At 38.3% G+C, this 52,312-nt stretch overlaps 2 protein-coding genes and 1 pseudogene across 3 annotated transcripts; 1 reads left to right on the top strand and 2 right to left on the bottom strand.

The window, feature by feature from the left end:
* The first annotated feature begins 4,206 nt into the window (after positions 1-4,206).
* On the top strand, positions 4,207-7,677 carry LOC132183670 (Acyl-CoA N-acyltransferases (NAT) superfamily protein). Its single transcript, XM_059597037.2, has 4 exons — positions 4,207-4,693; positions 5,723-5,775; positions 6,258-6,428; positions 7,171-7,677. The coding sequence occupies exons 1-4, from the start codon at positions 4,370-4,372 to the stop codon at positions 7,394-7,396; spliced, it is 774 nt and encodes a 257-aa protein (XP_059453020.2). The 5' UTR covers positions 4,207-4,369; the 3' UTR covers positions 7,397-7,677.
* Positions 7,678-8,284: 607 nt separating this feature from the next.
* Positions 8,285-47,286, bottom strand: RHL1 (root hair initiation protein root hairless 1 (RHL1)). The gene is made up of 12 exons (XM_088518134.1): positions 46,857-47,286; positions 42,272-42,382; positions 40,646-40,732; positions 40,318-40,529; positions 39,348-39,464; positions 38,934-39,159; positions 33,663-33,702; positions 33,525-33,574; positions 28,544-28,589; positions 11,368-11,402; positions 8,971-9,012; positions 8,285-8,744 (listed from the first exon to the last, which is right to left on the bottom strand). Exons 1-12 carry the CDS (start codon positions 47,181-47,183, stop codon positions 8,709-8,711), a joined length of 1,329 nt encoding a protein of 442 aa, XP_088374260.1. The 5' UTR covers positions 47,184-47,286; the 3' UTR covers positions 8,285-8,708.
* On the bottom strand, positions 14,738-16,106 carry LOC148584618 (uncharacterized; annotated as a pseudogene). The gene is made up of 2 exons (XR_015912902.1): positions 15,188-16,106; positions 14,738-14,903 (listed from the first exon to the last, which is right to left on the bottom strand). The product of XR_015912902.1 is annotated as an uncharacterized LOC148584618 (transcript).
* Positions 47,287-52,312: the final 5,026 nt, after the last annotated feature.

The raw sequence follows: 52,312 nt of genomic DNA on the forward strand, positions 1-52,312 counted from the left end.
GCTTTCATTATCATGAATTCTATTGGGCGACATATTGGATGAATAACCTTGGCATGCTATTAAAAAAAAAAAAAAAATCAAGTTGAATTTTTCACTGAATAACCGGACCTCTTGCCTCATTAAGAAGTGAGTGTTCGAGTCAAAAAGTGAGAAGTTTGGTTGGTTAATAAAATTGCTAGCTTACTTTCGTAGCCTTTTTTACTCGAGTTAGTAAATCCTTAGGGGTGTCTCTACACTTAATGCCCTAAAGCCATTTGGTTTTGGAGTCATTGGCTTAACACTCAATACATGGGTCAATTAAAAAGCTTAAGGGAGCTAAACAGTACACAGCAAGTTAAAAAAATAATAGTAAAATAAAATAAAATTTGTATGCCTTGGTTGTTTCATCTGATAAGAAGTCCAATAAATTCTGAGATGTTGATTCATTTATATTGGAATTATTTTGAAGCCTCATGATTGTATTTGCCAATGAATGAGAACCATTATTTTTGTAATGCTTTATTCTTTTGAATAACATAATGATGACAATGCTTGTGGGTATCATTCCCGGAAAACCCTCACGAGACTTCACTCGTTCTCTAGGGAATGCCTAGGGGTTTAAAAAGGTTGTTGTATACACTAAATACAATCGTACATCTCACGAAAGATGGGTTTATCTTTTTGTTTTTCAGTTTATTTCTTTTTTGAATTGTTAAGGGACTAGCAATATGTAAGTTTGGGGGTGTGATAAGCGTCAAATGTTGCACATTCAAGTTCCTTAATTTGCATATGTTAATTCCTTAGCGTTGTTAATTGTTTGATTTTTGTTTTGTTTTTGTGTTTCAGGTTTTATTTGGCAAATGTAAGAATTCCATTGAAAATCGGGCTTAAAAGACTATTTGGATGCATTCTGGCACCTAGGATCGAGCTCAGCAGCACTTGGGATCAAGCGTACATACGCTCGAGCGCATTCCAGTCTACGATCGAGCGCATCAACGCTCGCGCGTATCTTCTAGGATAGAGCATAGGTGCGATCGAGCACACTCGGACGTCCAAACTACGGCAACAACAGTCCTTTTTCACCTTGGATTTGCCAACTTGGATTGGGAGACTGACCTATGGTTTCCTAGGGTTTCTAGGCTTCTCCTAATCCCTTTAAATAAGCCTCTAAACATTGTGGAAAACACACCGCTTCCTAGAGCAAAAATTCATTGGAGCTTAGTAGAGTCATGAGCGGTTAAACCCCTTCGTGGGGTGTTGATGTAACCCTATCCAAGCACAATAGTTTGATTGTATTTAATTTCTAGATTTTCAATTTATGCATGTTGATTGTATAACTATGAGAATTGCTACATATTGATTTCGGTCTTAAATATTAAATGCAATTGTTCTTAGTTTCAAAATCAATATTTGTGAAATTCTTCTCTTGTCTTAGAAAGTCTTTTGCTTTTATGGAACTTAAATCAATCTTGTTTTCTGTGATTATGAGGATGATGGTTATGCAATGAGTTTAATTAACATATGATCAATAGGATTTAATAGGTCATACCTAGGGAAGACAGATTGTACTACACCCTAGTTTAATGTAATTTAGGTAGACAGTCCGTGCCAACCGAAGATGGGTTACATTTATTAATTGATTGTATGCATCCTGTTATAGAATTTGATAATTCATACCTAAGGAAGACGGGTCGTACTGCATCTTAATGGTTAGGTGAATGATCCGTGCTAACCGAAGATGGATTATACATATTCTTTAATAAGATAGTTTCTTGTTTATTTATAACTTGCATAGAATGAATTTATAGATTAAATCTGATTAACCATTGTTGTGCGGATAGAGGTGAAGTCAATACCCTACACTCTCTCTTATATTTAATTATCTTTTAATTTCATGCACTTTAGTTACAAACCAAATCAATCATCTTTTTAATTAAGTTAATTTTGATCTTTCGAATTTGATAACAAAGCCCTTGCAATCCTTGAGGTTCGACACCCTCTTTTTAGCCTATTCTATAAGGATTCGTCCTATTGCGAGTGGTTATTTTTATTATTGATATTTTTGGACACAAAAAGACCAAATCACACTTTCTTTCTTCCTATCGCCATTTTGCACCCAAATTACCAAACAATACTATTTTTTGTTTTATAGATCTCTATCTTTACCTTGGCCATTTCTTTCTTTCTTTTTCTAGACGGACCCACAATTTATGAGAATTTAGTCAACACAAGGTAAATTGGGTTTATTAGAAGGAAAAATTGTAAACTACTATATAGTTGTTATGTAATTAAAATGACGTGGTAATAAAAATAAATTTAAAAGTTGCCACATCAATTATATTATATGGGTTTACTAATAAATAGCATTAGTCGATGAGAAATGCTACGGAAATTAACTATTTTACTAACAGAAGCTTACTAAATTGTTGTGTAGGTCATTCATTGAAAAAACAAAAACAAAACAATTAAGAGAAGTGTAATGAGTACCAATGAATGAGCTACACATCAATTTAGTAAGCCTCTGTTAATAAAAGAGTTAGTACCCCTAGTATTTCTCTTAGTCGACTCGTTTGTTGAAGCATGTGTGGTAGGGCACACGTGTCAGATTGTGCAGAAATGATGGGTGGAGTGCTTTGTTTTCACTAGCCTTGGCGACTACTCCAAAGGGTGTCACCAGTAGGGGGTGAAAAAGCAATTACAGTTAGCAGTTATTGGCTAAAACCGCTAACCATAACCGCCTAGGCGGTTAACCGCTAGGCAGTTAACCATCGGTTAGCGGTTAGTAACTCTAGTAACTGCTAACCACTTTTTAAAAGAAAAATTTTAAAAAAAAAAAAAAAACAAAACAAAACAATGTCGTTTTATGGTAATATGATAATATCATATTACATACGACATCGTTTGTATAAAAAAAACACAAAAACGACATCGTTTCATGTATTTTTTTCAACTCATTTTCACTTAGAACAGGGACCGCCAGAACTATAAATGGGGCTGAACGCGATTTTCAACTCATTTTCTTTCCTTCCCACGAAATTTCCCTCTTCTCTCTCTTAGGGTTTGTACCTAAACCTTAAGGATTGGTTTGAGGAGTTCTCCAAAGGCAAATCTCGGAACATGTTTCTTAGCGTTAGATCCTCATTTCCACCAATAGTTTGAGGTAAACCCTAACTTTACTTAAGGTTGAGTTGATTTTTGGGGGGTTTTGCTTAATTTTCTAAATTTCTTTAGGGCTTTTGTAATTTGTGGAGTTATAAGCTTGGGTCAAGCTTCAGGTTGGAGTTTCATGTGGCGAAATTTCGGATTTTGTCCAAGATCAAGGTAAGCTTCAAACCCTGGAATTTTCCTTAGTGTTGTAAGTTGGGATTGTGGTGTCTAACCCTAGAGTTTCTCTATGGGTTGGTATTTTTAGTAGTGGATAATTGTTAAGGTGTAGAGTCTTAATAAGTGTACTTGTAGCGTGTAAAAACTGATGAGTTACATGTGGTTCATTATAAATACAAAACAATTCCTCCCACTGATTTAATGGGAGTCAAAACACAAACCTTGTGTTCATAGAAATCTAATATTTCAGTTGTATGACAGTATACTAAGACTCCATTTCTTTCGACGTAAAATGTTCTCCGTTGGAAAATATTTTCTTGAAAAATGATTTCCTTGAAAACATTTTTCGATGTTTGGCATGTATGAAAAATCACAAATATTTTTTTTATATACATTTTTTCGTTCACTCATATTAAACTTTAAATTACAACAATATCCCGACAGGTCTCGACCAAGTCCCAACGAGTCCTAATCGGGTCGTGGTTGTTTTTCAACCGGGTCTCAGCTAGGTCCTAGCGGTGGCTCTACTGGGTCCTACATAGTCCCGACCGAATCCCAGCGGCTCCCGATTGGTTCTCAATAAGTCCCGACCGTGTTCCACTAGTGTGTCGACTAGGTTCCGGCGGAGTCCCAACCAGGTCCTGAATAGCTTTTTCGTTCAAATTGAAAATATTTTATGTTAACTATTATTTTCGTGATACCAAAAAATATGATAAATATTTTCAAAAATCACTTTATGCCAAAACAAACGAAATAACATTTTTATTAGCTCTTCAAATAGACACGTGTCAGCTTGCCTTATTCCCATTTAGTATCTTCGTTCTCATGGTCTAAAGCGAGCAAGAATTTATGACCACTCATTCTCATCCGCATACATACCATATATTTTTCCCTCTCACTTATGATCAGCATTCTCCCAATATGCACACCAAAGACAAAAATGAGAAAAAGGAAAGCAATGGAGTCGGATCAATGATTATTGATTTGCTGAAATTAAGCATGAAAACTATCTTGATTTGATGTAAATCATCTTCCAAAAAAATCCATTTCTCATCATCCCATCAACATGGCCCATTTGCTAGCAAACCACCACAATATTCCAAGAAGATGGGAGCTCCAGAAATGCAGGACAAAGTTGAAGGATTGCGGAGGGAGTTGGAGAAATATTGGCGGCCGGCAAATGGTGAGAGTGAGAGGTTTTAAGGTGCAGAGTTCGGCGTCGTCAGCTGAGAAAGTGGGATCGGTTGGGTATTTGGTAAATGAGTGTGGGTGGAAGGTGAGAAGGTTGGTTGAGAAGGCAGATGAGATGAGGATGGTTGCTCAGGTTCAAGCTGAAGCATTTCATGTGCCTGTTGCTCTTTTCAATGACTTTTTCTTCGACTTCTTTCAGGTTTCCTCACTCTTATTTTCTTCCCTTAATTGTTTTAATTTTAATTTTATTTTGAATTTTTTCTGAGCTCCCTTTCCTTTGTTTGGATAATCCTGTTTTCATAGCTCACTATAGCCAGCCTAGTAGGGTACGTGTTAGATTTGAGTTGTGTCAAAGTATAGATATAAGATTATATAAGTCAATCATAACCCAATTACCATCAAGGGTGGTGGTTCAATGGTTAGGTAAGTACTATGGTATAAGTTCGAATCTCCGCAATAAAGAATCTCCATGCCTAATTAGTATAAACCATCTTGGTTCCTATTGATGCTATGATGAGGCGGGTGGTTAAGTTATGGCTCAGCCGGTCTTGAGAGTGTGCATACGGTTTCCGCCGTTTAGGTCCCTCCTGAACAATACCCCGTGGGTTGGTACTACAGTTCACGCTCAAGTAGAATAGCCACAATTGGTCTCCCCCTCTAACTTTTTTTAATTAGAAAAAAAAAAATCATAACCTAACTCATTAAATTAAATGGGTTAGACCTTTCAACTCTAACCCGCATGCACTCTCTCAAGTCGGTTGAGCCATAGCAAGGGCGGAACTAGAATATTGAGTTTGAGGGGTAAAAAAATAATAATAATAATTGGGCAGTCAAAAGCTAATTTTTAAAAGTATTTAATTTTTTTTTTTTTTTTTTTTTTTTGGGACCCACCCCTTGGCTTGGGGGAGGGGGGGCTGGGACCCCCCAAGGCTAGGGTTCGTTCCGCCCCTAAGTGATAATCTAACCTAACTCCATAAAAAAACACGAGCAACATCGAATCAATGGTATGAAAATAATTCCTAGAGCTAGCGCTTCCCATTTTAGGATTCGACTCTGACACATTTCACCCACTAAATCATTAAGAATTGGCTCGAATAACATAAGGCCCCACCTGGTTAAAAAATAAAAATAAAAATAAAAAATAAAAAATAAAAAGCAAAGAACGCTACATGAATATATATTGAGCATCATTTTTGAAGTTTTATGTTGCACTGCTGCTAAAATACAGGCTGAAGTGCTTTCTGGGCTTGCATACAAACTTAGGAGCTCACCTCCTAACAGGTAAATATTAACCATGGAAAAATGAATCTTATGGCTGTCATTACAGGAAAAATGGTCTTTAGAGACAACTTATGATCTAGCTAAAGACCATAATGTCGTCACTAATGACTATTAGTGTCATCATTAAATACTCATTAGCGACGATTTTAAGAGTCGTTGCTATTAATAAGTTATAAGCAACGACTCTATCTAGGTCGTTGCTACTATCATATCTATTAGTGACAACTATTTTTAGTCTTCGATGATGATATATACATTAGCAATGACTAAAATATAGTCGTCATTGATGATATGTACATCAACGACAACTATACACGGTCATCATTGCGTATGATATGCACATGATATGTGTTATCATCAACCCATATATTTAGGGCACCCTTTTTGTAGACATGAATTGAGCGTTTGAACAATTTTGTTGGTGGAATCATTTAATTGATATACCAAATATTTGATTCAAAATGGTTAGATATCATAAACAGATACGCATGTTTGGTGGCTGAGGCAATGGCCAATGTTTCTGATTCACAAAAGCAACTTGTGGGTGTTGTGGATGTGACTGTGTTGAGAGACCAAACTGTGCTGGACCATCTCCCACCTGAAGCAGAAGAGTATCTTTACGTCTCTGGGATTGCCGTCTTGAAAGCTTTCAGGTTACATATTTCCATCCTACTTTCCTTACCTTTTTTGCTCTTGCATTTGTCCTCCCATTTCCCTCATTGTTAGTTTTATTTATTTTCACTTGCTCCCAAAGTACCACAGATTTTGTAATTGTAATATCGAGTTATCAAGAGTTGCAATGTCGATATTGTATGTTTCAGCCCATTTTAATTTTCCCCCATCGTTAGGAATTTCTGTTAAATCCTAACGGATGATGCCAAAATGCCCAAAATATCCCTACCACGCGTGGGTCATGTGATTCATGTCCAAATTTTTGGTTTTTTTTTTAAAATAAAATTAATTAATTATGGCAAATTTGTATTTTTATAAATTTTACAGAAATATAAAAAGCATTTCATATGTTTACCGTTTGATTTAACCTTAAACTCTAACGATATGGGTGAAATTAAAGAGACTAAAACATAACATACTGCCATTACAAATTTTGATAATTCGAAGTTATATTCCTAAAACATGTAAGTGAAGTTTCTTCATTTATTTATTACACAAGTACATTTATTTATAGAGATATGCTACACATCATTCTCTCAACCATCTTTTAACCATCTCTTTTTACAAATCTAATAGATCCATCAATGAATTTGTAGACTCATGTAAGTGGGTCCCACAAAAATTTAATGGTAGATTCACCTATTCACTATACGGAGATGGTTGAAATAATAATTTTTATCATTTCTCTTATTTATATTAAGAGGTAATTACTGCAATGAACAGGAGACAAAAAATAGCTACAGTGTTGCTCAAAGCCTGCGACGTGCTATCAACAGTGTGGGGTTTCAAGTATCTTGCCCTTCGGGCATATGAAGATGATTTGGGAGCACGCAAACTGTATACAAGTGCAGGGTATGAAGTTGTCTCAGGTGATCCCCCATGGTTGACCACGTGGATCGGAAGAAAACGACGTGTTCTTATGATTAAACAGTGTAGTCTACATACGTAACGTTGTTTCTTCCTTGGTCATTTGTAGTATGGTGTGCGTGTTCCCATGCGGCTATGCCAGCATGCAAGTATCATGTGCATATGGTTGCCTACATGTATGCATATGTGTTTGCACAATTGGTGCATATGTAACTAAAAGAGCAAGAGCGTGACTTTTGTATGTATGTAAATGTTGCTACAGTGACCACACACAACGTCGAAGATCTACAAAAAGGCTAAGGGTCAAAGTGGCACGAGGTTGGAGCTACTTTTGACGCTTAAGCTAGTAAAATAAGGTGCATGAGCAAAGTGAGCCAAAAAAAAATGTAAAACACCACCTTAATGTGGTGTAAATGTGTAATTCGTTTTACCTTTTGTGATTGCGTTTCTTTTTGGATGTCGAATCCGTTGGACCTTCCTTACCGAGTGGGTTTGTAATGGCAAGGCATTGATTTGCTTTGAGATAGTATCACCAAAGACTCCTTTCTTCATTGTGTAAATTTTAGATTGGCAAGTCAATAATTAAGTGATTTTATTGCTTATTGAGTTTATTACTTTTTGGCATGTGCAAGGGGAATGGTTCACGTGTGTACACCACTTGGTGAGCTCGGGCCTTAGGCTTGGGCCAGGTCTGCCTTTGGGCCGACGGGCGCTCAATTGGACTCTCCAGGCCTTTCTACATTTTGAATACTCCAGTTGCCCCCCAATTTTCCTGAGCAACTTGGTGATTAAAACGACCAGTGAGATTATGGTGAGACAAGCATAGTGACGTGTAGAGCTACCACCAGTCTCGAAAGATAGTGAACCAAAAATTGGACCCCAGTACACTCAAAGAGTATCGTTGGGAAAGGAAGAGAACTAAGGCTATTCCACAACAATTAGTCCAATGGAAGAACATAACACCCGAGTAGGCTACTAAATAGGATTAGTTCACTCCATTAAGTTATATGACAGTTGTATAACATCTACTAAATATCATTACTCTCTTTCCTAAATAGTTTTAGTGTTTTTGAAACAATTCAGCATCCAAAATCAAACAGTTGCCACCTGTTTGATTACCTAAAAAGAGTAGAGGAAGGCATGCACTTCAAGAAAATTGGTTACTTTGAATGACTTACAATAATCAAATTTAGCTCTCGTCCTGTCCTAGTTCAATTTACCAAAAAAAAAAAGGTAAGAAGAACAAAAGAAAATTATAAACTGGCAATACGCCCCAGTTCTGAAGATCAATCACAAGCCTGCGAGCTCCTGTGATATTAGATGCTTTCACAGGGAAGTAATATACATCACTTACCTGAGAACTATTTTGGAATTTCCTGAGTAAGATTAGAATCCTATGCAGTCCAATCTTCATCACTTCCACTGGCATCCTAAACAAGATAGTAATGAATGTAATTAGGAAGACCAGCACATTTGCTGTATCACTTCAAATATGCTTCAAAAAATTAGTTGAAACATTGTTACAGCATCAATGGCTACCGTAGTAACTGTTCAAGTTTAGTGCCAGGTAAAGAATCATTTATCACAACCTGGTAAAAACTGAGACACAGTTTGCAAATGCAATGTAGATATATATTCTAGTTGGGAAAAAGTTACCTTTGAAGAGCTTGAGAATTCTTCAATATCTTCATCTTCAATCTACAAGGTTTATGTAATGTGTTAGTTACTTGTTCAATGAATAGCAGAGGTAAAGAATCATCAAGGACTTCACTTCTATCATCCGTTGGAAAGGTTTTTTCTTTTTTTCTTTTTTTTTTTTCAGTGGATAGCAGAGAAGCAAATCACTTGGTTGAATCGAAAGCCAGAAATAGAAGGATCTAAGAAAACCAAACTTAAAGCTTTTGAATACGAAAGTCAATCCCTCACAAGCTCTCTATTGAACTCGTTACCGATGCACCGGGACTTCAGAAACTACATTACAGACCTGGGCATAACAAAGACTAAAGCAAACACGAAAAAGAAAAGCTGGCAGGCAACCAATCCACGGAAAATTCGAAGCCCTATTTGAACATACTGGAAAACCCATTCCAGAATCACCATCTCCACCGTGAACAATCATCATACCACTCACAGGGTAATCTCAAGTCTTCTGGCTGCAGAAACCATATCATAAAGTTATTTCCCTTTACCATCCGCAACCACATTAGTACTCCATTCAACACCAGCGGAATTCCAGCAAACACAGACTGGAATTTCTACATCTTCGCATGAAATCCTTCTCCACGAGCCTTGAAATCCTCATCACCACTTCCTCTACTCACCTTAGATGACAGGTTCTCTGGAAGGAAGGAACCCATTCCCATCTTCTTCACCATCTCAACAGAAACAAAGCAGAAATCTAAAAGAGTACTAAAGCCCTCAAAATAAAATGAAAATAACTTGAATCTAGACAGAGCTGTAATCCAAGGTAAAACATGAAAAGAGAGAGAGTCCAGCAATGGAATCTCATAAAAATAAAAATAAAAAGAAGAAAATCTAGAGAGAGAAGCTCCCAACCCATTACAAGGTGCATTTTATTGGGTGATCAACACGGATCTGTCCCACTCAAAGCAGTTTCAAGAATAACACTGAATAAGTTACAATTAATACTTAAGGGGACAAGAACACATATACTTCGAAATAAACCCAAAATGGTTTAGATATTGAACTGAAGGAACCTAAAAGTCCTTTCTGAACTATTGTACTGGACTATCCCTTTGAAGACATCCAATATAATTGAAATGTAGTGTTGTGCTGGACACAAGGATAAGAATGGATCATTAATGAGGCAGTTCATCATAAAAAATCCGCTTATGAAACACATAACCAAGATCAGAGTAATATTACTAAAAAATATTAAGCTTGACTGAAGTCGTTCAATAAAATTCAGTTTGTTTTCCAAGCCTTTGAAAGTAGGAAATTAGATGTTTCAGGTAAAAAATTTATCCAAAAAAAAGACAACAATAAAAAAGAAAAAAAGAAACATCAACTCTAATAATACTAGTGTTACTATTTGATGATATATTGCCAGTGGTCACAAGAACAATAAGCATAACATGACTAATGATTACTTTTAATGGGACAACAACAAATTCAATTAAAAACTACATATTTGGAAAATAATATTTTGATAATGTTGACAAAGGCCCAGAAAAGAAAACAAATAAAATAAATAACATATGGTATTTGCCCAGGTGATATCAATCTTTCTCTACCAGTATTCAACTAGAATTGCAGAAATTCTAAGTCTGAGAGTACAGCTCAAGCCACAAATTGTATAACACCCAGCATTGCACTAATACAGATACATACAAGACACTGAAATCGAAGCAATCTATATGAGACGAGAAATGGGGACCAGCAGAGGGTGAGGGAAAAGGCAGTGAAAAATCAGCCAAAAGACTCACAAAAAAGTTTCCTTCCTAAGGACCTCAAAACTGCACACCATCAATGCCAGCCAAATTTAGCTCAATCAGAAGCATGACGCGCAACTCTAGGTTAGTCATGGACAGCATAATGCTCACACATTTTTTTTTCCTTGGGCAGGCAGATTCTCCTATAAATAGGGGATCCAGCCTCCAGGCGCTTTTGGTGAGATACAGGGGAAAACATCAGGTCATCCTTTCTTGTTGAATGTCCCAGGCCCGAGTACTTTTCTTTTTCCCAATAATAGCCTAGATGAAGTAAGGAACATTTTAACTTAATGCTTTTTTTATTATTATTATTATTATTTACAAGATGGTTCTCATTCTAGGAGTCTAAAACACCAAAATGCCAGAACATATTCAGAAGAAATAAGAACACTATAAAGGCTAGATAACAAATCAAATAACACCCTTCCTGCTCTTCCTCTCCCACCCTCCTAGTTTAAACAAATTTCAAATAAGACAAAAAAATTAACGTTGACTTAGGGAATATGATATTATAGACAGAAATATACCTTTAGTTTTGATAAATGATGACAAGATAGAACTACACAAAAAACACATATGAACCAAAACTAAAACAAAGTACCTCATCTTCTTTTTTCATCATCATGATTCTTCCCTCTGCAAATTCAGAAATTCCAGTTCATAAGTTTGCCAAAGATGCATTTACATACACTCTTGAAACAACAAAAGTGATGCACAAGAAGGTTCAGAATGAAGCATTTACACAAATACATAGATTAGTATTTCTTTCAAAGGATATAAGATCGTTATCCATTATTATCTTATCCGTTTTAATTAAAAGTAAATAAAGACTCCTTGTATCCCATCAAATTCAATGAACCCATCATTTAAAAATAGTAAAATAAAACAAGAAGTCTATAGAACAGAGAAATAGATCACACCCATTTCTCCAACACCCATAGGTGGCTTTTAAACCACCATTGGATTAAAATCCAATAAAGATCCATCATAAATCCAATGATGGTTTTAAAAGCCACCTATAAGTGTGAGGAAATAAGTGTGGAGAAGTGAAAGTGTGTGTAGCATTACTCGAAATAGATATATTTGTCAATTGTATTGAATACCTCTCAATGTGAGAGTTCCTCGTATTATATAGAAATTGTCTAGGTAATTACAGGTTGTATCTCAGCGATTACAGCAATCTAGGGAAACAAATAAGGTAACTAAAATCTACCTATTAATTACAATATACTATAGCTATAATACAAGAACATGCCATAACTAGAAAGACTAATTATGGCTAAATATATAATGATATATATAGACCGTATCTGACTAACATCTCCCCTCAAATTGATGCTGGTCAATCAAGAAGCATCAATTTGCCCACAAGGAACTGATGACGCTGTCTTGTCATAGCCTTCGTGAAGACATCAGCTATCTGGAGATCAGTGGAAACATGAGGAAGAGAGATAACACGAGTGTCCAAGGCTTCCCGAATAGAATGACAGTCTACCTCAATATGCTTCGTACATTCATGGTAAACAGGATTAGCAGCTATTTGAATGGCACTAGTATTATCAGCATGAAGAGGAGTAGAATCAGTTTGAGAAGAACCAAGCTCAGTCAGAAGCCCACGAAGCCAGACAATCTCAGAACAAGCAGCAGACATTGCCCGGTATTCGGATTCAGTAGATGATTTAGAAACGCAAACTTGCTTCGTACTCTTCCAAGAAATCAAAGAATCACCAAGAAACATGCACCAACCCGTGACAGACCGCCGAGTGTCAGGACATCCTGCCCAATCCGCATCACTATAAGCAACAAGGCGAAGAGGAGAGCCGGTTGGAAAGAACAACCCACGGCCAGGGGACCCCCGAAGATATCGAATGATACGTCGAACAGCAGCTAAATGAAGATGGTGTGGAGTTTGCATAAACTGGCTAACCTGCTGGACAGCGAAGGAAATATCGGGCCGAGTAATAGTCAAATAGTTCAAGCTGCCTACCAACTGTCGGAACACAGTAGGATCAGAGAGAAGATCATCCTCCTCACGTCGATATTTCACATTAACCTCCATAGGAGTATCCACCGAAGAAGAATCCTGAAGACCAACCAGGCTAATCAAGTCCTGGGTATATTTGTGTTGATTCAAGAATATACCAGAAGAATCAGTGTGCACCTCCAACCCCAGAAAATACGTAAGAGGACCAAGGTCTTTCATATGAAAAGAGTCTTGAAGATTTTGCTTGAGATGTGCAATCAAACTGGAGTTGGTGCCCGTAATGACAATATCATCCACATACACAAGTAAAAGAACGAGACCAGTCGGAGTCTTGCAAAGGAACAAAGAAGAATCATATTGGCTTAAGACAAAGGACAAGCGAAGCAGAGTAGACCTGAATTTTTCAAACCATGCCCGGGGAGCCTGTTTTAAGCCATAGAGAGACCGCTTTAACTTACACACAGCGGCAGATGGAGAAGAAAACAAACCCGGAGGAGGAATCAAGTAAATATCCTCTTTGAGATCACCATGAAGAAAAGCATTTTTGACATCCATCTGGTGAAGTGGCCAGCCTTGGGAGGCGGCAATAGAAATAATTGTACGCACTGTGGTCATCTTCACGACCGGAGCAAATGTCTCCTCGTAGTCCACCCCATATTCTTGCCTGTTCCCAAGAGCAACTAATCGGGCCTTATACCAATCCAGAGTCCCGTCAGAGCGAAGCTTAATCGAGTAAACCCATTTACAACCAATGGCTTTAACATGAGAGGGGCAAGGAACCACGTCCCATGTATGATTGTCCTGGAGAGCCCAAAGTTCCTCATCCATCGCTTTCCGCCAACATTCATATTTAACAGCCTCGGAAAAACATGTAGGAATGGAAATAGAAGATAAAGTAGCATTAAAAGAAGTGTGGGAAAAACCATACCTATCAGGAGGACGTGATACCCTAGTAGAGCGTCGAGGACCAGACTCATGAACTGTCTCAGATGGCGGGTCAATCGGATGAGTTGTCGGAACAGTTTCAGATGAAGGGTCAGTCTCGGGAAGGGGCAAAGTTGGTAGACGTCGAGTATACACAATTTCAGGTTTGAACCGCTCAGGCAAAAGAGGCAATTCATCAAAACAAGGTAGAATACTAATCTCAGGCAACGATTCAACATGTGTAGAAAAGAAACATTGATTCTCAAAGAAATCAACATTACGAGATATACGAATTTTGTTAGAACAAGGATCATAGCAAACATAACCTTTGTGAGAAATACTATAACCCATAAAGGCACATTTAATAGACGGAGCAGAAAGTTTGTGACATTCATGAGGAGGTAAATGAACAAAGCAAACACATCCAAAAGTATGCAAATCAAGATAGCTAGGATGCTGATGATGCAATCGATAATAAGGAGAATCAAAATTCAAGACCTGAGAGGGCAGTCTATTAATTAAGTAAACTGCGGTAGATAATGCCTCAACCCAGAATTTAGAAGGAACAGAGGACTCAAGCAATAAGGTGCGAACAACGTCCAAGAGATGTCGGTTCTTTCGTTCCGCCACCCCATTTTGTTGAGGAGTATAAGGACAAGAGCGCTGAGAGACAATTCCTTTGTGGTGTAAGAAATTATGAAACTCGCGAGACATGTATTCTCCACCAGAATCAGACCTCAAAATCTTAATACCTGTAGAAAATTGGTTCTCAATATACGCTACAAAGGTCTGAAAAACAGACAAGACCTCAAATTTGGCCCGAAGAAAATAGACCCAAGTATACCGACTGAAATCATCTATGAATGTCACAAAATATTTATATCGAGCATGAGAAATTACAGGAGAAATACCCCATACATCACTATGCACAATATCAAAGCATTTTGCAGCACAACTACCATGAGAAGAAAACGAAAGAGTTTTACTCTTACCAAGCTTGCATACAGAACAGTCAAATGACAAATTTTTAAAAACACGTTCTTTATTGCCTAACAAACCAGAATTTAACATATGAGACAGTTTGGATGACCCAAACGTTTGTGCCATACTTTGTTCGGAGTGTTAACTGTCATACAAGTCAAAGATAAACAACTAGGAATTGAAAAGTGCAGTGGAAATAGTCTGCCAACTTTAGGCCCCTTCGCGAGTATCTTCCCCGACACCTGATCCTGCACAAGACAACCATCACGAGAGAAATGGACATCACAGTTTTTTTCAACTAACTGGCCAACTGAAATAAGACTACTAGAAAGTTCAGGAGATACATAAATATCTCTGAATGAAGTATTGATATCTCATACTTCAGTAATAGCTAAATGACTCCCATTAGCTACTTGAATATGGGATGAACCATGATATGGACGAACATTGCAAAGAGTATCGGACGATCTGGTCATATGATTGGATGCAGGAGAATCAATAAGCCAAGACTTAGAAGAAATAGTACCATTACCTTGGAGCCCTAAGGCTGAAAAGGCTGACATAATCATCTGCTGGACCATTTCAGGAGTAAGAACAGCTGATCCGACCGCAGAAGAAGCTGAGGGCATCACTGGAGCAGAAGAGGTGTTCACTGCAGCCTGATAGGCAGTAGCTTGACGATTCTGAGGTCAAATGGGACATTCTTTGATAAAGTGGCCCTGTTTCTTACAGTAGTTGCAAGATTTCTTTGCACAGTTGGCAGCATTATGACCATACTCCTTGCAGCTGAAACACTGAACCTTGCGCATATCCTTACCCTTCCCTTTCCCATGGGCAGCATAGGCTACTGGATTCGGGTTGGAATCTTGCTGGAACGTAGCCTGTATGAGAAGACGCTGCTCCTCGCGAAGTAACTCTCCAAAACAAACATCCAAAGATGGAGAAGGATCCCGATTCATTAAATTTGAGTGAATAACCTCAAATTCAGGGCGCAATTTCATCAGGAATTGATCTCTCTTGCTTTGCTCATGAACTGCCTGAACAGCAGAGAGAGATGCAGCAGGTACCTTCGCATAAACCATATCAGAAAATTCTCCCCACAAATTTTGAAAACCAGAAAAATACTCCGGAATGGAGAGATTGCCTTGAGTGTAACTAGCAATCTCATATTCCAGCTGAAAACGGCGTGCGGTATTGTCCTAATGATAAACTTTCAACAAATACTCCCACATAGTCTTCACAGTCTTATAGGGCCTCAAATTGAGCACAATAAGAGGATCAACAGACCCTAAGATCCAAGACATCACACGTGCATCCTTGACCTTCCACTTAGCCAACTCCTTAGTTTCCGTAGGAGCTGGATCACTACCGTCAATATGGCCCCACAACTCTTTTCCCATAACAAATAATTGAAACTGGAATTCCCAAGCAGAATAATTTTTTCCAGTAAAACGAACCCCAAAAGCCTCGCTAGAAGACATGATGAAATAAGAAAATTAGAAATTAAAAACACCTGATAAAGGAGTAATAGGCCCACCAGATCTGTTGGACAGCAAGCCCAAGTCCACACAAGTCAAACACCACTCAGCAACCCCAAACAGCAACAAAGCCCAAGCCCAGCAAGCCCAAAGTTACCAGCAACTAAAAATATGAGCCCACAGCTACCAGTCAAGCCCAAGCCCACCAAACAGCACCCAAACAGCAACCAAACAGCACCCAAACATCACCCAAATAGCACCTCGCGTCTTCACCAAACAGAAACAGCAACCAAAACGATCATGCGACCACGCTGCCGTCAGCCCAAATCCTCCAGAATCGCCGACAGCCCAAAACGACCACGCCGCCGCCAGCCCCTACTCCTCCAGAATCGCAGACAGCCCCAAATCCTTCACGACCACGCCGCCGTCAGCCCCAAATACACCAGAATCGCCGACAGCCCAAAAACGACCACACCGCCGTCGACCCCTAAGACGAAATTCCGGTAAGAATAAATTTCCTACCCCCACCAGAATTATCGTCAACTTCTCCTGAAGTTACCGACAACCAAAGAGACCAATAGCTCAGTCCCGACGCAACACAGAAAACTCGAATCACAACCCTAATTTAGATGATTTTGGCTCTGATACCATGTCAATTGTATTGAATACCTCTCAATGTGAGAGTTCCTCGTATTATATAGAAATTGTCTAGGTAATTACAGGCTGTATCTCAGCGATTACAGCAATCTAGGGAAACAAATAAGGTAACTAAAATCTACCTATTAATTACAATATACTATAGCTATAATACAAGAACATGCCATAACTAGAAAGACTAATTATGGCTAAATATATAATGATATATATAGACCGTATCTGACTGACAATATTTATTCATGATCAGATTATATTTGTTTGATACACTTCCAATAAAAAATAAGTATCTACACAACTTACACATAGCTAGAATGGCTGAACTATCTCTAAACAAAACTATATGCAATCCCAATATCTTATATTAAACTGTGAAAAATGAAGAACCAATACTATTTCCAGTCATGTGGGCTAGCATGGGTTATGCCTAGCCCTCATGGTAGACCTTTTCACTTGTTGGAGAGGGCTAGGTGACAGTCTTCAGAGACCAGTGTGAAAGATGGTTTTGTCCTGCCTAATATGGTGTCATTGGAGGAAAAGAAATGATAAAAGTTTTGAAGACCGTTAGAGGACGGCAGTGAGCTAAATTCTTTCTTCTCCAATATGCTTTTCCACTGGACAGCTGCTTTTGACCATCTTAATTTGCCTAATTTTCATCATCTTCTTTCTCTTTCTAGTTAGGTGTATCCCTTGTATACTTCATATGTGCCTGAGTTGCGCCTTTGCGCTTTTTAATGATATTTCGATTACTTATCCAAAAATAAAGTTGCAAGTTAGAGGGCAATATGATGTTATGCAGATTGAATCAGGTGAAATGGTGCCACGTTTAAGAAATGCCTACCCACACATAAAAAAGTTTTTTAACTGTATTTTGGTGAAAATTAGTTCAATATAGTCCATAGGAGAAGAAATGAAGGACTAAGGCTAACCCAGAAACAACTATTTACAAAAGTTTTGTACTTTCTGTTGAACCTAGTGAGAACAGATGGAAAAAAATAAGAAACTGAGGAATAACTTCCTGCGATGCAGAAACTATAGTTTCTCGATAAAGTCTGTCACTAGAAACTTTCTACTCCCATAAAATCTAGAACTTACAACATAGCCTTTATAATCTGCAAAAAAAAGGAACGGGCCAATTCCTAAACAGGCACTAATTATGCATTTATATCATTCAATGGTAAAATCTATCAACTCACCTGGAATGCATATCACTATTGTACACAAAACAAGAATGGGGAACATTGAAAGCCACTTTTACTCAATTGGGTGCAAGAGGATTTGAGCCATTTAAGATATTGTGTAATCAGAAGTTAGGATGCTATAAGGTAGTACAAGTCAAGAGTCTCTCAAACTGTAGCCTCTTTTTACCCAAACCACATATAGAGTTTTCAACTTATTTTGTATATTTGCCTTTCAAAATGGCAAATGCAGTAAGACATTAAAAATTTCAGATTGTCAAAATTAGGTTTGTGGAATAAAAATTCATTACATCTAGAAACAGCAAGTAGATCCTCAACCATAAAACAATTGAGTTAAAATCCTTTTTCTAAAACACTGATTTTCTTCTAAGAAATCTCCAAAACAAAAATTATTTCTCTTTCAATAGAACAACAATTAATACTCATCTAATGAACAAAAATCATTACTTAATAAAGTTGTTCTTATAATAGGGCCCATGTACACTGTTACCCCTGCGTACTAGGGTTGTGGGGCCTTTATGACCGTGGCAATGCCTGTGGCCGCAGACGTGCCTTCTGGGCCAGCCGTTTAACTAAAGGTGCACTAAGTTTGGCAAAATGGATGGATCCCACCTTCTCAACGTCCTTCAGTGGGTTGTGCTTCCATCTCTAGCGCCAATACCGTACTGCGTTTCTCTGAATTCTTGGGCCAAAATTATCTCCTCCACACTCTTGCCCCATATTATAAAACTTTTTTCTTTTCCTTTACTTCTTTTCTCTTAACTCAACCTTGGGCAAAGTGTCAGAGGGTTTAACTTCTCTTTACTTTCCAAAATTACCTTTCATAATGCACCTCAATAAAAACGATATACCCTTAAAATCTCAAGTGACAATAAACAGCTTTTCTAGTTTGAAAACTTCTTATACGAATATTTAAAGTGACATAAATCTTTGTAAGCTTATAAATACATAACATGAGCATTTAATTAACACAACAAAAGCATTTAAATAAAACAAGTAAGAAGTTTTACAAAAAAAATATGAAAAGGAAAAATACTTTGAAAGAGTTAAGGACATCCCTTTAACTGATATTGCAGCTATAAAGGCTGATTCATACTGTTAACCACCTAAACCGATAGAATTTAGCTATATCAGCCTTAGGCTAAACACATAGGTCCTATCTATAAGTCTATCTTGACTATGCCCGACCCTCAGAAAAGTTAGATCAATTATACCCATTATTATTTACTGGACCAACAATTACAGAATTGTTTTGGTACTTAACAGTGATGACATTTGTAAGATTTTATTCCATTATTTCTTCTAGGCTTGATCAAGATAAGAAAAACATCTTTATTTAAACTGATTTTATTTCTTATTGTTATTAAAAAAAAAATAAACTCAACTATTCACAAGTTTTCTACAGAATTCAAAGTTTCATGACCACAGTTACTTTTTACGTATTAATACTAACAGATGCTATAGGTATAGTTCACTAATGACAAAACAAAACTCCTATTTCTTCAATTACCAATTTGGTCATCACATGCTTTTCTAGAAAAAAAATTGATGATAACAAGTAACCAACCGAAACTTCATGGTTCTTATTCCCTATATATCTTTTATTCTAAAATCTGATATAACAACGTTCCATAAATCTGGTATACTCCAATTATACTATGTAAGTTTAAAAATCACAAAATATCTAAAAGACTATGTTGATGAAGAAATTTCAACTCTATATAAATGCTTCAAGCATTAAGAAATATTTCTGTACAATTTAATACATTTAACTTTTCTATGATTAACAAGAATAATGTTCAAAATTACATTAGTTGGTAGATCCAAAGAACAAAAGAAAACAAAAGAACATAAGAATTTTCAATAATACTTACTTGAATTCAAGAACTTTGAGAGAAATTTATCTATGGTTTTGGGTTGGGTGAGAGAACGTATGGGTGTATTTTGATAGGTGAAGGAGAACGTGTGCTTTGGTAAATGAGAGAGCTTGTACGTGTGTTTTGATAAATGAGAGAGAAAACGTGTTTTTGAGTGAATGAGAGAACGTGTTGTAGGTGGTTTAATTCCTTTAGGTAACTTCTAGGAATTTAAATTTAAGAGCATGTAGTTAATACATAAGATAATGAGGATAAGATCTTTTCAAAAAGTGCATGTGTTTTGATAAACAAACGTGTGTTTTATTAAGCCCTAGGAGATTTAATAAAATTTTGAATTCCAAGAGATAATGCAGTTTTTGTTTTATAGCTTTAGATTTAAACTAAAATTTTAAAATGAGAAGTTGTCAACAAATTGCATTACCGAAAATTTGAATGATTTGTGGAATGTTTTAAATTTTTGTAATTATCTAAAATTAAATTAGCAAATAAAATATTTGAAAATTACAATAACAAATAAAATTTTATTGATTCATTCTTGGGCTTTTGATCCATTTTACTAAGTTGTCTTAGGCCCAACTAGTCAAGCCTGCATCTCTAACCTATCCTCAAGACTAACATGTAAATCTATTATGGGCTTAAAGTTGGGGCGTTACAATGGCATTACAATTGCTATCAGAGCTACGTTATAAGGTTCTGTAGACTCTTAAGAACCAAAGCATTAAGTTAACACTTAGTGGGGAAAAAGGGGAAACCACATTCCAGCCTAGTGGAGTCGGTCTGTTTTCCTATGTATTAGGAAATGAGGAAAGTATTTGTTAGAGAGTCCGAACTTGATAACTTCGTTTGTAAAGATGACACCTAACACGTGTAACCATAATGGAAATGGAAACCAGCCTGAAAATGAGTGTTAACCGTAATGAAAACGGAAACCAGAATCAGAACTCAGAAGCCTTGACTGCTTTGGCTGCTCAACTATTGGCTCTTTTGGCAAGGGGTGCTAATGCCAATCGAGGTGGAGGACAAAATGAGGATGAACAACATGGATGTATCTTTGAACAGTTTAACAAACAACACCCCCCAATTTTTGAAGGACAGTCAGATGCAGTAGCTGCATAGAACTAGATCTCATAGATTGAGAAATTGATGGAAGTTATGCGTTGTACGGATGGCCAGATGCCTCTCTATGCCACTTTCAAACTAACTGTGGAGGCAGAATGCTGGTGGATGGCAAAGAAGGAACATTTGCAGCAACAAGTGGGTGAAGACGTATCCATTACTTGGAAGAACTTCAAGGATGCATTTCTGGAACCTTTTTTTCCCCAATAAGTTCGACAAGCTAAGGCTCATGAGTTCACTGATCTTAACCAGGGATCATTGACGGTGGAACAGTACGCCGCCAAATTTATAGAACTCTCACGATTTGCTCCATATTTGGTAGCCACAAAAGATTTGAAGGCGAGGAAGTTCGAGAAAGGATTGCAACCGAAAAGCATGAATCAAGTGGTTGGCTTTGAGATTGGTAATCTGATGGACCTAGTGAACAAAGCATCGATAATTGAGCAGACATTGAAGGCCAATGCAGAATATTTCAACCAAAAGAGAAGTGCGCCACAGGGAACCAGTTTGGGGGTCACTACCCTAACAAGAGAAGATTCAACCAACCTGCGGTAAGAAACCCCACACCTCAGCAGCCTAATAACCATGGAGGAGGCGAGCAACACCCCGCATGTCAGAAGTGTGGAAAAATGCACTCCGGGATTTGCCTTTTCGGACAACTAGTTTGTTATAGATGCGGTAAATCAGGACATTTCGCCAAAGATTGCAGAATTTCTGTCAACAATCAGTCCGGCCAAAACCGCTGCAACGGACAACAGAAAACAACACCAGCACGTGTGTACACATCGACACCAGGAGATACAGAGACGTCAAATGATGTGGTGACAGGTACTCTTTTAATTGCATCTTGTAGTTCTACTGTGCTTTTTGATTCAGGGGCAACACATTCGCTTGTGTCATGCTCTTTTTCCAGAACTTGTGGTTTGGGATCGGAATGGATGGATGTGCATTTAGCAGTAGCTACTCCCATAGGGAAAACAGTAGTATGTACCTCTATAGTTAAAAGTTATCATATTTCAGTGCAAGGTCATATCATGCGAGCAAATCTCGTTACTATAGAGATGAGTGGTGATCTTGGGTATGGATTGATTGTCTATGTATCATGCTTGTGTAGACTGCTACCGCAAGGAAGTAGTGTTCAAACCACTTGGAGCAGCAAAATTCAAAGTGTGTGGAAACATGAGTAGTAGCCTTCCACAATTAGTATCAGCAATACGAGCGACTCGGTTATTGAACCAAGGATGTCTTGGCTTTCTAGCTTGCATGACAAAGGAGAAGTCAGGAGTAAAGATTGAGGAGATACCTGTTGTACAAGACTTTATGGATATATTTCCAGAAGAACTACCCGGATTACCTCCTAGTAGGGAAATTGAATTTACCACAGACTTGTTACCGGGCATGGCACCACTATCTAAGGCTCCTTATCGAATGGCACCACTTGAACTCAAAGAATTGAGGGAGCAACTACAAGAGCTTTTAGAGAGGGGATTTATTCGTCCGAGTGTATCTCCTTAGGGAGCACTAGTCCTGTTTGTAAAAAAAGAAGGATGGATCGATGAGGTTGTGTATGGACTACAGAGAGCCAAACAAAGTGACTACCAAGAATTGAAGACCTTTTCGACCAACTTCAAGGGTCTCAAGTGTTCTTCAAGATTGACCTTCGGTCTAGATACCACCAACTCAGGGTTAAGGAAGAAGATATCCAAAAGACAGCTTTTAGAACGCAGTACAGACATTATGAGTTCTTGGTTATGCCTGTTGGGCTAACCAATGCCCCAGCTACATTTATGGATATGATGAATCGAGTTTTTCAAGAATTTGTCGATCGGTGTGTGGTAGTTTTTATTGATGATATACTGATCTATTCGAAAAGTCGGGAGGAACATGAGGAGCATCTACTTAAGGTATTGAGCATTTTGAGAAAACATAAGTTGTATGCGAAGTTTAAAAAGTGTGAATTTTGGCCGGAACAAGTGGCATTTTTGGGGCATGTAATAACGAAGGAAGGAATTTCTGTGGATCCTGGTAAGGTGGAGGCAGTGGTAAATTGGACAAGACCGACGAATGTCCATGAAATACGAAGCTTTTTGGGTCTCGCGGGTTATTATAGGCGATTTGTAGAGGGTTTCTCCAAGTTGGCCACACCCTTAACAAGATTAACCCAGGAGAATGAGAGATTTTATTGGTCAGAGGAGTGTGAACGAAGTTTTCAAGAGTTGAAGAATCGCTTAGTTACAACACCCGTTCTTACTCTCCCATCAAGAACCGACGGCTTTGTGATCTACAGTGATACCTCGCATAAAGGTTTGGGTTGTGTTTTGATGCAACATGGGAAAGTGATCACTTATGCCTCGAGACAATTGAAAACTCACGAACGCAATTATCCTACTCATGACCTCGAGCTTGCCGCTGCTATCTTTGCCTTAAAGATCTGGCGACACTATCTTTATGGAGAGCATTGAAAAATTTACACAGACGATAAGAGTCTGCAATATTTTTTCACACAAAAGGAACTTAATATGCGCTAGAGACGGTAGTTGGAACTTATCAAGGATTACGATTGTTCAATCAACTATCATCCGGGAAAAGAAAATGTCATGGCAGATGCCCTTAGTAGAACGACATCAGTCGGAGGGATGGCATCTACTTTCACCACACAGAAGAAATTACTTTTGGATATGGAGCCAGCGGGAATAGAAATGTCAATAGAGGAAGTTCAGTCTTACCTTAGCAATTTAACCTTGGAACCAACCTTGCTTGAGCAAATTAGAGTTGCCCAGCTAGCAGACATTGAACTAATTAGTATCAGGGAAGAAGTTGGTAAGGGCAAGCAACCAGATTTTAGTATTGCTAAGGATGAAACATTCGAAATATCATTTTTTTTTTTTTTTAACTAGACAACAAAAGAAAAACGCTCCCTTCTCTCTCTTCACGTTTTTTCGTTTGTATTTGCCTCTAACCCCGTATAGGTGGCGCGTGGTAGCGCTACACATTAGGGTTAGCTCATTTTTGGACTGTTACGTCGCCGAGTTCTTGGAGGCTGGTCCTCTGAGGTGCCTATGGATCAACGGTTCTCCATTCAAGTGAAAACGTTCAACTTCTCGAAGAAGGAAGGGCTTCCAGAGTTTCATCTGGAGGAAAGACGGGTTTTGTAGGGGTTATTCTTGTGGGTCATCAAGGTATTGCCTGGTTGGTGGCTACGGTGGAAGAGGCTGTGCAGTCTCCGGTGAAGGATGAATTTGACAAGTCTTTCCGCGAGGAAGAGAAGGCGTTGATGGTGTGTGGGAGTGTAACAAGGCAGGTAGGTTCTTGGAGGTGGCTGTCTATGCGGAAGGCGGAAGGAAAGGGATCATCTGGATCCCAGAGGGTCGTCATGGGCGGGGCTAACGTCGGTTTGCGATTGAACTATGACAGATGCTGGCGATTCAAGTAAATAAGTCTGGAATTTCGAACTCTGAGGTCCCCTCTTCGGCAGGAAACAGATTCAAGTGAATCAGAGTGAGTCTTCTTTGGGGTTTAAGGTTGGGCGGTCTTTTGTGGAAGTGCTAAGATCGACTTCTTGTGTCATGGCGAAAACTGTTGGGATGAAGCTCTTATTGACGCGGCTTCTGATGTGTTCCCAGTGGCCACTTGTTTTTGAGACGGGGAACGACGGAGTGGAGTCGCAATTTGCGGTGGATTGCTATGAAATGGAGCGTTGTTTGCCGAGTCCTCTTGTGGTGGCTTCTGCAACGATGAGCAAGAAGAAGATGAAGGGTGTTATTGGCAATCGATGGGTGAAGAAGCATCTAGGTCAAGTTCGTTCTGAGCTGGATTGGATCTTAGGTGGGCTGGTCCTGAAGCCCAAAGGGAAGCGGAATAAGACTGGTTTAATGGGTCTTGCGGGCTTAAAATCTGGGTTGGACAGAGGGCTGGATCCCGGGTTGGATCAAAGGCCGACTATTGGGTTGGATCCCAGGTTGGATTCCGCGTTGGGTCATGGGCTGGATACCGGGTTGGATTCAGGGTTGGTTAGCAGGTCGAATCCCCAATCGGAATCTGGTTTGGATCATGCTCCGGATCTTGGCTCCAAATCAGGTCTGGAGCCTGATTCAGAACCTAGATCAAATCTGGGCACAGTTCCAACACCAATTTTGGACCCAAATCGTGATTCTGGTCATGGTTTGGAGTCTCCAAAGGCTAAGGGGTATGACTTTTTCTTGTCTCAGTCCATCTCTCTTCTACACTTTCATCTAGATCGGTCTTTGTGCCGGAGAATTCTGCTATAATCTCTGAAGGGGCGCTAGCCTTGGGAGAGAGATTACGCTTGTCTTCGGGGAGTGGGATTCTGGTATTCAAGCAGACATTGAGTTACTACCGGAGAGCAAAGAAAGAATGAGGAGTTCGGGTGAAAGATTCTCTTCTTCTTGAGACGGTGAAATCTTTTAATGCTTTGCGGGTACAATACCAATCTAAACCTGTTGCGGTGTTTGTTGCTCAGATTTCATCGGAGGTTGCACCTATTGCAGCTCTAGAGAAGCCTGCTTCTAAGAATTCAAATCCGATGAGGGGAATTCTATGGCAAGGGTTTCTTAACACAAATCCAACAAAGAAAGGGGATTCTCATTCCTCGTTGTCTCTAATTATTAAGGATGTTGGAGTAGTGGGTGGCCGCTCCTCAATTTTGGATGTTGAATTTAGAAAGACTAAGGGGAAGAGGGAGCTGTTGAATTTAGAAAGCTCCATTAAGTATGGCATTGCTAGCACGTCCACTCGGAGAAGGAAAGGAAAGACTATTGTGTCGTAGCGCTCCATGTGGGTTTTGAGGGCTGTTGGGTGGTTCTGGGTTAGTCTTGGATGCCTTGGGTGTTTGTGATGAGGGCTTTAGTCTTGGGTCATTTTTGTTTTTTTTTAGTTATAGTGTTTCCTCTTGTATACTTCCAGTGTACGTAGGCCCACCTTACGCTTTTAATAAAACTTAATTATTATTTATCACAAAAAAAAAAAATTTGAGGTATCAAAGTTGTTTGTGTGTACCTAACAATTCTAACTTGAAGAAGATAATCTTGTCTGAGTCTCACCAATCATTGTATATGATACATCTGGGTAGCACCAAGATGTGTCGGGATTTATAGGAGCATTCCCATTGGAACGGGATGAAGAAAGAAGTAGCACAATTCGTACAACAATGCCTCGCCTGTCAATGAGTTAAAGCGGAACACCAAAAGCCAGCAAGAACGCTTAAGCCGTTAACCATTCTTGAATAGAAGTGGGATCACATAGCAATGGATTTCGTAACGAATCTACCGAAGATGACGAATGGGCTAGATGCAGTTTGGGTAGTAGTAGATCGTTTAACAAAGTCAACACATTCCTTGCCCATTAAGACAATTTATGACGTGGGATGCTTGGCAAAAGAATATATGGACGAAATTGTACGATTACACGGTGTACCAATAACAATCATCTCAGATCGTGACCCACGTTTCACCTCCAGGTTTTGGCAGAGTTTACAAACTGATTTGGGTACAAAGTTGAGTTTTAGTACGGCATTCCACCCTCAAACTGATGGACAATCAGAGAGAACAATCCACAGGTTAGAAGACATGTTGAGAGCATGCGTGTTAGAGTTCAAGGGTAGCTGGATTCAATATATCACCCTAGTGAAATTTGCCTACAACAATAGCTACCAAGCGAGCATTGGAATGGCACCTTTATAGCTAAATTCTATTGGTTCAGGTGGTTAACAGTACGAATCAGCCTTTATAGCTGCAGCATCAGGTAAGGGGAAGTCCTTAACTATTTCAAAGTATTATTCATTTGCATAAATTTTATGTAAAACTTCTTACTTGTTTTATTTAAATGCTTATGTTATGTTAATTAAATGCTTATGTTATGTATTTATAAGCTTACAAAGATTTATATGTCACTTTAAATATTTGTATAAGAAGTTTTCAAATTAAAAAAAGATGTTTATTGTCACTCGAGATTTTAAGGGTATATCATTTTTATTGAGTTTCATTATGAAAGGTAATTCCAAATTTATTTTAGAAAGTAAAGAGAAGTTAAACTCTCCAACGCCTTGCCCAAGGTTGAGTTAAGAGAAAAGAAGTAAAGGAAAAGAAAATAGTTTTATAATATAGGGCAAGAGTGTGGAGGAGATAATTTTGGCCCAAGAATTCAGAGAAACGCAGCATGGTACCGGAGCTAGAAATGGAAGCGCAACCCATTGAAGGACATTGAGAAGGTGAGATCTATCAGTTTTGCCAAGCTGAGTGCACCTTTAGTTAACCGGCTGGCCCATAAGGCACATTTGTTGCCACAAGCACTGCCACGATCATAAAGGCCGCGCAACCCTAGTACACAGGAGTAATAGTGTACATGGGCTCTATTATGAGAACAACTTTATTAAGTAATGATTTTTGTTCATTAGATGAGTATTAATTGTTGTTCTATTTAAAGAAAAATAATTTTTGTCTTGGAGATTTCGTAGAAGAAAATCAGTGTTTTAGAAAACGATTTTAACTCAACTGTTTTATAGTTGAGGATCTACTTACTGAGCATTTTTTTCGCTCACCCTTATTATATTTTATTTTCAGGGTATAAGCATGAAGGAAAAGAAGGCTGGAATGGGGAGTTAGGAGGACCATAGACTCATTTCATGAAACATGTTTTTCTTTTATAATAAGTGCACTAGCACGGAGTCTTCCCTATTTGGATTTTTAAACTATGTTGTTAGTTTTCTTTTGTTTAGACCAAATGTTTCCGCATTTAAAATTTTAATATTAAATTCTTCTTATGCTTATTTTAAATTTTTTTAAAATTAACTCAACATTTAGATAATTGCTCTGGAAAGCCTTATAATACTTTGCGTCTTTGAGAGATCAAGTTAGCAAACCTAACCTTAACGGGTTAGGGGTGTTACAGTAGCTCCTAAGAAATGGATTTATAATCAGATTTTATCTCTAGTATTAACTTGTGTAATATCCCTGCAAATGAAAGCACAATTGCATAATTAAGATCAAGCCAATTGCTCAAAAATAAATACAATCTAAAAATTCTTAGAATCATTATACCATCTAAATGTTGGTGCCTTATGGTTTGGGTGACACTATGAGAGGAAAGGGGAGTATCTCTTTAATGTTAATACTGAGAATCATGTCAGGTATGCAAGGTGACAACTGTCATCGCTTAGGTAGTTGCATCATGTCAGGTATGCAACTAAGTAGGAAACACTGGCATAAGAAACTATATTTAAATCTGGAAAAATTCCCAGTTCACTATTTGTTTGCACTGCTCATCAGATGGTGAGACCAGTTTCTTAGGGAAACATGGGGTTATATCTGTAAAGCTTCATGCATTTTAAACAACTCAGGTTCCAGAGTTCCTATTAATGATTTTGGTGAACTTCTTACAACCTTCATTACTAGGTATAGGGTGTTAATGCTACTTTTGCACCTCACTTAAAGGACTACGTAGTCCTTCCTCCAAAGCATGCACCAAAATATTTTGAAATGTGTATACATAAGACATTCAATAGGCAGCAGCAGTGGAATCTTATGGCTTGTTAGAGAGAGAGACTTACCACCATCCGTTTCCTTGATAACTTTTGCCTTTTTACTAGGTCCGTCCTGCAAAAAGATCATGTAAAACTATTTCAGCTTACATCTTCATGGTCCCACATGTAAGGGACAAGAAGATGATTTGTTTGAATCTAGTTTTATTTAATTATAGGAGTTGAGGGTATTTCTATAATTTTTATATTTCTGGACATCTGTTATCTTTCTAGTCGATTAATTCTTGATTTTAGATTTTATTATGTTTTTGCAATTTTATTTGTGGGTTGTATTACTTATTTTGTTTGGTTTAGTAGTCAAAACCCATAAAGGCTAGGTCTTATTAGGAGTCTTAAGTTTATTTTTACAAGTAAATCAATTTCATTAGAAGTGTAGAGGGACACAACTCTATTAGACAAGAAATATACAAGAGAAACCCCTTATTAGTGAGAAAAAGAACAAAAATCCAAAAAATCAGAAAAACTAGAAAAATGTGGACTATGATATGCCACTATCCATGTGTAAAAGGACTTGAACATAATATTCTTTAGCTCTACCATCTAAGTCTCGCAAGCTTCAAAGCACCTTACATTCCGTTCTCTCCATATGTACCACATTAAACATAAAGGTGTCATCCACCAAACTTCTAAATCATTATGGCTCCCAACTAACCAATCCAACATGGCAACAACTCTATAACCCTTCTAGGCATGCCCATTCTACACCAAAAAGTCGGAAAATTGAAGCCCATAAATCTCTTGCCACTTCACAGTGAAGAAGAAGATGATCTATTGACTCCCACTTCTCTTGCACATATAAACACTAATCCACCACTAAGACGTTCCTCTTCCACAAGTTATCCAAAGTCTTCTTATAGTTAGGTTCACTAGTCTTATTACAATTTCAAATGTTATTAAGATTCTAAATTAAAGTTAGGAATTAGAAGCAAGTAATGCTAGAGACCATCTTTTTATCCTCCTAAAGCTGATGTGGTTTTTAAAATCACTATTGGATTAAAATTTAAGTATGATTCATCTAAAATTTAATAGTGATTTTAAAAGCCACATCAGCTTTAGGAGGATAAAAAGATGGTCTCTAACATTACTCATTAGAAGCCTTTATATAAATGAATGTAGTTTCTATTTTTAAAAAGAAAGCGTTTTTGAGAATTTCCAGAAAATATTGCTCTTGAGAATTGTGTGATGCAATTCTATTTAAGGTGTGATGCCGAGAAACACTAGGGGCGCGTTTGGTACATGGAATGGTCATTCCTTTAGAAATAGGAATGGGTATTACTAGGAATATAAGAAGTTGAAATAAAATGACCATTCCTATTCTTTTATTTGGTAACACTTATGTTCTCCCTGGAATTGAACCAAAGTTCCTAAAATACCCAAGATTTACAAAAACAAAAAAAAAAAAACAAAATTCTGACATCACCCCTTGATGAAGTAGTCGGCCACCCAAGGAATTTTCAGAATCTAAAAAAAAATTGGTTTGAAAAAATTATTAAATAATGTTGGTTTTCTAGAAAACACATTCTGTTTTCTAGGAATAGCTATTCCTTTATTTGGAAGATGGGAAGTGTGGAAACATATTCGGAGAGGATGGCAAGCTTTCTCGAGATTTATTAGTTTTGGGATAGGTGATGGTTCCCATGTTAGATTTTGGCACGATAACTAGTGCAGGAATCAGCCCTTGAAGGAAGCTTTCCTGAATTATTTCGAATAGCTTGCAATAAGGAGGCATGGGTTAAGGATCATATGCAACTGTCCAATGGCAGCATACAGCGGAATGTTTCCTTCATACGAGCTGTCCAAGGATGGGAGGTAGAGCTGGTGACAGCATTCTTTGGGAAGTTATATACTTTTCGCAGGTGTATGGGAGCGACAAGCTACATGTTGTGGAATCCTTCCAAACAAAATATTTTTGAGGTAAAATCTTTTTTTCGCATGCTTTCTTCTTCGGGAACAGAAACTTCTACTTTCCCATGGAGGAGTATATGGAAAGTCAAAGTTCCATTGCGAGTTAGTTTCTTTGTGTGGACGGTGACTCTAGGAAAGATTCTGACTTTGGACAACTTGCGTAAAAGAGGTATCATTGTGGTGGAATGGTGTTGCATGTGCAAGCAGAGTGATGAGTCTATCAATCATCTTCTCCTTTGTGTTTAAGTGGCACGAGCGTTATGGAGTGTAGTACTCACTCTTTATGATTTCACATGGGTTATGTCCGAAGGGGTGGCAGATTTGTTAGTGTGTTGGCGTGGTCAGCGTGATAATATTTCAGCTAAAGAGGTGTGGCGAATAGCACCATTGTGTCTTATGTGGATCATTTGGCAAAAGCAGAATGCAAGGTGCTTTGAAGATCAAGAAAGGTCAATGGAAGAGCTCAAAAAGTTGCTTATTCAAACATTGTTCCATTGGACCGAAGCTTGTAGTGTGCCTAAGATTTCCACTGTGTCTCAATTTTTATCTTCATGTTCCTCTTTTTGTCTATAGTTGGGCTTTTCTTTGTATACTTCCTGTGTACTAGGGTTGCGCCCCTCTACGCTTTTCAATGAATCACTTATTTATCCAAAAAAAAAAAAGTCATTTCCATTAGAATGACTATTCCAAGAAATGGTGTACTATACCTAACAAAAGAATGATTATTTTATAGGAATAACCATTCCATTCCTAAGGTCTATTCTACATACCAAACGTATAATTAGGTTTCTCTATCCTTTCTCCTTTCTATTCCTTCTGAATTCTCCAACAATTTTCCATCAAACTCCAGTCAAAAGTATATCAGAATTTGAACCTACTCTTTCCAGAAAATCATGATCTTTAAAACCTTAAATCACTCATCCCTCAAAAAGCTCATAAACAATCAGAATATTGTTCACAAGTACTACTGTTCATGATGCTACAGTACTCAGCGCACAGTTCACAGTTGCTATAAAAACTTTCAAGCTGCTTTCTACATCAGATTTAGTGCCAAAGCTTTTGTCCTATGTCAATTTTGGTATTAAAGCAGGTTACGCCACTATGTTTCAATGGGAAGAGTTTAAGATGTGTCTTAGAGAAAAAGTGCTTCACGATATACTTCAGAGGAGACTTTCTGATGAAATGGTTTGCTTTCAGAAAGGTAATTTCTCAGTAATTGATTAAGCTAGAAAATTGGATGAGCTAACTATCAAGTATGGAGGTGTTGAGTATGAGTGGATGACAATTGCTCAATTCAAAGGAAAGCTGAGATCTGGAATTCAAACAATGTCCACTTCACAATTTTATGATCTCCAAAAAGCCATTGATATGGGTATCATGAGGTAAACTATCATTAAGGGTTTTTGAGATCTAACAATAGAACAAAGGAAGACAATTTGTATGCCAAAGCAGTAAAGCTGAAAAATTAAAGGCAGAAGCTTTTGGTGTAAAGAAGGCTTCTGAATTCCTTGAAAAAGAGAAATTTCAAGATAAAGGCAAACAGGAGGGAAAAAAAACTTGTACCTTAACAACGGAAGCTACAAAACCAACCACTGATCAGCCTACGAAGTGCCTAGAGTACCAGCTAAGCTATCAAAGGGCTGCACTGACATTTCTTTGAAAGATTTGCAGAGGCCACTGCGACTTGTGACCGAGTACGGCAACTTATTTAATTAAAGATAGTAGCTTAATTTCCAATGAGTAAGATAGAGCATGCTAAGTTGAAGATGCAAGAAGATAAGCTCTTTTTAAAAGGGTTCATCAAACAAAGCTTGAAGTCACAATCAAAGGAAAATACGACAATCTATTAATGTTGTCGAAGTGTCATAGATTCAATCATTAGAATGCAGAAACCAACCTTGACTACCGTTCTCAACGCATTGAAGTTGAAACAAAGAAGATCCAGTACTGATGAAAGAAGACTTTAAAGAGATGGGAACTATTGTTGAAGTAAAAGTTGAACAAACCCAGTTAAAATGGTGCGAAGGCAGAAATCAAAGAATACAAGGGACAACGATGAGTCTCATTCCCTAGTTTTCTATTGTGCACATCAAGCGAAGATCATTTTGCCTATACAACCTTGCAAAATATTGAGCTTGTCATATCTGAACAGTTTAACGGATCAATTGGAGGGATAGATATATCGCTATCATCATTGCCGCCTCATTATAAAAAATAGAGAGAGAGAGAGAGAGATACAATTATCATCACCATTCCCAAGTCTAAACTTTTGTGGGATCATATTCAAAATCTCAAAAAGCTTCCTTCTCTCTCATCTGCTTGGCTACGGATATCTCCTCTACAGCAAGTGCTGACGCTTCAAGTATCCAATCAATCTATAAGGTTCCAGGAAAGAGGGATAGACTAAATGTAAGGGGCAAGGTTTTGAATAATCTCAGCTAGCTTGCCAATCCATCAAGATTAGATATTTAGCTTGGGATTATTTTAAATTTTATACACTTTTAGAATTTTATTTAAAGCAAGATTTCAAATCCTATTAGAATTAGGCATTAGATGCCCGTATAAATTAATGAGTTTCTATTGAGAAGGTAAGACATTATGAGAATTTTCCGCAACAATTGCCCTTGAAAATTATATGATACAACCCTATCCAAGATGTATTGCCAAGGAACCCTAGATGTGATGCTTACATTTGTCTATCCTTTCTCCTTTCTATTTTCCTTTGAATTGTTTAGTAATTTTCCATACAACTCCAGCCAAAGCAATATCAGAATTTGGACTGATTCCTTTCTAAAAATTCTAATCTTTAAAACCTAAACCACTTTTCCCTCAAAAGGTTAACAAATGATCACAAACAGCCAAAAGACTGCTCGCGGATATTGTTTATGCTGCTATGTTATTCAGAGTACTGTTCACAGGTTCTAAAAAACCATTCCTACTGCTTTCTACATCTGTTTTGGTGTCAAAGCTTTTGTACTAGATCAAAAACTGTCCCACATAAAGCAGTCATCCCTAAGAAAAAGAAAAGATCATTATACTTGAAGCTCAAAATAAAAATTGAAGAAAAAAAAAAAAAAAAGCTCACCTCATTAATCTTCCTTTTTGAATTGCTATGCAGCAACTTCTGGTCGGAAACTGGACAAAATCAATAGTTCTTGTTGTTCTGAGTTTTCTAATCCCAGTAGTCTCATAATAGAAAAAAGAAATCATGAAAATTAGCAACCTTTTGGTGATGGAGCTTTCCTTGGATTTCTGGGTGCTTTCTGAAAATGGAAAAGCTTTATAAGAAAACTGTGAATCTGAATACTAGCTATCTACAAATTACTTGGCAGTATATTTTGAGTCCATTTCCCTAATACACATTATTCTATAGATGTGAGAAATCAAAAATATTAATCCGCAAGTTTATAGGTAAAGTTGGCATCCATGGAAACCCTATTCTGCTCTTCTTTTTTCTTGCTCTTCTTTTTTTTCTCTTTGGTTGATAAGTTGTACTCGCACCCAGTAAGTATTGAACCCACAACCACATCCTCCATCCTACTCCTATGGATAAATATAGTGTTATTCGAACTGGAGCTCATTACTTTATTCTGCTCTTAGAAGCAACAACCAAACTGGTAAACAAAGATGAAACAGGCATGAAATGGTTATCCTATTATCAGGTTTGAGTAAAAGGTTCCTTAAACTTACAAAGTAATGATTCAATTAATTTCTGACAGATTGCAATGTACAATGACTATGCCCAGATGTGAAATGGCAGAAGTGCTAAAACTGGAATGTCTCTAGCTGGTATACAATTGACAAGGAACCCAGCACCTGGAATATATAGAATGAGGATAAGCCCCCGTGTGAACATGTCAACATCATCAATCTTTTGGCAACCGTAACTTTCAGAAGGGATTACCAGTAAGGTCCATCCCATCCAAAACTCTTACTAACAAGCTTAAATTTCATTTGAGTTTTCATAAATTTCCAAGAATTAATTCCTCCTAACAAACTTGAAAATTATGATTTGCATATTTAGCAGCAATACTGTGAATTAAGCTTGCCTATACATGGGATATCCAAATTTCTCCAAGGCTCAAAGTTCAAATTTAGCTAATGGATACCATCAAAAATCAAAAAGTAAATGGAACTCTAATTTATCATAAAAACTAATTTAGTGAGAAGTATTTAGAGTTAGAAATTAAAACAGGGCCAAACCACATGTCAAAAATGTTAAGAAATTTAAAACTAGCAGATATAGAAAATAAATACCGAGAAAGAAGACTACCACACTTGAACAAGTGGACTACTAATAAAATTTTGGGAAAACTTCATTTAACTTCCAATGAACTTCCACCCCCGCCCTCCCCACACCAAAAAAAAAATATCAAAAACTTTCAATTTAGCAAAAGGATTTCACCGATCATTGTCCACCACTTTCCTATCACATGAGCAAGATTCCACCAGAAGCCCCTGTAGAATCTAAACAACACCAATCCACGAGTTGACATGCCCACAAACTACACACAACACAACTAGACATATACTACAGTTTAGTTTCCTACAAACAAATGACATATGCCTTCCACTCTCTGAGCAACTTTCTGTCTCTATGGTATTTGTCCCCCTCACTCAACCCTCACATTCCACGATAGCAATTTAGGCTTCATAAGGACCACCACAAAAAGCCCTTCCCTTAACAATGTCGTGGCTAGAACTACAACCTTTCGAATCATAATTGACCGAACAGGATAATCTTTTTAATTCTTTGTTTTCTTTGTTAACTAGTTTGAAACTAGAGCCCGACTCCTTTTGGAAGCGGGCTCATTTCAATGGCCATAAGCAAGGCCATAAGCTCCTCTTCAAAGCCATCACACGATAACCCCACATGACAACAGATTTCCTTCACTTTCTGCAAGACCCAAGCTAAAGACTCTAACCCTGCACGAAGAGACATCTCATTCACAGTTGAGGGGCAAGAGCTCTATCGGCATGGGCTCTCAAACACACAATGTCAACTTCAGCACCTGTGCTAGAACCTAATTTCCAACACAAACAAGGGAACCCTCCAACCCAAAAAACATTACTGCAAGCACCCAAGCAGGATGCCCAGGCCTGAGGGAGACCATTAGAGCCTCATCACTGGCAAAATCTGAAGGAGAGGGGAGTAGAAGCTGCAACTAGATATCTGAAGGCCCCGCAGTAGACAGAGGGTCGCCAGCAAGAGGAATCTCAATGAATGTGCCCCCTGAAAAGCTCTGACTCCCATCCTGATCATCTCCCACGCAACATTCTGAGTCATCAAGGCTCGCCGGAGCAGCCATCGGAGAGCCACTATGCTTGGCAAAGCTTTCACTTGCTGGACTCGTGCTCGTGCCCAGGCCCTTGCCCGAATAAGAGGCATCCCCAACCCGCAGCTTCATCACCCACTAAAAAGTGGGTTTGCAAAATGTGCATTTCACTTAACTGGGATTTGGGCTTTTTGCCTTGTTAATATTATTCAACTTATGTTAACCTAATATAAGCATCCTATTATATAGGATTAGGGAAATACTATAAAGACTAAACTACCCCCAAAACCGTAATGACTCAAACCCTAACTCTTCTAACACTCCCCCTCAAGCTAGAGCATATACATCATATGAATCCAGCTTGGAAGATACAAGCAAACAAAAAACAATTAGAAAAACATACTCTAACACTCCCCCTCAATCTGGAACAGCTTGGAGCACACAATACAAATAACAAGATAATTAAATAAAACTTCAACGCCGGTCGAAAACTTGAACAACCAAGATTTGATCAGATCTCGCCGCAAAACACCAAGGCCGGTCGGATATATCGATCACAACATTGGATCGGTTCTCGCCGGAGAATCCAAGGCCGGTCAAATACATCGATCACCAACAACTAACAACAAACACATGATTAACCAACATGTTTCGCTGGAAAACAACTACTGAAGGAAAAAAAAAAAAAAAAAAAAAAAAAAAAAAAAAAAAAAAATACCACTTTGCTGGAGACTATCCAGAGATAGATAGAACATGCCAGCAGTACCTAAAACAGAAGCAAAACGGTGAAAGACATAACAGAAACAGTCACTTTAGGCTCGCCGAACCTTCGTCGAAGCCTTGCCGGAGTATCGCCAGATCTTGCCGGAGCTCGCCGAATCTTGCCGGAGCTCGCCGGATCTTGCCGGAGAATACAGACCACTCCAGTCACTCCAAAAACAGCAACAACAGAATCAAACGATTGCCACAGATCAACGTTTCAACAACACAAACATCAAATGGCCGGATTTTTTTTTTTTTTTTTTTTTCCCAATGGCCGCTGCAACTTCACCATCCACCACAAAACTCGCTGGCCACCACATATAAGACCAACAATCACACCCAGAAGCCGTTAGTGACCAACACACCAACAAGCCATGACAGATTGACGACAAAAAATTTTCTTTCTTCAAAAAATAACCATGGACATCAACATATTTCAAGGCACTGCCCGTGAGGGCATTATGCCCACATGGGCGGTGCTGCCACCAGAAAAACACTCAACAAAACAACACAAATAGGGCGGAAAAACACTACTACAAACAAAGGGCCAAGGATTCAAACCCTAAGGCTTTGATACCATGTTAATATTATTCAACTTATGTTAACCTAACATAAGCATCCTATTATATAGGATTAGGGAAATACTATAAAGACTAAACTACCCCCAAAACCTTAATGACTCAAACCCTAACTCTTCTTAACACACCTATTTAATTCAAGTTAGGCTTGGTCCATCTACTTATCAAAAAAAAAAAAGTTAGGCTTGGTCCATCATTTTTGGGGAACAAGATGAACTGGAGAACATCCAGTTAGTTATATTTTAGAAGTATTTTTGTCCTTTCACTTTTTTATGGGACAAAAATTTGCCTCAAATATAATCAACTAGAGAGGATCCTAATTCCATTTTTGGGCCTTGGTCTATATATGTTAAAGTAATGATTAAGTGATTAAATTTACCTATTTCCATCAACTTAAGCTTTTGAGACAAGTGGTGATTTAACATCGTATCAGAGCCAAAGGTCCCGAGTTCGAACCTTGACTCCGTCATTTACGTCCCAAATTAAATATTTCATATATTGGGCTTCACCTATTAAAAGGGAGTTTGTGTCCACACATGAGGGGAGTGTTAAAATAATAATTAAATGATTAAATTTACCTCTTCCTATCAGCTTAAGCTTTTGGGATAAGTGATGTGATTTAACAGTCAACAACAGAGAGCTTTTTAGAGGGTTGGGGCCTCACTAAGTCAATGGGTTTCGCCATTGCAATTTCGAGTTGCCAATTTCCTCCAGCCCAATAATCTCTATGCCCACATCCAATTTCGCAATAACCTGGCCTACTTCTCCTTTCAATAACTCCAATTGTTTTCTCAAATCACTAAGGACCCTACTAACACTCATCGCACTACTCCCATGAACAGCCATGCCCTTTGCTACAACACAAACCCTGGAATCGTCATGTCTCTAATGACACCTTGACCACTGTCCATTAGGACCTATGGTACTAATGCATCAGGCCTAAGCAGCCTGGTCCAACCAGCACCTCACTAAACGTCCTCTTCCCATCAACCCCTACCAGCACTCACCATCATCATAGGCACCAATGGACGTTCCTTCAAACAGGATGGAACTTTTTGGCCATCACCCACTTTGCCCCTATTGTCATGGCCCTTTCCTGCATCTACCCCACTCTACCCAAAACCTCCACATAAGACCTGTTGTCCGAAACTTCCACCTAAGCCTTGCCTGCTAGCATCAAAGAGCCACCCAATTCGTTCAACAGCAAGCCACCAAGAGATTGTCATGAAGGCAATGTTCGACTTCCCTCATCGAACAACAACTTGAGAAAAACAACCACCTTTTGCAGCTTGGCAGCACAACTTCTCCAACCCCTCCCTTCGCGATCCTCCAGGGTTGCAACAAAACCTATCTGTCCACCACCCCCATATTCCATTAATGCTAAATGCTAGTCGTACGCGTACTATAAACACCTTGCTCCCCACCCTCGAGTATTTAACAAAATCTTTCAAATCTACTACTAGGACCTACGCCTCCACAATAGCTGCCAGCCATGCCACGACAACCTTACCAGTATACACTACACGGGGCACCCGTCGACTCCTTTCCATGAAACGCAAAACTGACAGCCCCTTTTCTACCAAAAGCTCAAAGGCTTTGGCCTCGACATAAAACCAAATCAAGAATCCCATACAGAATACCAAACAAACGAAAACTAAAAAGAATGCCAGTGTCTGAGAATAACACAAGGAGGAAAACGTCAAAATGCCCCTACACGTGCCAAGAGAGAGAGAGATAGAGACCCGAGAAGAACTTTCTCGAAACAAATAAGGAATCCCTCAGTTCCTTTCACAATAAAAACTGTTTTAGAGGAAGAAAAATGAAACAATGTTAACCACTTCGTACTCTCAGTCTACCAAACAAGTTATAAGACCTTACCTTCTCCTCCGCTTTCTTAAACAATGTGGATATAGTAGTCTGAACAAGTGAACCATTATTACTGGAAGATCTTTCTTTATCTGTGGTTACCGTTGTGGCAGTGTGAGACAGTCTCTTCGACTTAGACACTGACATAGCAGACTCTTCATTCTTTTCAGGAAACAGAGTCCTTTCTACAGCATCCTTATTGTCAATGTCAAGGGCTACATAGCCAAGACTTTCAGTCTGTATTTTCAATTTAAGGTAATAAACATACTGCTGATGAAAAGGAACTTTGGCATAATGAAATATAAGAAGACTTATCCAAAAAATAAAAATAAAGTTCGAACATTCCAGTATGGCTCAAATGCAGAGATGTTCAAAGAAAAAGTAACTTCGGAAACAGTTATTAATCAAGACAACATAATCAGGATATTTCCACTAGTATATTTTGTGGTTGAAGAATCAACTCCCACAACTTTCTTTTCTTCTCCTTCTGATACATCAGCATCACTTCCAACAGAATCTTCTCCAGAAGAAGCTTCTGCAAAACTGACCAGTAAAAAAAGTAGAGATAAATGGATTTGTGGACTTTCTAAAGGAAAGGATTATAACTTAAACAGGATAGAACATCAAAGCTTAACTAATGAAAAATTCCAAACAGTTGGCTGAAACATGAGCAGAAGCATCAGAGGATCACAAATTCTAATTTTGGTATCTCATAGATGATCAACAACCTTTCCCATTTCATCCTAAGTTCAAAAAAGAAAAAGGAAAAAGAAAATAAAAGGGAAAAAGCTTATTCATGTAGCCAACTGTAATGAAAGGAACCACAACTCACTCAAAACAATTGTCTCATAATATATAGATCTTACATCCAGAGGATACATGACAATCTTGCAAGATTCCATTTGCAAAAATGAATGCACTACCTGTGTCTACATGTTAGCAGTGGCTCATTAACAGCAGTGCCTTTTTAACTATCCACTAGCAGTGTCTACATGCACTACCTGTGCCTTTTTAACAATTTTCTCTTTTTCCTTTCTGTTTTTTCCTCTCACTTTTTTGAGGGGGTTGGAGGGGGGCTGTTTCGAAATAAGAATTACTAATGACCAAGTACATTAAACTAGCCTCACAAAAGAATTAAAGTTGATGATGTTCATCAATCCATCTATGTTCATACATAAATTTTTGGAGTGAGATCTGTGACGCTCAAGTTTTCTGATTGGTAACACAAGAACGTAAGACATACCCCAACCCTTTCCTATCCCTTCATCATTAGAGCGAAGGGACAGCATAAACAACATTCTATAACTTCAGGTAATAGGAGCATACCACAGCTACTCACATTTTTATGTCACGAAAATAATGCATATCAAGCAAAATAAGACAGTAAGGCTAGTACTTAAATGATTTCCCAGCAGTTCTCTCTGAATGTCGAACTGGTGTTACTTTTATCGGATCTTTCAAATTGTTTTCACCATCTGATAGATCAACTTCAAGCTCAGCTTTAGGAGACTGCTCATCTATGTATATCATTCCAGTTTTATGCAAACCGGGCTTATTTACAGATGCAGCACCTGCACCACCCTTAAAGTCATATTCAACGACGTGTCCCTGAAAAGAACAGACATTTGATATATGGGTCACCAAGGGACATGATTTTCCAATTACCCAAAATTCAAACAAATAAAAGATGCGATCCAACAAAACTTATATTAAGGGAACCTAACCTCATCCACATCCTTAGGAAAATTGAGTCGAGCTTCTTCAGGGTTCTCATCTTTTCTCCCAATCCACCATGCTTCAGAAAATACAATCTGCAGTATCAGAAGTTATTGTTACTAATAAAAATGTAATCCATTGCCAAAAGACTCAGTTCATAGGGGAGGATCAAACACTCTTTCGGAAAGTATCAAAGAGGCACACAAAACTTGTTGTAAACCAGGAACATCATAAGAGGAAGAAGGTAGGGAAGAACCCAAAATGCCTTCAAACACAAGTCATGCAAGAAGTGGTCCCCTTGAGCAGAGCACTAAATGGTTCAGTATCAGATTGACAATCACAATATTTTTTTTTTCTGATAATTAATGTGAATATTATTGAAAAAGCACATAGGGGCGCAACCATAATGCAAAAATATATACAAGAAAACCCCTACGGAATATACAAATAACACATATTCAAGAACTCTTCTATAGTCAAGACATCAATACAGTGGTGAGCCAACGCCCACAAGTGTAGCATAGATATCATATTCTGCCTCATCCCATCCAAAGAGCATCTTTAAAAGCCAAATTTTCACACCAGACATCATGCCAAAAAACGAGCCCTCCTACCACCGTCCACACCAAACTTAGCACACCCTTACAAATATTGTTACCAACTCCTAAAATTTTCCACAAACCTCTCCCATTCGAACCTGTTACCACCTTGATGGTCCATTAACCCCAAATATTAGTAAATTTCGCTTCAATAACCCATCTCTATAATTGATCCCACACCAAAGTGTCAACTTGATGATGGTGTGCAAAGATTGGAAGATGAAAGGAGAAAGATCAAAGCTTTCAAATGCGAGCTTCCTTACTGTATGCTTCTCTTAACTGATGGTGGGCTCTCTCTCTTTCACTCTCTCACTGTTCTTTTCAATTTTTTGACGTACATTTAGCATTTATAAAAAAATTGTGGTGGATGTGTAGCTATTGGGAGGTTGAAGACAATTGTGCAGCAAGGAAAGAGAAAAAAGTCTGTCTAGGAAGTATTACAACCATACATTTGTTTTAAGTTAGAAATACTCATATAACAGACAAACTAATAGAAGCAAAAGTATCTAACTTGGGTTGGCAGAGTGGAGCTTTATTGGGCCATTACAATGGGATCCCAGTTAAGGAGGCTCAAACTCAGTTGTAGTGATCTAATATTTCAATTATCTATCCCATTTTGATGATATTTAAATCTTCTTTTGCCTTGCTGCCATTCTTATGCATATAACTTCATAGCTTTTGTCTCTTAATATTGTGGCAGGAGTGAAGGATACAAAATGAACAAATATGAGGAGGTGGGAGATCTGCTTGCCATTTGGGTTCACATCTCAATGTATATAAGGCGTTTGAAAAAGAATCTTTGGAATGAGGACATCAAGAAAAAGAATCATTTTCAAAGTAACAACCACACCAGAAAATCAGTTACTTTCCCGGAAAATGTTTTACGTCAGAATACTTTTTACGCCGACACAAGCACAATCTAAGTATAAAAGGCATGCATTGATCAACCCCATAGAATTGAAAACTAACACAACAATCAATGCAAACAAAACTTGTGTAACTCGAGAATTGAACGAAACTAAGAGAAGGACCAACCATATTATCGAAGTAATCCTCGCACATCACATTCTTCCCACCTCTAGGGAACTGCAGCGTCAAATATCTGTTCTTTGGATATACAATAGTCCCAAACAACTTCATTCGACCCTGAAATGAACATAAAAAAAAGATCAATTAAGTATAGCATGTATGATTGACACCATATGGCCCAAATCTACCAATGAGAACCCTTTTTTTTTTATAAGTTTTTTTTTTTTTTTTTTTGATAGGTAATGTTCATTTATCAAAAGCGTAGAGGGGCGCAACTCTAGTACACAGGAAGTATTCAAGAAAACGCCTAAAAAAAGGAGAAGAAAAAGAAAGGAAAAGGGATCAAAAGCAAAGGAAAGAAAGCCCAACAAAAACCCTAAGACAGAAGCCCTCCCATCTAAACACAAAAGACAAAAGCCCTCACAACACCATAAACCCTAAGACTAAAACCCTCCCATCCGAGACCCAAACAGAGGCTCAGCGATACCGCCCTTGCGCCTTGCCCTTGCCAATTGGAAGTAAAATCATCGCCATAATTGACTGAACTCTTCAAGTTGAGCAACTCCCTAGTGCCTTTATACTTCGCCCGAGTGACTTTTACTTCCTTATGAAAATACTCTTCAATGGCATCCAACATCGCCAAGGCCGGATCCTCCTCTTTGTCATAATCGCAATCGAGGGGGTTAGGAAAATCCCACTCATCAATCTCCTTAGACGGATGACAAACATCCAGAAGAAGAAGGACCTCAATCTCCCCAAAAGGACCTAAACCTACCAATCAATATTGGGGTTGTAACAACCCATCCCAACTGGAATCCTCCCTCTCCTCAACAACCTCCGATAATGTCGACAAAACAACCGGCGTCTTAGACACATGAGGAGTACCTTTCTTTGCTGATCTTGAATTAAGGCAACCCCTCCTTAATAAGTTAGGCATTGGAGCAGCTGCAGCCCCGATCTCAACTATGGCCTCAGAATTAACAAACCACGCACTCGGAGAGGATTGATATTGCACCGGAGGAGCATTGAGAGCCTCCACCACTTCCAAAAGTAAGAAGCAAGTTGACACCGTCTCGAAGCAAGTTGACACCGGAAACAGGTCGAGAAAGCTTGAGGAAAGAACCTTCAAACCAACAGCTTTTGCCTCGACACAAGAAGTCGAGCGAAGGACTACCACGAACGACCGCCCAAAATTAACACACAAAGAAGAAGCACGCATAAGATTCCCCGCCGTAGTTGGGACCACATAATCCAACGATCCAGTCTTCTTAACCTGTACCGCCATCAACTGCGGTAGCTCTCCTGCAAATCGCCGCTAGCCCCGCCCATGACAACTCTCCGAGAGCCAGATGACTCCCTTATGACCACCCTCAGCCAATACCGACACCTCCAAGAACCTTCCTGCCTTATTACCTCCCCCGTGAACCATCGTAACCTTATCTCCCTCACGGTAAGACTTCGCGATATCTTCCTTCACCTGAGACTGACTCGCCGCTTCCACCGTGTCCACCAACCAAGAAGAACATTGGCTGCTCGCAAAAATATACCCTACAAATCCTTTTCTCCTTTCCTCCAGACAAAGGTCAGTACACCCATCCTTTGCCGAAAAGCAAAAGGATTTTGCTTCAAAGGAGAAGCAATGTTCCATGACAAACTCACCGGACCCTAGCGCGCAACACCTATCACGCCACCGCTAGGGCTGAGAAGGACAGAAAATTTGAGGAGAGAGAACAAAGCGTTAAAGTAGAGAGCTTCAAAGGAGAATATCTATTTGATTGTAGAGAGCCCAAGAAGCATTACATAGAGACAAGGAATAAAAAGCGTAAGACGCCTCAAAGTACATAGGGAGTATACAACAGGGATCACCTAACTAAAAAGGGAAAAGCGAACAAGGAAATCATCAAAGCTAATCGACAACGGGGACACAAAAGCTATAGTCCAAAGATACAAAGTATGAAAACATGAGGATAAAATGTCCTCTGTGGACCTCTCCAAGTTCTCAAAACACCTATTATTTCTCTCCCTCCATAAACACCAAAAAAGCCAAGTAGACACCATCTTCCAAACCGTTGCACTCCCCCTCCTCCCAGCAGACCACCAACTAGCAAATAACTCAGAAACTTGTCTAGGCATCACCCAAGACATCTCGAAACAACCAAAAATGGCACTCCACAAAGTAGAAGCTATGAAGAAGAAGATGGTCCACCGTATCCTCACTTCTCTTACACATGCAACATCTATTCATCACAATAACATGCCTCTTCCTGAGGTTGTCTAAGGTCAGAATTTTGCCCATAGCCACCGACCAAGCAAAGAAAATCGCCCTCGGAGGAGCCTGCGTCAGCCACACACTCTTCCAAGGGAAATTCCTTCCTTCGGTGCAAGCTGAGGAGTAAAAGAGGGACTTGACCTTGAAAATGCCTCTTTACAATTTAGAAATTAGAATAAATTGAACCTTCTTTAGCTGCAAAGATTATGAATAAATAAATATGCAATTTAGAATGCATGGTTTTCCTTGTATAAGTTTCCAGGTGATGAATAGTCATATTGGCAGAAAGGCAAACGTCATTTCACAGTAACCTATTTGACTTCTAAGATTTTTTCAGGCCTTTTTTTTTTCTTCTATTTTTATTTTTCTTCTTTTTCCAATGAGTTGAGGGCTCAAATAATAAAACTTCACCAATGAAAACTTTCAGATCACTTTGTTTCTTTTCCTAAATTTTCTGATCAACCAAACATCCTCGGTTTCGTTGCTTAGAAAATGCAGGCATATCAATAACATTTGGAACATAGATCCTGATCCTCTATCCTCTCCATCATTTTGTCTAACTTACTAAATGTTTGCCGCTTAAGTTGTACTAGACTCTTTAACTAAGCTAAAAGTTCATTTTTGTTTCTTAATTCTTAGGGTTAATGCCAAAAATGGTCCATGTGGTTTTCATGTTTATCAAAACATTCCTTGGGTTCTAGAAAGTGAGAAAATTAGTCCTTGAGCTTTGGGTTTATAAGATTAGTCCTTATGTCTACCTGTTATTGCGCCCATTTGCCACCTATACAAAAACAAATCACATAAGACGTATAAAACGTTGACACATGTACATCTTTCCCATACCACAATATCCCCTAAAACAAAAGAAATTTTTTAAAAAAAAAGTAAGGGTGGCAATGGGGCAAATCCCCTCCGCGTTTGGTGGTGGGGTTCTCTAGCAACCCACCCCCACCCTTGCGAAGGTGGCTTGCAGGCAACCCCACCCCGTGGAGTTAGTCAAGGGGATGGATGCTCCCAGCGACTCACCCTCTTCAATGCTGGGGTGGGTCACGAGGGACCCCCACCCCCCTTTGCGATCACCTTTGCGAGGTAGAGGGCAGGTCACGGGGTGGGAGTCCCCCGCGACCCACCCTCTCCCGCATTGGGTTGGGTTAGGTTGCAAGGCAAGATGGGGTGGTTGCGAGGGTAGGGTCCCCCACAACCCACCTAACATGGGAGGGAAACGGATCCTCTCCATTTCACTTGAAATGGAGAGGATCCTTCTCCACATGGGAGAGAGTGAGTGGCAGGGAACCCCCACCCCACGACCACCTCCACAAGTTAGAGATTCTTCCGTAAATAAATACATATACACATATAGTCATTTTATGTGTGTGCACGAGCATTTATGTAAAATAAAAGCAAATAAGTTTTAAACTTAATTTCATACCAAGTAATAAGTCATAATTGTATACAAAAGTTACATGTCTATAAAATCATCATTAAAAAGAATTTACCTTTCAAATACAAAATTTTCCTAGTTTGCTACAGACATGTGCAACTATAGAAAGCTAACTTATCTAGACATCTAGGGGTGACAAAAGTCATTATTGACAGAGCCATGGAATAAATAATATTTTTATAGCGATTTCAAAAATAAATAAATAAATAAATAAATTTGGGATTGCCAAAGACCCCCAACTACTAAGGTAGTTCCGCCGCTATGAGGTGAAAAAGATGTGCATGTGGCAACAGAGGTTTGCTACAATGCATTCCCCCACCCATCTCCCCACCATCTTCCCTCTTTAACATCTTGATTTAAAAAAAAATAAAAAAATAAAAAAATAAAATCAAAGAGAGAGGAGATGGTGGGGAGATGGGCGGGACCGCGGGAGAATGAAAAAAAGCATTTTCCTTAATCTTATAAACTCCATATCACTTTTAAAACCCAGGACCATTTTTGGATTTAACCCCAATTGTTTAGCTAAGCAGTGATTAAATAACAGTGAGAGAACAGGCATCCAACCCAATTACTCAGATTTCTCATGTTTTCCTACACTTCCTCAGATATAGCTAATGAACGAGAAACGAACTACAATCTACAAAAGAAGGTAAAATCCAGATCTAGAATCTTGTTTATTTTGTTAATTAGGTTACAAATAGCACCGCAATTTCCAGTGCAATAGAAACATAGAATACTGTTTGCTTTGTTAAAATCTCATCATCTTTTTCTATCCTATCTTTGCTAGCAAAAAAAAAAAAGGGAAGCAAAACTCCAAAAGATTCTCTTCTCCTTCAAAACTTATCGGGAAGCAGACAGAGGAAGTGAAAAAAGCATGGAACCTGAGGGAAATCGAGGTAGAGAACGGGGTTCTTGGACCCCAAATCCTTGAGCTCGCCGATCTTACCGCCGCCAAGCGGAGCGAAAAGGCCCGGGAATGAGAAGAGGAACCTGTTCTTTCTCTGCGACTTCTTGGCAATGTCCTTACCGTGGTGTTTGATCACGGCCTTCGAAGGGCTCAGCGGCGCGTGGGCCTTGGCTGGAGTCTCCGAGAGTACGCTGTTGGCGAATGCCAGTCTCTTCAGCCTCTTGCGCTCTGTCACTTCCGGGTTTGGCTCACGACTAGTTTCGCGCTCCACCTTCTTCGACGATGAGGAACCACGCGCCATTCCAGTACCCACTGGCGACTTCTGTTTGGGAAGGCGGGAACCCACCGAACCAGCAGGGTTTCTCTCTTAATAAATCGGGAATCCCTTATTTGGGGTATGTTTTTAAAAGGACAATCGACGAATTTGATTGGGCACGTTTCATATACCGAACGACCATTCTTTATAATATTAATAGTAATAGAAATGGAACGAATATTTTTATTATTTCGTTTGATAATAATATATGAATGATTGTCAAAAAAAATATATATATATATATATGAATGATCAAATAATGCTAATGAAATTACATCAAATTTGTAAAAAGATCTTATAGCCCAAACAATGATTTTTTTTATAAAATACAAATATCTCCCCAATATTTCACAGAACTGATGTCAAGAGTTAATCCAAGCTTTATTATACCTTATCACGTTAGCTTTGTGAGATATTTGTAAAATGTTTATATGATATGTAGCTAAGAGTTGACAAAACCCGCCAAAACCGGCACAACCCGACCCGTCCACCTTGCCCCGTCCCACATAGACCGGTTCAGAGTTAACTTTGTGGTACCAAGTTGAATTTTTGACTACCCGTCACGTGGCGGGGAGGGTTTCGGGTAATTTTTTTTTTAACTATGTAGGTACCCACCCCGACCTGCCAAACACAAAAATGAAAACCCTAAGTTCCCTAACCCTCGTCTGCCTCTCTCTCTTTCTCCACCAAAGCACTGGTGAGCCACCGTCGTCCAAGTTTCTCTCTGAATCTCTCTCTCTCTCTCTCTCTCAAACTCAAAAGTGAATAGAAATGCTATTCACGGAATACCCGCCCCCGCCCCACATACTGTTCATTATAGCTGAGTCTCAGATGTTATCTTCAATACCCACCAAGTGTAGGTTGGGTATCCGAAACCCCCAAACCCGGCCCAATCCGGCTTGTGCCTACCCCTATATGTAGCATTACTCTCTCCCAAAGAAACATTTCTCGTAGGAACCCAAAAGCAATAAAAATAATTAAAAAATCATTTCATGTGGACAAAATAATCAAGGGTGGTTGCACCACCTCTAAAGCCCCTAGGGGGGTCACACTACCATCTTTGCCATGGGTGTAATATCCTGAAAAATAAGATAATTTAAAAATGCACGTGATTTCAAAACAAAGTGTAATTTCGGCAATGATCTTGTGATTTAAACAAACAAACAAACAAAAAGGTGGAGGATCAATCCCTTCACCTAAAAACTCAACTTGTAGCCCCTTTAAAACCCTAGGTAAACCTATTTGCACAAATTTCTAGCCTTTAATAATATGTTCGAGTGAGGAGGAGAAGAGAGAAGTGCCCAAAACCAAAGATTTATGTTAGTCACAAAGGAAAAAATTGTTCATTTTCAACCATTTTCTCAAGGTAAAACCCATGAACCCTTCATGCTAATTAATTTTTTTCCTATGATTTTTCTTATACATGATTTTATTGTGGGACACATATCTCAAGTTTAGATGGGTTGTTTTTAAAAGAAAAACTAATATTTTATGTGAATATATCAAAAGAACGTTATTCTTTTGTGCGTTAAAATTATAAGATGATTTAATAGCAAATGTTATGATTTTATATGAAAGTGTTTATGATCTTACAATATGAGTATTTCAAATATGTGTTCAAGCAATATTTCAAAATACACACACATTGTTTTATTGTATGTTTGGTATTGCAGAACTTTATGGCAATTAAGGTAAGCCTTTAATGATTTGATATTAAAGGTGGAACATTGACACCTATATAAATTTTTGAACATTTTTTTGGAGTTGTAGAACCCCTAGGGAGGTTTGGTGTTGATTGGATTGTGTGCTAGGGGCTTGAAACCCAAAACAAGAGCTGGATTGAGCTAGGATCGATCATTGCTCATATAGGATCGATCTCTACCAGCTAAGATCCATCCCTGAACCCCCAAGATTGATTAATAATATCTTGAATGCCTAAATTAAAGTTTTTCGAGTGTATTTTAAGTTTCTAAATTTTTAGATTTGTGATTAGTGTTTAATTATTTATAGGTTGATTTGTGGTGTAAGAAGTTAGAATGTTTGAGGAACAATTGAAGTGGTCAAGACAAGTGAATACTTACAGAACTATGAAAATACAATCATTTCAAGCATGCTATATTGACATAAACTACAAAACCTTTGTCACATATTTTCAATTAATTATTTTATCTGTCTAGAGATTACAAATCATTAATCATTGTATATTACTCTTATTTCCAACTACTTTCCATGATTATTATTACAAAATGCATTAAGCTTACCATTATTTTAGAAAGAAGTTAATTATATTAATTGACAATACTTGCACTCGTGGGGTGTGTGTGATCGTGTAGATCAAATTGGGGTCCACTCGGATGGGCTCTCCTATGAGCCACGTCAAAAAGAAGTTGTCGCCCTGATCATAGATGTTCACATAGAATTCGCAAACCAACTCTACTGTTAATAGCTAGTGATCAGATATCGTGTCCACCCATCCCTAGGACTCAAAGAGGTCATGTATCCTTTGGGAGTGTCGAGCTATAACAGATATTCTTGCACTGCGCTCTACAAGGAGGCCACGCCTGTAGTAAAGGTTGGCGTGCCAAATGTTTGTTGCGACATTCTTTTAATTCCACATCTTCAAACTTAATATAGTCATCACCATCTAATTCAAAGCCATCAAAAATCATCATTTATATATAGAGACTGTCTTTCATATTCTACTTCCTCTTCCTCATCAACACTATCATTCACCCCACGTACATCTATATTAACTCCAGGAAACAAAACCAAATATAACTTTACAAGTCCATGCCCTACATGGTGTGAAACTATTTCAAAGACATCATGATCATAAAACAAAAGTCTTAATCCTTCATCTAGACTTTTGTTTTGGCATATTGTAATAAATTAGGTCATCATGACTATACCCATGAAACTTAACTACTCCCTCCACCTCAATAAATGACATCTTGTCTTGGTCATATGGGTAAGTAATGTATTATAGGATCGATCCTAGTGAATTAGTATGATTGATCGTGATAGGATCAAATGATCGATTGAACATCCCATCGATTCTAGTGAATTAGTTAGATTGATCGTGATAGGATCAAATAATTGATCAAACATTCGATTGATCCTAGTGAATTAGTTTGATTGATCGTGATAGGATCAAATGTTCGATCGAACATCCAATCGACCATAGTGAATTAGTTCAATTGATTGTAATAGGATCAAATGATCGATCAAACATCTAATTGATCCAAGTGAATTAGTTTGATTTAACTATAAACATTTAATTAAGCTATTAATTAATTATAAAAAAAAATATCACATGAATTATATTTTTCTTGAAAATGTCTTTTATACCCTTATAATTGTTATGGAATTTCAAATTTACCCTATAGTTAAAATTAAAATTACTTTTTGAAAAAATTGTCAATTATAATTATTATTTTTTTTAAAAAAAAATTACACTAAACAGCGGAGACTACGTATTGTAGCCGCTGATTGAGGCTCATTAGCGGCGACATTTGTTGCCACTATTGAGTACAAAAATTTTTGCGCCAACAAGTGGCGCTGTTTCTGAAAATTTCGCACCTAAAACAACCCTAAACCCTCAAAAACACCAAAAATTTCCCGAAACTTTCCCTCTCTCTCGCTGCTCTCCCAATTTTCCTCTCTCCCACATATTTTTTTTCCTCCCTCGCTCATCCTTTCTCTCACTCCAGCGAGGTCTTTGGCCACCGACGAAGCTGTCTCTCCGTCGTTCCTATCTCTCTCACTCCGACACAAGGTTCTGTCTACTGGCGAAGAACGGCGCAAGTTCTCTCTCCCTCACTCTGGCGCACGTTTCTCTCTCTCTCTCTCTCCGGCGTACCTCTATCTGGATTTCTTAGCTGGCCGTGTTCAGCTCTCTCTCCGGCGCACCAAAAGAAGTAAGCGTGAGGTTGAGAAGGTATGGGATTCGGTCTTAGTTGGGTTTGGTTTGAAGGTTTTGTTGACTTGGTGTGGTGGGCTCGTTTTGTTTCTTAACGATGATTAGTGGGTTTTTTTTTTTTTTTTTTTTTTTTTTGCTTAGGAGTGATTTGGTGGGATTAGGTTCTGTTGATGAGCTTTTGGATAGGGTTTAGTTTGATGTTTGCTTCAGTATTCAAAGTTGAGATTTTTTAACACGTTCTTTTAAGTTTGATTTTTGTTTTCTGCCATGGCCGATTGTGTTGAGTATGGATGTTTATTAGGTTGATTTCCAAAGCTGACTCAAATCCATCACACCATTCTTTGGGACAAGTATTGAGGACCTTAATAAGGTAATAATGGACCTATTCTAATAAATTAAATTAATTATATAGCACTTGAATTTATTGTTTAATTTAATAATGAATCAATGAATTACAATTACTATAATAAATGGAATTTACGGATTTGACCTATGGACACTAACTATTATATATAAACGAGTCTTATCAATTAGTTGTAGTTTGAATAATATTTGGTCAATAATTGTAGTGCCTTTCTTAAACCTTGTGTAATTTTCACATCTCCTTATGAGATGTCTGTTTTCTAAGATATGTCCTTGTGATATTGTTTTTCATTTCTGTCGTTCTTTTAATAAATCATCACTTATCAAGAAAAAAAAAAAAAATCAACATCCAACAAGTGTAGATTTTCTTTACTACTCTATATGTTTTCCTTTCATTATTTCTTTGGATATGGTAAGCACATGAGTGCATGCCTTGTGTTTTGTTTTTATTATTTAAGTACTTAGTCATAGATGCCTAAACCCTAAACAGAAAATGAAAACTTCTCTAAACATGCTTTTGATTAAATGTAGGAAATGAGTAACTTGTGATAGTGACATCGATATGGATAAGATTTGGATGCAAGAACCTACTTGATGTTCAAATCGATATCTAAAAGGTGTTGAAGAATTCCTTAAAATGATGCATCAATGTGTGGATGTAAATGGTATTATGAGGTGTCCATGTCGTGATTGTGCAAATCGATATTTTCGTCATATTGAATTGGTGTAGAGTCACTTGTATCAACATGGAATTGATCGTACATACACTCAATGAATATTTATGGGGAAGAAGATCCGTGTATTATAAACGTGATTGCCAACTTACACATTG

Source organism: Corylus avellana, chromosome 7 (genome assembly GCF_965113065.1).
Source record: "Corylus avellana chromosome 7, dhCorAvel1.hap1.2, whole genome shotgun sequence".
Classification (NCBI taxonomy): Eukaryota; Viridiplantae; Streptophyta; class Magnoliopsida; order Fagales; family Betulaceae; genus Corylus; species Corylus avellana.

What these genes read in the sequence shown, in the direction of transcription:
- RHL1 (XM_088518134.1), bottom strand. Translation starts at nt 47,183, where the DNA reads ATGGCGCGTGGTTCCTCATCGTCGAAGAAGGTGGAGCGCGAAACTAGT. An exon ending in TCTACCTCGATTTCCCTCAG is followed by an intron (nt 42,383 to 46,856) that starts GTTCCATGCTTT and finishes TGTTCATTTCAG; the next exon opens with GGTCGAATGAAGTTGTTTGG. An exon ending in AGGATTACTTCGATAATATG is followed by an intron (nt 40,733 to 42,271) that starts GTTGGTCCTTCT and finishes CTGATACTGCAG; the next exon opens with ATTGTATTTTCTGAAGCATG.
- LOC132183670 (XM_059597037.2), top strand. Translation starts at nt 4,370, where the DNA reads ATGGCCCATTTGCTAGCAAACCACCACAATATTCCAAGAAGATGGGAG. An exon ending in AGGAGCTCACCTCCTAACAG is followed by an intron (nt 5,776 to 6,257) that starts GTAAATATTAAC and finishes TATCATAAACAG; the next exon opens with ATACGCATGTTTGGTGGCTG. An exon ending in GCCGTCTTGAAAGCTTTCAG is followed by an intron (nt 6,429 to 7,170) that starts GTTACATATTTC and finishes TGCAATGAACAG; the next exon opens with GAGACAAAAAATAGCTACAG.